We start from the raw sequence: 72,089 nt of genomic DNA on the forward strand, positions 1-72,089 counted from the left end.
AGCACAGAACCTTGTGGAACTCCATAATTAACTTTAGTCTGTGAAGAAGATTCCCCATTTACATGAACAATTGTAATCTATTAGACAAATATGATTCAAACCACTGCAGCGCAGTGCCTTTAATACCTATGGCATGCTCTAATCTCTGTAATAAAATTTTATGGTCAACAGTATCAAAAGAGGCCATAAGAAGATCATTTGTAAGCTAAGATAGCTGGGTCAAGTGATGGCTTTTTAAGTAATGGTTTAATTACTGCCACCTTAAAAGCCTGTGGTACATAGCCAACTAACAAAGATAGATTGATCATATTTAAGATCGAAGCATTAAATAATGGTAGGGCTTCCTTGAGCAGCCTGGTAGGAATGGGGTCTAATAAACATGTTGATGGTTTGGATGAAGTAACTAATGAAAATAACTCAGACAGAACAATCGGAGAGAAAGAGTCTAACCAAATACCGGCATCACTGAAAGCAGCCAAAGATAACGATACGTCTTTGGGATGGTTATGAGTAATTTTTTCTCTAATAGTTAAAATTTTGTTAGCAAAGAAAGTCATGAAGTCATTACTAGTTAAAGTTAATGGAATACTCAGCTCAATAGAGCTCTGACTCTTTGTCAGCCTGGCTACAGTGCTGAAAAGAAACCTGGGGTTGTTCTTATTTTCTTCAATTAGTGATGAGTAGAAAGATGTCCTAGCTTTACGGAGGGCTTTTTTTATAGAGCAACAGACTCTTTTTCCAGGCTAAGTGAAGATCTTCTAAATTAGTGAGACGCCATTTCCTCTCCAACTTACGGGTTATCTGCTTTAAGCTACGAGTTTGTGAGTTATACCACGGAGTCAGGCACTTCTGATTTAAAGCTCTCTTTTTCAGAGGAGCTACAGCATCCAAAGTTGTCTTCAATGAGGATGTAAAACTACTGACGAGATACTCTATCTCACTTACAGAGTTTAGGTAGCTACTCTGCACTGTGTTGGTATATGGCATTAGAGAACATAAAGAAGGAATCATATCCTTAAACCTAGTTACAGCGCTTTCTGAAAGACTTCTAGTGTAATGAAACTTATTCCCCACTGCTGGGTAGTCCATCAGAGTAAATGTAAATGTTATTAAGAAATGATCAGACAGAAGGGAGTTTTCGGGGAATACTGTTAAGTCTTCTATTTCCATACTATAAGTCAGAACAAGATCTAAGATATGATTAAAGTGGTGGGTGGACTCATTTACTTTTTGAGCAAAGCCAATAGAGTCTAATAGATTAAATGCAGTGTTGAGGCTGTCATTCTCAGCATCTGTGTGGATGTTAAAATCGCCCACTATAATTATCTTATCTGAGCTAAGCACTAAGTCAGACAAAAGGTCTGACTTAGTGCATTCGTATGCATTCAAAATAATTTGAATGCATACGAGGGAACCTTGTAATGGATCTGGTACAGCAAAGCCTGCCAGTATGACCTGCACGTGTCACGTATAATATTGTGGTTAGACTGTGGTTAAAACCCTCTCACCCAAAATAAAAAAAATCCCATGTGATAATTCAACCATCGCAGTGTCCAGAGTTGTGTTCTTCTCCTGAAGTGAGGAAAAAGAAATTAAAGTTCGCTGGAAAGGCTCCTTCTGACACAGGGGACAGCATGGCAAGCAGTGTCTTGCACATATACACACACAGGGCTGAGTGTTAATTGAGGCCCCACACGTGTGTGTGTGGAGTGCACACGTGAAATGCACATGCACGCTGCACACTCCCGTGCACATGCGAAACACAGCGCTCCAGTCCCGTGTTTGCCATCCAGACATTTGGACATCGGGCAGTCTTCAGCGCCTTTTATGGCCGTCTGTGTCATCTACCTGTTATCTACATGCACTTTGGATGCCATTGTGCAGGTGTGGACAAGGTTTGTTCTAACACGGCTGACCACACCTCTTTTCCTCCCGACTGCATCAGGTTATGGCAATATTTGCCATGTCGGGCATGGTTCCTGCACATTCTTGTTATGTGATCAGGGGCTTGAGCTCTGGCTTGTTGCTTGTTTTAGGTTTGTAATTGCTTTTGAATATACTCAGAAGCTCCTGCAATGCTTAAACTTGAAACTGGCTTATCTGTAGCCAACAGTGTACTGAGTCAATACTAAAAGTTAGCGCATCATCTGGCATCTACCAGATGATTAAAAATGCACCAGACTATACCCTGTTTTTAGACATGTCATTTATAGGATGTGGGTGTGAAATTAATAATAATGCGTAGAATGGCACTTCAGAATCCTTTCATCCATTTTTGTGTTCATCCCTATGTTCCCAGTACCTTTTGTTACATAGATTAATATGGTAAATGGACTACATTTATATAGTGCTTTCATGCTCAAAGGGCTTTACAGGGATGCCTTACATTCTTTCACACACCTGTGTCCGGGTACTGCTATGGAAGGGGCTCAACTGCATCCTGGAAGCAACATGGGGATTACGTTCCTTGTCTAAGGGACCTTCCTAAATTTCTGGTCTGATGGGGATTTGAATATGGTGAATTATTAGACCACAACAAAGTATCCTTTGTTCCCACTCTCCTGTGTTCCCCAGTTGTAGGGTCCTGTGTTCCCCAGCACTATGAAAGTCATAATGTGTACTTGGCAAAGGTAAGGGACCCCTAGAAGCTCCTGCTTGAGAAAGTCACCCCCTGCCCCTAAGGGTTAGAGTCCAGGGGTCATCACCCCTGGTCCTGGAGGGCACCTGCCCTACATGTTTTCCAACTCTCCCGGTTCCACTCCCAGGCAATTATCTCTATCAGGTGTGCTCAGCTAATCAAGAGCTGGAAAACACCAGCTTTAAAAAAAATCAGGTGTGACTTGAGTAGATAGATGTGGAAAACATGCAGGGCAGGTGCTCTCCAAGAGCAGGGTTGGTGACCCATGGGTTAGAGTGTGTTAACAGAAAATTGAACTGGGGATTATGGACTCTGGGAACATAGGTATGCCCTCACTCTTATTATTATTATTTCATTTTTAGATGTATTCTCATATGTACTCTGGACAATGCCTCCCCCCCCCCAAAAAAAAATCAGATCTTTCACACAATGTAGCATCAATGCAGTTCCTGGAATTTGTCTGATGGTTTGTGCTTTGGCCCTTACTGACAGAATTTCCCCCAATCTCATTGTCTATAAAGTTAGACATCTTCACTCGAGCCTTGATGTAAATTTCCCTTCTTCACCCTCGATTTTCCACCAGTTATGAGAGAAATGTAATCACAAGGTTCACTCACTCGAAGTGAATCCTGGCATTAAAGCCTTGAACTAATCACACATCGGCTCAGTCGAACATGACGCTGATTGTATTTGTGGATTGGATTTGTTTGTCAGCTCCTCCAGCAAATGTCTAGATATGTTCTGAGTTGCACTGCACTTGTGAAAGAGGTTTATTTCTATATAGTGCAACAGCCAATCCCCCACCATCATCGGCCTCCATGATGAAAAGGACATGAGAACGTGGACGGACGCACGGTGAGCGAGGGCAGAGAGAAGAGGTGACCTGAAACAGGAGGTAATTTCTGCTGTCTCACCTCAGCGCTTTCCCCATTCGACTCTGATTAGCTCCAATAATGCATCGCAGACTTTTCAGCTGTTCAGAAGAATGGCAAAGAGGAAAAATGAGCAAGAGGAGTGAGATGGTGAAGAATACATGCCTCCACATATCTTTCAGGTCATTAATATTTCTCTTTTCAAACTCGTCCTGCCATGGGATCCTTTTTGCATCAATCATAGTTTTGCTGAATGAAAATGATTCCATATTAGAAGCTCTACTAAACACAGTGATTCAGCAGGAGTTAATACTTTACAATGAGGTATCAGCACTGCACAAGTCTGTTATTGTCGCTTTAGTTGCAAAAAGATCAAAAGCACCAATGAAATTTTAATTCCTGTGTCAAACAAATTTTCAGTTCTCCCACCTCTTCCTTGCATTACCTTGAAAGGTCCAATACAAGGTCATAACTGTTTAACTCAAGCATTTTAGAGCCATAAATAACTAAACATGGTTAAAGGGTTGTGTTGGTCAAAGATAAAGTAGTTAAAGAAAACCAACAACCATATGAGGTGCTAACACTCAAGTCAAGTCAAGCTTGGGACCTCAAGGTCTCACGCATCAGCACATAATGGAACGGCCTTCCTAATGGAAACAACTCAGTCAGAGAATCAATCCATCCCCACCTCTCAAAAGTAAACATCGATCTTCCACAGCCAGGTGAAGCATGGGTGACATCTCAGCTTTCTCCAGTCACTGGAGTTCTCAGCACTGAGGCACGTACATGCTGGATCACGTACAGAGAAACGTGCCACATTGCCAAAAGATCAAAGCTGACGCTTCCTCACAATGCCAGAACTGATGTTCATTTTGGTACAAAGTCATTCCAGCGGCACAAAGGATCCCCTGTAAAGATTGGGTATCAAGAACATCAAGTCATCTCCATAGGACACTGATTAGCATCGAAGTCTCACAACCATACAGTAGAACAGGTATCACTGAATCACATAAAAGAAAAGAGTGAGAAACTGATGCTCGGTCTTTATGTAGGATCCTTGGTTACCACTGCAATGACTTTGCATCAGATGAATGATTAATTAGGGAGACCCAAACCAGATGTAGTACTTGTACCATGAGGGAACATCAGCTAGAACATTTTGGCCCTGTGTTTCATTATTCTGTGCATGAGCCAAAGCACAGGTGCCTCATTGCTGAGGAGCCCAGCAACTGAGAAAGTTCACCGATGTATTACAGAGCTGTGGCAGACAGATGGCTCCTTGGAGGAGGCAGGGATGAGTGCCTACTTGGGTTGTTGCCAACCAGGACCTGGGACAATACTGAAGTGACACACGCACCAGCACATACTTCCACACCTGGCCTGACCTGTTTCATCCAAACCCAGTCACTGACACCCACACAGGGTTGATTATCTGCAGAAAAATAGAAGACATAAGCCTGGAAAAGGGATTTGAAATATTCTCAAAAGTAATAAATCTATAGTGCAAAAATATAAGAACCCTCATACCAAATGTGTTAGTAAAGAGCACTAAAGGAACATCATCCGAATGCTAATAATGTTAGGAAAGAAAGAACGGCTGGGTCCATCAGCAATGTGTTGAGAATTTTAAACATCACACATCTCACTCCCCAAGCAGCATCTTTGGCGTACACCCTCACATACATACAAAAATGCATGCCCCATGTAGAATGTCCGCGGGACACCCTGTGGTCATCAAGCACTGTCTCTTCGCCTCAGCTTTGACAAAAGTCTGTGACATGTTCATTAAGCAGCAAGGATCCCATTATTGCACTCAACAGCGTCCCTGTCACAATGCTCACACATAATTAGCTACACATGCAGCCTTAGGAATGCTAATTGTCACTCTCCTCCTCTCACTCACTCATTTCTTTCCATACACTTTCTCATATCCATTCCACTCGTTTGATCGCTCTGTAGGTGGCACACAGTGTGCTACTTTTAGACTGTCAAAGTTGTTCAGAATAGCTTTCAAATTACAGTTTAAATGTCCCCACTGTGAACCTGTTACCTGTATAATGGAGTCAGAAAGAGACAAAGAGACTAAAGGCAAATATATGTAGGAACAGAAAGATTGGTGGCTTAGATATATTAGTAACGATTAGAAACCAAACGTGTTATCCATATTTTCTGTAATATTTTTTGAAATAGCTTTGGTTTCTGGACGGCTTTTGGAACAGCTTGGCTTCACACCAAAGAAGTCAATCATCAACCACATTTTAGCAATTCTTGTCCTCCTTGAATGCTTCTTTGCATCCTGTGTTGATTTTTCTCATAGGGTTTGATTCACTCAATTGGGTTGCTTTTTGGGACATCCTGAGTATTTTTGGGATCCACAAGAAATTGCGGGTCATCATAGCCAGGCTGTACACAGGTACTCTGAATGCTGTACAGAGGGACAGACATTTTAAAAACTGGCATTCATCAAGGATGTGTTCTGGTTTGTTGAATGTTCAATGCATGGGCTCAATTTTGCTTAAGGATATTGGAGCTAGCATATTCTGTGCCTTTGTTTGCAAAGAAAAGTTTACTGCCCTTGACTTTGCAGATGATGCTGTGACCTTTGTGGAATCACTGCATACCCTGATTACAGCATTTGAGAAGCTGATGGAGGAATCAGACTGTTTGGGCTTGCAGTTGCATTGGATCAAAACTAAGACTCATAACAAGGTTATCTGTAGGGGGTGAAAGTGCTGAAGTTGAAGAAAAATTATCTTATCTTGGTATTAACATCCATATCTTTTGGTTCTCCACCTTTGAGATCTGGAGACACATAAGAAGAGCTTATGGAGTCTTGAGGTCACTGTACAGGTGTTTGATAATGACCCTTTGCAGGAGGTGCTAACCAGTGACCGAAGGCAACCACTAGCTGTCTTTAGTTCAAGGTCTCTTTGGCGGATTTTTTTGGTACCACTGGAATGACTTTGTGTCCAACAAACAGTTACATATGAAGACTCTGTGAATGAGCAGCATGGTAGCTTAGTAGTTAGCACTGTTGCCTCATAACAAGAAGGCCACTGGATCACCTCCAACCTGGGGCCTTTCTGTGTGGAGTTTGCATGTTCTTCCATGTTTGTGTGGGTTCCCTTCAGGTGCTCTGGCTTCCTCCCACATTTAAAAGACATGCAGGATGGGGGAATTAGAAATTTAAAAATTGACTGTATGTGTGCAGGCAGGTGTGAATGTGTTTGTCTATTTACACCTTGTCCTGCGATAGACTGGGTGTAGTTCACCTCATGCCCTAGAACTGCTGGGATAGGATGCAGCCAATGCCCCCCAATAACCCTTACTTGGAGTAAGCAGGTATAGAAAATGGATGGATGGACTGAGTGAATGGGTATCACTTCCATGGTGAGGGAGTTTCAGCTATGACATTTAAGCCATATGCAGAGTTTCCCTGAGCATGATCCAGCACACAGATGCATCCATGTTGAGGACTCCAGTGGTGGGGGAAAAGCCAAAGGAAAACCCTCATTTCACAAGGCTACAAAAGGCCGATGGTTACTTTCAAAAGGTGGGGATGGACCAGTTTTCTGCCTGAGTGGTTGCCATAAGACCCAGGGTGGTTCCATGATGTGTTGGATGCAGCCGGATTTAATATCAGCACATACTGCCAGATTTGCCCTGACCTGACTTTTGGTAGGTTCACTGTAATTTTAGAGCTTACTAGTATTTTATTGATACATTATAAAGTCCTGGATATGAAACTGGAAAGGCCCTCAGAGAGCAGATATCTCCAGGGCAAAAGCGACCAACCATTATTAATGTCACCATCTGATAGAGGGGGGAATCAGGTATTTGTGACATCACAAAGTCAAAACCTTATGGAAAAGGTAAAGCTGAAACCTATCTTGCACATCTAAAGAAATGCATATAAAGGACAACTCTGTGGTGGATCACAATCAAAATGTAAGAAACCTTTGCCAAGACCTGAGGACCAACTCTCTGGTCTGAACAATGTCATCAAAATCTTGACATAATTTTTTGAGATATCATCAGACGAAGAAAAACAGGCAATCACCTAATCTGTCCTCATCTGTCATTTGACGAGGTAACACTAACCTCATTTCTAGCTGGAGGAACAGACTGATACATAAGAAGCAGTTGAGTCTGGGCACAGACTGTGGTTGTACTGAGTGAGACACAAAATATGGGCCCCATTCATTTTGTCATTCCTTCTCTCAGTGGTAAGTCACTGAGGATACAAATGTCTGTTAAATGCATGAATGTAAGACTGTAAGACAAAATCATTCTTTGATGCTGTCAGCACTGGAGCCACCCTTGCAATCTCTGTTAATGACTTCTTAATAAACAGTGATGAACTATGATGTCACAGAAATGGTTCTGTTATCAAAGGAATACTAATGCTTTGGCTTGATTATTGGCTAGTACGTACAAGGGGAGGTGATTATCAAGTGGTTAATGCTGTATTTACACATAGGTAACATGTGTTACAAATGTCATTTGTGTCATTCTTGGCACATTCCTGACATTCTTAATGTGACTTAATGCATTTGAATAGGTTTCTTAGTAGTGCATGTTGGTGCATGATATTCATGTTTTTCGTGGAGCATGTTTTTGGCTGTCAAAAAATCTTCCACGAATGTCACGCACCACCCTCATTTCACCTCATGTCATGGAGGTCGCAAATGAGCGTGGTGATCCATCTTGATTAGTGGTGATCCTTAATAGAGCGTGACAGCGTTCTTCTCTGATGTGCACACAATTAAACCCTGCTGCACCGCATTCAGTTTCATTGCTGCAGTATGCTGAAGAAGGACAGTGACAACAAGTCAGCTAAAAGTTTCATTCCAGTGCTCCTCAACGTGGAGCAGCAGTTTCATTCCATCTGCTGCAGCTGCTGCTGTGCCTGATGTTTGGGAAGACGCACGAGACGACAGCGGCGTGGAGCCACACATCTGGCTCTCTCCGTCTCCTCCTCCTTTCTGCACCACTCCATGGCACAGAGCCCAACCAAGCATGCAATCACAAAGTTCTTCAGCTGTGGATTTTGAGGAGCAAACTGGAGCGATCTGAATTGTTCAGCAGCTGATGGATAAATATGGGTGTGTGTGGAGACAATTCGCCTCATTCACAAGGTGACAGAACTTAACAATGCGCTGTTATGCGCAACAGCATGGAACATTATTCTTGACCGTGTGTAATGGTTCCTGATAATTCTCCAACAACACATGCCATTAATCGTAATACATGGTAACAGATTGCAGCAGTTCCTGAGGACACCTGATGCCTCTGCCCCAAATCATCACATTCGTGATCAGCGGCCAAGAATGTATACTTCATGGCATTCATGACTTGTCGATGTTATGTGTAAACGCAGCTTAAAGTGCTGGGCTTGAGACCAGAACTCTGATTCAAACCTGTAAATCAATAAGGGGCCCTTGGGCAAAGTACTATAACTAAGTTAGTCCCAACGTGCCTTGTATAACAACACCCTGACATTGGTGGTGGTGGTGTGTGTGTGTGTGTGTGTGTGTGTGTGTGTGTGTGTGTGTGTGTGTGTGTGTGTGTGTGTGTGTGTGTGTGTGTGTGTGTGTGTGTGTGTGTGTGTGTGTGTGTGTGTGAGTGAATGTGAGGCATTACTGTAAAACGCTTTGAGTATGACAGCACTAAATAAATGCAAAAAATGTACTATTCACAGTCAGGCTCATAACAATGTGGACAGGGACACAATGACGTTGATTAATACAACAAAAGTCATCACAACGCAAGATACACAGAATAAGAATGTTAGTGACAGTGACGAGGAAAAAAACTCTCACTTTTAACTGAAGAAACCCTCAACAGACCAGACTCAGTGGGGTGGCCATCTGCTTTAGCGATTCTGTTAAACAGAGTATAGAAGGCACAAAACAAGATTAACAACAAAATGCAGCAATGTAGGAAAATAATCAAATGCAGCTCATTCTGCACAATGGAACAATATAGAACAGTAAGATGTTGATCAGTGTCATACAGAAGCACTTTATCAGCACTACAGTCTCTGTGTATGTGCAGTGGTTGTGCTTAGGGCCCTGTCCCACTGGTGTTTAGGAGGATTTGCATATGGATTGCGCACAAAATTGGCCCATATTCGCCAAACATCTGCAATATCCCTGTAACATGCCTGTATGAGTCAGCCGTCATCTGAACATGCCCGTGATCATCTGCAGAGGCACGAATGTCCACAGCCAGGATTTTTGAGCTGTTCAAAAATCTGACTGTGGATGACATCCGCCTTACATACTCCATATATACTCAATTCATACACAATACATACTCACTCTATGCGCTGTATATCTGCCGTTAACCGCTGATATCCGCAACTGACGGGGATTTGCAGCTTGGCAGCGGACCGGGACAGTGTGTAAAACAGATATATATCGTGCCTATCATGTCCACATCACAAACTAAAATATGTTGTAGTGAATACATACAGATTGGCCACGAATAAAGTGTTTTTATTACATCTGCTTTGCAGCTGATTTGTGGACAATGTGTGAATGCATAACAAACACATCACGTAAACCCAAAGTACTATATGTGGCAGAAAGCGACATACCTGCCAGTCAGTGCCGGTCTGGCTCTGGAGATCCACAAAGACGTAATAGCTGCTGTAATCCAGGACTTTTATTTAACACCAACAAAAGGAAGAGTTGCTGTTTATCCACAACTCACGCTGACGTGTTTTCTGTGACACTCTCTTTTTTATATAGCGCCAAATCACAACAAACAGTTGCCCCAAGGCGCTTTATATTGTAAGGCAAGGCCATACAATAATTATGTAAAACCCCAACGGTCAAAACGACCCCCTGTGAGCAAGCACTTGGCTACAGTGGGAAGGAAAAACTCCCTTTTAACAGGAAGAAACCTCCAGCAGAACCAGGCTCAGGGAGGGGCAGTCTTCTGCTGGGACTGGCTGGGGCTGAGGGAGAGAACCAGGAAAAAGACATGCTGTGGAGGGGAGCAGAGATCGATCACTAATGATTAAATGCAGAGTGGTGCATACAGAGCAAAAAGAGAAAGAAACAGTGCATCATGGGAACCCCCCAGCAGTCTACGTCTATAGCAGCATAACTAAGGGATGGTTCAGGGTCATCTGATCCAGCCCTAACTATAAGCTTTAGCAAAAAGGAAAGTTTTAAGCCTAATCTTAAAAGTAGAGAGGGTGTCTGTCTCCCTGATCTGAATTGGGAGCTGGTTCCACAGGAGAGGAGCCTGAAAGCTGAAGGCTCTGCCTCCCATTCTACTCTTACAAACCCTAGGAACTACAAGTAAGCCTGCAGTCTGAGAGCAAAGCACTCTATTGGGGTGATATGGTACTATGAGGTCCCTAAGATAAGATGGGACCTGATTATTCAAAACCTTATAAGTAAGAAGAAGAATTTTAAATTCTATTCTAGAATTAACAGGAAGCCAATGAAGAGAGGCCAATATGGGTGAGATATGCTCTCTCCTAGTCCCCGTCAGTACTCTAGCTGCAGCATTTTGAATTAACTGAAGGCTTTTCAGGGAACTTTTAGGACAACCTGATAATAATGAATTACAATAGTCCAGCCTAGAGGAAATAAATGCATGAATTCGTTTTTCAGCATCACTCTGAAACAAGACAGTATTACTAGAGGTCAGGGTAATGCCATCCAGAGTAAGGATCTGGTTAGACACCATGTTTCTAAGATTTGTGGGGCCAAGTACAATAACTTCAGTTTTATCTGAGTTTAAAAGCAGAAAATTAGAGGAAATTAGATAAAGCTGGGTATCATCTGCGTAACAATGAAAATTTAAGCAATGACTTAGGCAATAACTGCCTAAGGGAAGCATGTATAAAGTGAATAAAATTGGTCCTAGCACAGAACCTTGTGGAACTCCATAATTAACTTTAGTCTGTGAAGAAGATTCCCCATTTACATGAACAAATTGTAATCTATTAGACAAATATGATTCAAACCACCGCAGCGCAGTGCCTTTAATACCTATGGCATGCTCTAATCTCTGTAATAAAATTTTATGGTCAACAGTATCAAAAGCAGCACTGAGGTCTAACAGAACAAGCACAGAGATGAGTCCACTATCCGAGGCCATAAGAAGATCATTTGTAACCTTCACTAATGCTGTTTCTGTACTATGATGAATTCTAAAACCTGACTGAAACTCTTCAAATAGACCATTCCTCTGCAGATGATCAGTTAGCTGTTTTACAACTACCATTTCAAGAATTTTTGAGAGAAAAGGAAGGTTGGAGATTGGCCTATAATTAGCTAAGATAGCTGGGTCAAGTGATGGCTTTTTAAGTAATGGTTTAATTACTGCCACCTTAAAAGCCTGTGGTACATAGCCAACTAACAAAGATAGATTGATCATATTTAAGATCGAAGCATTAAATAATGGTAGGGCTTCCTTGAGCAGCCTGGTAGGAATGGGGTCTAATAGACATGTTGATGGTTTGGATGAAGTAACTAATGAAAATAACTCAGACAGAACAATCGGAGAGAAAGAGTCTAACCAAATACCGGCATCACTGAAAGCAGCCAAAGATAACGATACGTCTTTGGGATGGTTATGAGTAATTTTTTCTCTAATAGTTAAAATTTTGTTAGCAAAGAAAGTCATGAAGTCATTACTAGTTAAAGTTAATGGAATACTCAGCTCAATAGAGCTCTGACTCTTTGTCAGCCTGGCTACAGTGCTGAAAAGAAACCTGGGGTTGTTCTTATTTTCTTCAATTAGTGATGAGTAGAAAGATGTCCTAGCTTTACGGAGGGCTTTTTTATAGAGCAACAGACTCTTTTTCCAGGCTAAGTGAAGATCTTCTAAATTAGTGAGACACCATTTCCTCTCCAACTTACGGGTTATCTGCTTTAAGCTACGAGTTTGTGAGTTATACCATGGAGTCAGGCACTTCTGATTTAAAGCTCTCTTTTTCAGAGGAGCTACAGCATCCAAAGTTGTCTTCAATGAGGATGTAAAACTATTGACAAGATACTTTATCTCACTTACAGAGTTTAGGTAGCTACTCTGCACTGTGTTGGTATATGGCATTAGAGAACATAAAGAAGGAATCATATCCTTAAACCTAGTTACAGCGCTTTCTGAAAGACTTCTAGTGTAATGAAACTTATTCCCCACTGCTGGGTAGTCCATCAGAGTAAATGCAAATGTTATTAAGAAATGATCAGACAGAAGGGAGTTTTCAGGGAATACTGTTAAGTCTTCTATTTCCATACCATAAGTCAGAACAAGATCTAAGATATGATTAAAGTGGTGGGTGGACTCATTTACATTTTGAGCAAAGCCAATAGAGTCTAATAATAGATTAAATGCAGTGTTGAGGCTGTCATTCTCAGCATCTGTGTGGATGTTAAAATCGCCCACTATAATTATCTTATCTGAGCTAAGCACTAAGTCAGACAAAAGTTCTGAAAATTCACAGAGAAACTCACAGTAACAACCAGGTGGACGATAGATAATAACAAATAAAACTGGTTTTTGGGACTTCCAATTTGGATGGACAAGACTAAGAGTCAAGCTTTCAAATGAATTAAAGCTCTGTCTGGGTTTTTGATTAATTAATAAGCTGGAATGGAAGACTGCTGCTAATCCTCCGCCTCGGCCCGTGCTACGAGCATTCTGACAGTTAGTGTGACTCGGGGGTGTTGACTCATTTAAACTAACATATTCATCCTGCTGTAACCAGGTTTCTGTAAGGCAGAATAAATCAATATGTTGATCAATTATTATTGATCAACATATTGCACACAACATGTGCATTGCGCACAACATGTGCGCAAAGCATTCATAATACATCCGTAATACTGCCGTGATAATCTTAATGTGTCAGATCAGTTTCCTCACTACATTTGTTATATAACCGTGATTGTTCATCATATATTCGCTATATATTATTAATATATCCGTAATTCATACTGGGACATTTGTCTTTTTTGGCCATTTTTGTTGCGGACGACAACGAACGCCCGCAATTTGTATACTCAATTCATGCGCAATTAATCCTCTCCCCAGTGGGACAGGGCCCTTAGTGAGATGAGATTGGTGGCGGAGGCACACTTTGCCAAGCCACAAAATAGATCAGAGTTATAAAATGCAGCTTGATCACACTCTGGCAAAGGAATTTGGGGTAAAGTGCAGTCTGAGCAGTGCAGGTGTAACGGAGGCCAGCAGGTGTCGCTGTGCAGATGTAGTTAGTAAACCTCACTCCCAACAGCTCAAAAGGATTCTCTGGTCACAAGGCCAGAGCCCTGGGTTTTAGCCTTCTGGTTAGAGAGTCTGACTCCCATGCCGGAGCTCGTGAGTTCGCGTCCCAAGGGGAGCAAATGGGCGGAGTCAAAACAACACAACGCAGAGTGAGGCCGCCACACAGGCAGCCATGTTTCAGTCACTCTTATAACAATCATCTCTATTATAGTAATTATTACTAGCAGACAAATTCACAGCTAAGTCCACCACTGTTAGAATGTTCCTAATATCCCTAATGGATCTTACCTTAAGAGTCTGTCTGTATTCTTAGATAGCAAACACTTGCCTAGTAATTATTATAATAGTGGTTGAGTTTTGAGCAGTGCAGTGGCTTAGTGGTTAGCACTGCTGCCTGGCAGCAAGAAGGTTGTGGGATCACTTCCCACCTGATGCCTTTCTGTGTGGAGTTTGCAAGTTTTCGCTGTATTCAGCCAGGTTTCCTTCAGGTGCTCCAGCTTTCTCCCACATCCAAAAGACATGCATGTTAGGTGAATTAGAAACTTTAAATTTATAGTTGTGCATGCACGTGTGAATAAATAGGGTGGTGGCCAAGTGGCTAGTGTGCTTATTTCGGTGCAGAAGGATCCTGGTTTGAATCCCACCCCTGCCACATTTCTCTGTGCAATGTGGAGTTGTGTCAGGAAGGGCATCCGGTATAAAACTTGCGTCAATTAATCATGCAGATCCACCTTGGATTTGGTAGCAGACCAAATGTGGGCAAGCAGTAGACTGGCATCCTGTTCAGGGTGTACCCTGCTACATGCCTGCTGGGATAGACTCCAGCCCCACCATGACCCTTAATTGGACTAACAAATACAGAAAATTAATGGATGTTTGATTTTTTTTTTTTCCAGATATTTTTGTCCATAACTATGACAATGTTGGCTGCTGTTCTAATAACTATAAGGAAATTGTTGTTATCTGAGTACAAATCTACGAAAAGACTCTTACAGAATGAGGTCTTAGTAACACTGCCAACAATTTTTATGATAGTGGTTGAGTTAGTTATGTATGTATTCATGCCAGCTATTATAATAATTATTACAATAATGATTGAGTTTGGCAGGAAATTTGTGCCTATTATTGTAATACTTGTATTACTTGGAAAGCAATTGTTATTCGATGTAGATTCTGGAAAAGCACTTGTACATACAGTGCTGCTTGAAAGATTGTGAACCATTTGAGCTTTAACATATTTGAAATTTTTTAGGGCGTCAAAAAAAGAAAACAAAAATTTGGGCTTTTTATATTACAATTTCTGAAATTATCCCCTTTAAACTCACAGTGAAAAGTAATCTTGGCATCATGAATTAAAATAAATAAAAATCTAAAAGCCAAAATAATGGTGTGAATAAGTAAGTTCCCCCTTTTTATTATAACACATATAAACCATCACTTTCACATCCAGTTTTCTTAAGACGAATCAAGGGATGGATACATGAACATTTCCAAGACACTGATTATGTCTTGGACTTTATTTGCATCAATTATGAAGAAATACAAACAGTACGGCACTTCATGATGAAGCGCTATAGAGAAGGATTTGTTCTGAAAAGTTCAGCTCCAATTTGCCAGAAGGCACAACGGAGATGCAAGCCTGGATTTGATCTTTTTTTTTTTTTTTATTGAAAGAGAATTCTTACCTGCTCCACTACGAAGCTGTGAGTGTTGATGCAAAATGCAAAACTTGCACAGACAATTTTGTCTGTTACTGTAATAATTATTTGGAATGTTGTCTAAGAATCTATGGACAGACTCTCCAGGCAGTTGGTGCAAAGTCACTCCTGCAGGATTCTTTTTTAAGATTTGCTTATTTACAGCTTTTATTTTGAGGAGCCTTTAATCTGCATTGTTCCTTGATGTTTCTAGAACACAAAGACACAAGTGGTGCTCAAGAAGATGTAAGGTGGTTGTCGATCAGAATCAAAGTGGTGCTGCGCTCCTTATCCCTCTCACATATCTCTCTTTGTTTGACCCCTACTTACTTAACAGTCTTCTCCAAAGTCTATCTGGAAAAGCAGGTAAAGCTGTAACATTTGTACGATGAGCACTCGTCATTTTTCAGTATCTGTCAGGATGCGTGTGTCATCGCCTACACATTCTCACATCCTGGCTGCAGTCCTCATCATGTGCCCTGACCTCTCCATATGACGACACAACAGTGACCCCTATGGGCTGATGAGGGAGATACACTCTATTACTGAGGGACATGACATTTACAAGAAGCTGTCTTCTCCAGAATACTCCACACACACAAAAAAAGTTGGTAACAGCAAAAGCAAAAACGAGTGCACAGAATTCATTCTTTCATGTTGCAGTTTTCCTGACTAATTTCACACTTTTTGTTTTTTTTTTGACAGCCAAGAAATGTAAAATTGCAATTTAGGCAAGGAAATTGCAATTTGTAGCTGTAATTGACACTAATAAACTGTTTTTTGCCTTCTTTCCCCCTTGGATCATGTGCTAATCAAAATGTGAAGTAGTAAAGATGGCACTAACGGGCGTGATAAGCGGCTAATGAAAGAGGGGACAGTAATGGATATACTCCTGCTAATAAGTTCCTGTTCATTAGAGCGTGCGCGCTGTACCCTCCTCTTGTCTCGCCTGTTTCATTTGACTGACAGCTCTGACAGGCTTCGCCGTCAAAGGGAAACTATTGACCGCATCATCAAACGGAGCATTAATATTTCACAGTTCTGCTAAGCAAATTATCAGCATTTTTATAAATGGATCAGTAGTGTACTATTATTGGAGAGGGACATAAGCCTCGACTTGACACTTTATTTAAAAATAGACGACACTGTCTGTAATGCCGGCGTTTTGATGACATTTTCTTGTAGCTGGCAGGATGTTTTATTGCTTCTCGCAATGGCGGTGGGCTGATTCTCACAGAGTGGAAGTGATATGACAGACTTTGATCTCTACCCCCCCTTGCTCTCGCTCTTGCTATTTCCCCAGTGGAACTCTGCATATGTCGACCCACATCCACCCTGTAGAAGCCATGAAATGAGATGCCAAATACGAGTCTGTCCCCACGACATGCCAAAAAGTTTAAAAAAGTATGAGAGAAAAGAACAAAAAAAAAAAGAAGGAATCAGGGCCGAACGGTTGGCCGTAATGAGAAGGATATGGCTTCAGTTTACTGCTGATGGGCTTATTAATCTTACTGCAATAAAATCTGGTCAGGCATTCTCAGCAGGACAGCGCCGAATGCATCTTATGTCGCAAATTACACCCTGGAGGGACCGTAACCTTTAAAAAGAGGATGGGAAAGTGCTGCTGAAAGAGCCAGAAAATAGCACCTGTGTTACAAATAGGCGGCAGAATGCTGTGGGGAAGGCCAGAGGTGAATAACCTGTGTAGGTGGGATTGTGTCAGAGCGATTGGGAGTGATAGATCAGGAGTGATGGGTCTTGCCAGGAGGGCTGCAGTGATCTGCTATGAGGAGAGACGAGGGCAAGTCTGTAAGATAATCATGCGAACTCTGGATTCCCTCATTACCACAGTGGCTGAGCTGTGGGCAAGAGTCCAGCTCTCACACACACACACACACACACACACACACACACACACACACACACACACACACACACACACACACACACACACACACACACACACACACATACACAGGGAGAGAAAGTGAGCTCCCCAAGTGGTATCAGTGAGAGTCCTCACAGAGAGTGCAGACATATAGGGATTTATGAGGTGAAATATCATGCTGTAGGGATAACAAGAGGCACTTGGAGTGCATAATGTCCTGCCATGATGTTGAAGTAGACTGATGACTGAAATAGAATCCTCTCTCTGTTTGTCCAGAGAAGTACAGTGGAAATGTGTTCGCTGTATATATAAAAGTTGAGCCAACTTATTATGGAGAAAAGCAGCTTTGATGCTTTTGTCTGCAACAAAAGGTTTAGTGACCTTGACTTTGCAGATGATGCTGCAATCTTTGGGGGTAATCAAATCAAAGTGAAAGTGTTCAAGAGTGATCTCAACACTGACATTCAACCATTTGAGGTAGAGGGACACCTGGACAGAGCTTGTGGAATCATGAGGTCACTGCACAGAGGTATTTGGCAAAGCGGATAGCTTTGTAGAAGAATGAAGGTCCAAGTCTTTAGGGTTCTGCTGCTACGTTTCTTACTGTACGTTTGCAACCGTATAACAGCATGAATGTTTGCAAATGATCAGGCACGAGGGGATTATTCCCATTCTAATTCAATTCCATCATTTGCACGGTTTATTTTTCTGTAGGTAATTCAGTCGGCAAGGCTTACCATCGAGCTGAGGGAGCATGGCTCCAACAGCGGTCAGGGCGCGGAGTAATCCATCAAATGTGAAAATCCATCAAATGTGAAACATTAATTCTGTATCAGAACCCACATTGATATTTTCATATGGTAGCATAAATTCACTAATTTCAGTGACATCGGTACCTGACTTTCTTACACTCTCAGCTAACAGCGCTAATGGCTAGCAGTGCACGCAGCCAGTGTTCTGACAAATTACGCATCTCGTCGCATAAATCAACAGCTCCGCATCCTGAAAATACTGTGCATGCAGGACAGGAATGATATTCGACAGGAATGACATCTCGTTAGAACACCAGTCAGGGAGCAGAGTAATACATCCAAATGTGAAACAGTCAAATATTTTGCCACCGCTACCCTAGTATTATGTGGTTTGAAATCTCACACGATTTACCAATCAGATTCACAGAAAAAAATGTAATTGGATTAGAATTAGTGACTAGGGCACAGAGAACAATCCTTTGTGCACAGTTCTGTGCATTCCACTGGCAGAATACAGTATAATTATTCACCATTTGCCTAAATACCGTTGATGGAAAAATAATTAAATGTCTGAAATAGCAGATTTTTTTTTTCCATTGCTAGCTATGTGTCATCCATTTTCACACAGAATGGATCACATCAGATGTAATCAACACACACAGACTCCAAGATGTGTCCGTGTGTCTCTGTATGTGTTTGTGTTACAAAGTGTGACACAGGATGAGTACAAAATTAATACACTGGAATTTGATTCCATCTTTCTTCTCATTCTGTGGTTCTCATTAAAGAAACTAATTTACACCAGTTCTCGTGAAAATTATTGCAGCCTCCATGTGAAAATGACGTTATAGTACAAACAATGACAGTAATGATCTTGAGTCACACTAAAATGTACTTTATATCAGATTGATTCTAGCATTCTAGGCCAAGCTGAAAACTGAATTACCTTTGTTGATAAGAGAAGCTTTGATTACTTTATTTTATTTACTTTATTTTGTTGTACGCTTTTTTGCTTTAGTGTGTTTCTGATGTTCTTGTTTGAATATAAATACCATGTTGTCCAATCAAGCAACAAAATCAAAAGTACAGTGAGACTGATGATTGTTGTGCTGTCATGGACAAAACCTTTTAATGAATTTTTGTGGTTAAAAAAAAAAAAAAACACGTGCTCTTACTCAGCATGGAAAATTGCAGAACTATGGTCCACACATGGAGACGTTTGTTTGTAATGAAACATTGACAACGTAACATAAAACTCTTTCATGCTATCTGCTTAGCACCAGATATAACCAGAGATTCAAAAGAAGGCTAAGGCCTTATGCAGACAGCAGTGATATGGGTGGCACAGGGGATTAGTGGTTAGCGCTGTTGTCTCACAGCAAGAAGGTCGCAGGATCGATTCCCATTTGGTTCTTTCTGTGCAGAGTTTGCACATTCTCTTCGTGTTCACATGGGTTCATTACAGGTTCTCCAGATTCCTCCCATTTCTAAAAGACATGAAGGTTAGATGAACTGGAAATTTTGAATTGACTCTTGGTGTTTGTATGTTTGTGCGTGCACCATTGTGACTGAGTTTGCCTGTCTGTATGTGGCCCTGTGACAGACTGGCATCCTGCCCAGGATGTACTTGGCCTTTCACCCTATGACTGCCCCCTCCCCCGTGAATCTTGTTTGGAGTAAGCTGGTATAGGAAATGAATAACAGTGAGGTCCATTGGTGCTGGTGATTATCTCTGGGATTTCACGGCGTGAAGCGGATAATAGTGTACAACTCCCTTTGCATGGGATGCTAGTCCTTCCCCAGCCAAGGTGTATACCCATTTACAGCTGAGTGCACTGTGAAGATGCAGATTAAGTGTTTTATCAAGGGACTCAGAGGGGTAGCATGAGCAATATTCAAACCCAAGTCTACATTTTGGAAAGCCAGCACCTAATCCACTGAGCCACCTGCTCTCTTCATAGTATACAAATTCATGCAAATACGACAGTAACTCCACATGAGGTGTCAGTGATGTGAAGATGAGCGTTCCACTGCTTATCATCAATAACACACAGCCACCACCCAAGAAGGCTCTCATCATTAGTGGAGAAATATATGCAAATATGGCAGTGAAACCCATATTGCAGTTTTTTTCTCCACATGAGGTACTCATGATGTGATTATCTACTTTCTTGTGTACATAAGAATGTGCCAATAAACAGAGATACATACAGACACAATAACAACCACGAAATATCCCTTACAGAATCTCCACAAGTGAGGTGCATAAAAGGTATTAAAGTATTTAATAAAATGTATGCTATATTTATATTGATGATTATGTGGCGTTATATATCCACAGTCGTTTTTGTCTTCAGCTGGAAAAAAGACCTCTCAAAATACATGATATTGTATTCAGAAGCCCATGACAACATACGATGTTTCCCGACTGTGTGGTACAGGAAGAAAAACTCAATTCAAATTCTTATGTAGGCACCGTGAAAGAAACCTGACATAGCCTAGTTTCACACAGAGTTCTTCTCATTTCAGTCTGTTACACAACTCAAACTTTCTCAGAGTGACTTCAATTATAGTCACAATGCTGTTAGTGCATCAGGTCCCAGGAGGTGTGGCAGTGGTTGCACAATGCTGCAGATCAGATTCGGATCACAGATCAAACATGTTATATTTTGCCCAAGCCCTAATTGGCATCAGACAAAAATAGAATTGAATTTGTCTGGTCTCTGTGATTATAGGGAAGCTATGTACACAAAGTGAAAAAGTTTGGAAAAAATACTTTTTTGGATGCTTGGATACATTTTTTATTGTTATTATTATTATTTATCTGTTTTTGTTGTCTCCAGGATTACGTAAAAACAAGTGGGCTAGCATTAAGTTAATCTTGATGGAGTGGTGGGACACAAGACAAGGAAGAACATCTTCAATTTTCAAAAGATCTTTATTTCTTTATGACAGTAATGTTGATTTCTTTTGATATTTTTTTTTTTCTTTGCATCAAAAGTGTTAAATAGTAGCCTGGCATAGCCAGAATAATTGTCATATTGAGAAGTACACTCAACAAAAATATAAACGTAACACTTTTGGTTTTGCTCCCATTTTGTATGAGATGAACTCAAAGATCTAAAACTTTTTCCACATACACAATATCACCATTTCCCTCAAATATTATTCACAAACCAGTCTAAATCTGTGATAGTGAGCACTTCTCCTTTGCTGAGATAATCCATCCCACCTCACAGGTGTGCCATATGAAGATGCTGATTAGACACCATGATTAGTGCACAGGTGTGCCTTAGACTGCCCACAATAAAAGGCCACTCTGAAAGGTGCAGTTTTATCACACAGCACAATGCCACAGATGTCACAAGATTTGAGGGAGCGTGCAATTGGCATGCTGACAGCAGGAATGTCAACCAGAGCTGTTGCTCATGTATTGAATGTTCATTTCTCTACCATAAGCCGTTTCCAAAGGCGTTTCAGAGAATTTGTCAGTACATCCAACCAGCCTCACAACCACAGACCATGTGTAACCACACCAGCCCAGGACCTCCACATCCAGCATGTTCACCTCCAAGATCGTCTGAGACCAGCCACTCGGACAGCTGCTGAAACAATCGGTTTGCATAACTAAAGAATTTCTGCACAAACTGTCAGAAACCGTCTCAGGGAAGCTCATCTGCATGCTCGTCGTCCTCATCGGGGTCTCGACCTGACTCCAGTTCGTGGTCGTAACCGACTTGAGTGGGCAAATGCTCACATTCGCTGGCGTTTGGCACATTGGAGAGGTGTTCTCTTCACGGATGAATCCCGCTTCACACTGTTCAGGGCAGATGGCAGACAGCGTGTGTGGCGTCGTGTGGGTGAGCGGTTTTCTGATGTTAATGTTGTGGATCGAGTCGCCCATGGTGGCGGTGGGGTTATGATGATGGGCAGGCGTCTGTTATGGACGAAGAACACAGGTGCCTTTTATTGATGGCATTTTGAATGCACAGAGATACCGTGACGAGATCCTGAGGCCCATTGTTGTGCCATACATCCAAGAACATCACCTCATGTTGCAGCAGGATAATGCACGGCCCCATGTTGCAAGGATCTGTACACAATTCTTGGAAGATGAAAATGTCCCAGTTCTTGCATGGCCGGCATACTCACCGGACATGTCACCCATTGAGCATGTTTGGGATGCTCTGGACCGGCGTATACGACAGCGTGTACCAGTTCCTGCCAATATCCAGCAACTTCGCACAGCCATTGAAGAGGAGTGGACCAACATTCCACAGGCCACAATTGACAACTTGATCAACTCTATGCGAAGGAGATGTGTTGCACTGCATGAGGCAAATGGTGGTCACACCAGATACTGACTGGTATCCCCCCTCCCCCCCCAATAAAACAAAACTGCACCTTTCAGAGTGGCCTTTTATTGTGGGCAGTCTAAGGCACACCTGTGCACTAATCATGGTGTCTAATCAGCATCTTGATATGGCACACCTGTGAGGTTGGATGGATTATCTCAGCAAAGGAGAAGTGCTCACTATCACAGATTTACACTGGTTTGTGAACAATATTTGAGGGAAATGGTGATATTGTGTATGTGGAAAAAGTTTTAGATATTTGAGTTCATCTTATACAAAATGGGAGCAAAACCAAAAGTGTTGCCTTTATATTTTTGTTGAGTGTAGTTAGTAAAATATCGGTTCATTTTTGATTCCCAAGGGGTGTTATAAATGGAAGTAGATCGAAATATCTCTGGACGCAGTTGGCTGGACTCACAACAAAATGTATGATGTACGCTAAGCAGTGCATCATATGGATACTCATATGGATTGTTAGCTTTGACTGAATCAGTTTAAATAAGGTAACAAGCAACTACGAACGTGAACGACAAAATTTCATTAATAAAAGAGCTGCGAGAATTGTAGCTTGGTGCGTTATTTGCACTGGTGTTGTCATATGAAGTCAACACTACATCAACTTGCAAATTAGCTTCAGTAACCACAGTTAGGCTAGGCAGCTACATACAACTTGATATAGCTTGGAGTTCAAAATAAACAGACCTTTGGTTTGACATTATTTAGCTCAAGTTTTTCTGTTTTGTTTTTTGTTGTTTTTTTCCAAAATCTGAATATATAAAGAAATATAAATATATGAATGTCATAAAACACATACCTAAAAAAAAAAAATGAAAGCCTACTCATGGTTCTAGTGTTTAAAGAAACAGGACTGTACAAAATAATTTTTATGAACAAAAGATTTTGTTGTTGTTGTTGTTGTTGTTGTTATTAATGAGCCAACAAGCACAAAGAGTTGACATCACTCAACAATAGAGTGACTGGAAAAGTCTAATGAAATACAACCAGTTGTCTTATAAATTGCAGAAAACTACCTTCAGCAAATTTAATCAAGTTTTATCATTGAAGATGAAGCTTATTTATACGAGGTCTATTAGAAAAGTATCCGACTTTATTATTTTTTCAAAAACCATATGGATTTGAATCACATGTGATTACATCAGACATGCTTGAACCCTCGTGGGCATGCAAGAGTTTTTTCACGCCTGTCGGTTACGTCATTCACCTGTGGGCAGTCTTTGAGTGAGGAGTGACCCACCCTCTCGTCGTTTTTTCATTGTTTAGGAATGGCTCAGAGACTGCTGCTTTGTTTGATAAAAATTTTTTCAAAAACTGTAAGGCACAACTGAGTGGACACCATTCGATAAATTCAGCTGGTTTTCGGTAAAAATTTTAACGGCTGATGAGAGATTTTGGTCTGGTAGTGTCGCCGTAAGGACGGCCCACGGCGCCTGATGGCGATCTGCGCTTCGAGGCGGCAGCGTCTCACCGTTTCAAGTTGAAAACTTCCACATTTCAGGCTCTGTTGACCCAGTAAGTCGTCAGAGAACAGAGAACTTTCAGAAGAAGTCGGCATGAGGAGTTTATTCGGACATTCCATTGTTAACGGACATTTTGTAATGAAAGAACGTGCGGGCAGAGTCGCATGTCGGGCCGGACCCGACCGCGGGGGGTCGCGACAGGAAAGACACCTCCATTGGAAACCTTAACGGGCAAGTTGGAACATGCCCAAGCTGTTAAACAATTTCTCAGTTACTCACTTGTTGAAAGCCATCAAAAGCCGCCTGAATTTTACAAATGGTTTTCAACACGGAGGTGTTTTTCCTGTCGCGGCGCACACAGATTTGCCGAGTCGTCACGGAAACGACTCGGCGAATTTGCGCGCACGTCTTTCAATAAAAAATGTCCTTAAACAGTGGAATGTCCACATAAAGTCCTCATGCCGGCCTCTTCTGAATCTTCTCTGTTCTCTCACGACGTCCTGGGTGAATTAAGCCTTAAATTAGGATGTTTTCAGGTCAAAACAGGCCGATGACGGCGCCTGGAAGCGCTGCGCGACATCCCGATCCGTGGGAAGTCCTTACACCGACAGAAACACCCCCTAATCTCTCATCAGCCATTAAACTTTTCACCGAAAACCAGCTTAATTTCTTGAATAGTGTCCACTCGGATATTCCTCACAGGTCCAGAAAAAATTTTGATAAATCAACGCGCGCCGTCTCGAGCAGCGTGTGAAACAAAGGAATTCAGCCAAGAGGGCGGGACCACATCTCACTAAAGGCCTGCCCACAGGGAAATGACGTCACCAACACGCGTTTTTTCACACGCATGCGCACGAGGGTTCAAGCATGATTGGTGTAATCGCATGTCATTCAAATCCATATAGTTAAAAAAAATAATAAAAGGGTCGGTTTATTGTCTAATAGACCTCGTATTTATTAACACTAAATATTTCTCATTTCTTTGGAAGTGAGACAAAGGAACACCTCTGTTTCGGCATGTCAGAGGACAGGTTTGGACATGTGCAGCTCTCCACAATTTCACTGATACTTACTGGACTGGTAAGCATTGAAAGCCGAGATAGACATGTCCAAACTTGTCCTCTGACACGCCAAAACGGAGGTGTTCCTTTGTCTCGCTTCCAAAGCGAATCGGTCATGATGTGCGAAGCCTCCGCACGGCTTTCCATGACAAAATCTCTTGTTAAAAGTGAAATCTGCCGGAAAATGGCTGATGTCCAGCTCTTGTGATAACCAGAGAAAGAGTACACGACGGTCTCGTATCCACAGAGCCATCTGTTTAGAAATGGTCCGGTGGCTTGTGCCGTGTCGTCTCAGCTCGGAGCGCGGCGCGCTGAGCGTCCTTAAAGGGGTCCTTAAAGCTGTACTAACAGACCTTATTCTCTGTGAAGCCCGTAAAATTTTCACCGAAAGCCAGATAAATTTTTTGAATAGTTTCCAGGTGCCAGTCTCTAACAGCTTCTGAAAAAATTCTGATGGAAAAAAAACCCAAATCATTCCGCCATTTCCAGACAATGAAAATCCGATGACGGGGCGGGACCACTCCTACCACAAGGCGTGCTCACAGGCGAATGACGTCACCGACAGGCGTGGAAAAACTCACGCATGCGCACAAGGGTTCAAGTTTGTCTGACGTGAAAACATATGAATCAAATTCATATAGTTAAAAAATAAAAATAAAAAGGTACGATACTTTATGGACAGACCTCGTATATATATAAGTTTTATTTAAGTTTTAGGTGCATTAACTGAAACCAAGACTGTTTTCATTAATATATTTGCTGTGTTTCTTTTTAAGCTTACACTCTACTAAGGCGTCCCTTCAGTTGCTCCCTTGTTTTTACTCAGGGCCACCACTGCAAATTTTGCACAAGTTTTACACCAGATGCCCTTCTTCACACAACTCCACATTATGTGGAGAAACATGGCAGGGATGGGTTTTGAACCAGGAACCTTCCTCACTGAAACTAAGAGCACAAACCACTTGGGCACCACTCATGTGGGGAACTCTACTGAGTGACCCTTTTTTTATTTCTATATCGACATGTCATGTTTATTTTTCTCTGTCTCTCTTGATTTTTTTTTTTTTGGGGGGGGGGGGATTTCATGAACATAAGTTTAAAAAATATATATTGTTTTGCCTGATTTAAATAGTGGATGAATAAATCTGTGATAAAACATCCTTTAAAGTGTTTTTTCACACACTCTTCAGTGACAGCACGTCTTGTGGATGTCACAAATAGAAAAACACAACACCTGACAAAATGAGAGTTATTTAAAGAAAATATCTGCACATAATAAAATTTCATTTGATTCTCCATTCTTGTCACGGTGGTGCAAGGCTCACTGGGATTTGTGGTAATGCAAACCAAAGTTAACTGTCACCTGTCAGTCTCCACTCATACCTGTGGATGTGACGTGTCGAAGGAAGCTATTTTTAGCACTGATCAAAGTTCGAGACAGTTGATTATAATGATGAGGCCATCCAGAGCTCTGGGTAAGGCTAAATTTAACTTTGCTTAAATTGTAATCGTCCCCAAAACAAAAGCTAAGTCTCTAACTGGAAAGGTCAAGACTCAAACAGGAATTAGAAGAAGCACTTTAGACATTTAGATCTTTGCTTTTGCAGCAAATCTTTCTATGTCTTTAAGCACACGGCCAAAAAGGTTTTTCATAAAAAGTAAAAAAGTGTACAAATTCTCTCGTGTCCTCTTACAGTATCTACACTGTCAGCAACTCATTTGTCACGATGAAAGAAGGGAAACAAATGTGCTGCATAACAACACACGGGAAACTTTCTCTAAAGGTTAAGCCTTATTTTGAGCAAACGTATGAGCAGTCAATTTAACGTTCCCTCTGTGGGCTGTGAATATGGTTGTGTCCCTCCTGTGTGCGTGTTCCGGTGATTTTCAGTTTCAGAGGGAGCCCACAGAGAATGCAAACATTCTGTCAGGTGTCCATGGACGTGCGTGGGTGTACAGTATGCAAATGATTACCTGGTATGAGCCTGAAACAGCAGCCAATGGGAACAGGACGAGGAAGTTAGGATAAAACACCTATTGTTGTGGGGCTGCACCTAGTGTGACTGCATGCTCACGTCTATTCATTCACACATTTCAGAAGCATAAAGCTCACCTGGTGAGCAGTGTTTGTTTTGTTTTTTAAGTACACCTATCGGATTCTACAGAGTTACCATTTGGCGTCGGATCTCAAGGGAATCTATCAAGCTTGGTTGAATCCTTTCCTCCGGCTCTGGTAGGCTGACATAGTAGTGTTGAGCAACCAGCAGCAATTTAAAACAGAAAGTTCAAGTTCATATTTGCCTTGTTATGCAATCTGTTACTTCAACAAGAAAGAGCTTTTTTTCATGAAATTCAAAGGTCAGACTTGACATTTTGGAGAAAAGAACAATGACATAATGTAATTCTATAATGATAATTATATCTGCCAAGGATGTAATAAAATCATTGGCATTTATTTATTTGCCTGTCTGTCTGTTAGCAGGATTCCATCAAAATTACTGCACTGTTTTTGACAAAATTTTCACTGCAGATAGGTATTGGGCTATAGAAGACTCCATTCAGTTTTGGAGGTGATCCGGATCAGGATCAAGATTTTGTCTTATATAGGCTTTGAAGGATTAAGTAAAAAAAAAAAAAAAAAAAAAAAAAAACTAGCTCACGGATTCTCACCATATTTGCATCACAAATAGGTATTAGGGCATGGAAGAGTCCACTGAATTTTGGATGTGATCCAGATCCGGATCCAGACTTTGGATCAAAATTTCACTTTATATAGACTTGGAAGAATTCCATCAAAACTACTTCACAGATTCTCACCAAATTTGCACCACAGACACAAGCATTGTGACACTATAGATAACCATGATCATTTATTCTGTCATACTGAATTGCATCTGAAATTTGGCAGAAAATTAGGCAGCATAATTAGTGCAAAACTGAAAACAATAACCTTTGAAAGTAAACACAAATTAACTAACAACTGCATTCAAAGAAAGAACTAAAGGGGATTTTTGCTTGAAGCATTTTCAAAGTTTTGTCATCCTGCAGACTTTAATGCATTGAAACATGCATTTATTTTTTTTCCTGATAAATCAACCACTGTTTTATGTAGTTTATGCAAACATGAGCACAGAGATCATCCACCAAGGATGATAATCACAAGGGAACATTACCCCCAAAAACAGCAACAGAGGAAGTCAGTCAGTATCACACTTGAATCCATCGCTGTCTTTTTGATGTCATAAACTGAGAATATTAAAGCACACACAAAATTGCAGATTTGTTTCAAATTTGACCATCACTTTATTGACCATCTTTCCCAAAAATGTAATCAAAATTAAAAAGTGCTTTTTCAGATAAATTGAAGACAGACAGACGACAGTTACATCATGTAAACCCTTTTCATTGGTTTATGGGCATTTTCAACACAATCAAAAGAAGACAAAGAGGTAATTATAAAGGAATAAAGAACTAAAAAGTACATTTCAGAAATTTACCCACATATCATTGAACTCAGTGGCACAGAACTGTAGACTGGTGATGAGTAAGTGTTAAGTGTTTTGTTGTCTCCTTTTTGTAGCACAAGTATGCAATTGTTTTATTGATGAAAACAAGTCAGTGTCTTGTTGACAAGATACCTGCCGGGCAGGAATCGACACCAGGGAGGGTTAACTCAGAGCATACTGTAAGGCATTTGATGTGACTTGGCAGACTCTCAGCACTTATCTCCCAAGGAAATAGGGACCTTGACTTAGTTTCGTATGAAAGTGAGATTCCAGCTCTTAAACAAGTCTGATGTCTGTCTGTGAAAAAATATGTAACCAGCATTTTGTGTCTTTTACAGTCTACAACTAGAGCACTGCGCTCGTAGAGCGCAAACCTCCTCCGACACTAGTTTCCAATTCCACAAATTTTTACCTTGGAAAAAAGTTTCAAGGTCAAAGTCCTGTTAGAAGTGTCTTTTCATAAGCTAACATATAACACAAAATATAGATCAAAAGGGCTTTTCAATGTTAAAATTAAATCTGCAATATGGATCAGATGTGGATCAATCTTAGTCTACTCATTAAGAGTGCCAGTTTGCACCTCACTGTCACAAATGAGAGTGATTGAGGCACTTTTTATTGAGATATAATGCAAAATGTACACCAAATGGGCTTTTCAATGTTAAATTAAAATGGCCACAAAATCTGTAAAAGACATCAGATCTAGACCAAAAATTGTCAGTCAATAAAGGAAACCATCCTCCATAACACTTTCAAATATAAAAGAAATGTGGTCTTTTGTGACAAAGTTATGAATTAAAATTTGTTCATTGTTAAAGGATAAGGATTTTGTTTTTTCAATTTTCCAGTGTTTTTCCTGACTTTGACCAGTGACCTTGAAAATTGAATCAATTGTTGCAGGATATCAGGATATGAATCCTCTGTAAAAATGTCATAACAATATATAGAATAGAAACTTTAATGTCATTGCACATATATACATGCAATGAAACTCTGCATTTAACCCATCCTTATTACAGTTAGACACAATCCAACCACTAGGAGCAGTGGGCAGATACAGTCCAGCACCCGGGGACCAACTCCAGATGTAGAGACGCTGCCTTGGTCAGGGGCGGAGAAGGAGCAGACCCTAACTAAGCATGTTTTTGATTGATATATGAAATATTGTGGGCTACAGGCTGTTCACAGACAAACAAACAGGGCTAAAATATAACCACCCAACTTTGATGGCAGAGGTAATAAACATAGGACCTGTCTCTGCCAATTACAGTAATGAAAAACAGTTCAGTCCCCTATGTTCACCTGTATTAGTACCACTTGACAACTTAGCTTTACAATACTAGACTGAGTAAACCACACAGTACACTGAGGAAAAAAAAAGTCTACTGGATTTACTTTATTTAAATATTTACATCGGTGGAACATGATCAGAATGTGTCCAAGTAACATAATTTTCATAGGTTTCTAATTTAGAAACAAAGATATTCTAAATGCTGAAATACCAAGACCCTGCATTCTACAATGTTGACAACGGTGTGAAAAGATTTCTGCATCTGAAACTGCACCAAAATTGAATGGATTCTTACTTCACCTGCTGTATGTTACATAAAAATTCATCTGTATGATTATATACAACAAATAATCCAACAGACAATGTCAGATGTAATAAAATCTCAGTTTGCTTGCCAAAGTGAAGTGTTCAAATGCATGTGAAGAAAATAATAGAATACGCTGAACAGCATTTCATAATTCAACGCAACAGTTTATAAAGAAATACTGCATTCTGCTACAGGGAGCAATAATTACTCAACTTATCAAGCATTTATTAAAAACTGGGTTTAAATTTAACAATCTACAAACCGTATGCAACACTCCTCTTGGTGCACTCCTCTTGAGTGAACCAGAATTACTGATGCTCCAGCTTTGAGTGATGCGTGTTGTGCACATCCTATATGAAATAGTGCTGCAGCTGTTTCACAGCTGGATGAGTTGTTCAGATTATCTTTAATAAGTGGAGATTGTGACAACCTGACAAACATAAGTCTCTTCAGTGGAAAAATCAGCAAACCATTATTAGTTCACTGCTAACAAATTCAATGATGGTTGGATGGATGGACGGGTCTGAAAATAACAGTCAATGCAGATTATTGTGATCAGCTGGACTGGAATTCCCATGAACAACAGATTAAAACAATGATGCCTTCAGTCTGGAAATGGCACATATTCCAACAGCATTTTTCCATCTGATGCAGATGCAAAAAGCGCTTTACAATGATGCCCTACATTCATCCATTCACACACTGGGAGCTACTTGGTGATGAAGGAGCTTGCTCCTTGGCCTCCTTAGTAAGTTTTGACAGGGAGTTGAACTGAAGATCTTCTGGTCACAAGCCCAGTGGTTATAGAAATGGTACATTTTTGTTATCAGTGTAGAAAAGGGGAACCAAATCACAGTGTAGTCCATTTTAACTCATTCCCTTTGTTCAGTCATCTTATTATCACTGGTCTTGTCTATGTATCTATATTTCTGTTGACATACTTAAAAACGATTAGGAAACCAATCACTTTCAGTTACTTTAAAAGGTACTCTATGGAGGATCAGGTGTCATCTAATGGTGAAGTAGTGCATTTGTATTCAGCTGTCACCTGTCATGATTTTGTTTCTCTTCACATTTTCACTTTTTCAACAACAGGGATTTACACTCCATTGACATCTTTTGTGATAAGCAACATGACCGATTATATGAGAGTTGTAAAACTTATTAGCAACCAGTAACAACTACTCTTTGCTCTTTTTACTTTAGTCTTCCATCCGTGCTGCAAAATTTCAAAGACAGAGGAGTAAGTATACCCCTTTTGGGTGACTGTGTCAATAAGGTGTTGTAACATGGCAGCCCAAAATGAGGGGGCCCACCGCCGGGTAGATATATACTCATTCTAAACTCATGAAACGCATCAATTTATTGTTGCCAGCACTTATTATACAAATAATGAATGTTTATGAGTTCAATGGTACGAAACAAAAGCTGAAAAATGAAAAACGAAAAAAAAAACCTCATGAAATATTCGTACCATTGAACTCATAAACATTCATTATTTGTTTTATATAACTGCTAAAATAGATCATTGTCATTTGATATTTTATTAATTTATAAACAACAGAAAAGGGACTTACATTTTGGTGTTCCACTGTGACGTGTAGTCCAGTGATGCTGTGCACTGACTTTGGACTTCCATAGAAAAAAAAAGACTTTGTGTAGTTCCTCAGTTCAGCCAAAAATCACATCAGCATTTCATGTTAGCAGCTCTTCATGCATCCAGAGGCTTACAGGGGAGTGGATTTTGTGTGTGTGTGTGTGTGTGTGTGTGTGTGTGTGTGTGTGTGTGTGTGTGTGTGTGTGTGTGTGTGTGTGTGTGTGTGTGTGTGTGTGTAGCAGTGTCAGTTAATCAAATCATCATGTCACTGTCCCGTGCGCGCGCCCACGCAACCGGCTCGGTCCAGCTGTACCTCCTCAGTGCAGCAAAAAAAAAACAGTCATGTCAGAAATGAGTCCAGGCTTTCCTTCTCTTCCTGCTAACAACCTCCAGGCAGCACAGTGGATTGGTTTTGTGTGTGCGTGCGCGTGCACGCTCGTGTGGGTGTGCGTGCACAAGCATGCGTGGGCGCGCACGTACTCATGCGCGAGCGCACGTGTTTGCAACGTGCGTGTGCATGAGTATGCGTGCATGTGTGCGCGCACGGGCGTGTGTCCATGCACGAGCATGCTCGCATGTGCGCGTGCACGCATACTCGTGCACGTGCATGCATTCTCGTGCGCGCCTGTGTATGCGTGATCACATGTGCGCGTGTGCACGAGGCCGTGCATGTGCGCATGCACGTGGGAGTGCAATGGTACCAAATGTATGGAACCAAATTTGCACTCTAAATGGAACCGAGCCGCACTCTGAATGCAGTGCAACACAAATGGGATGAATTAATCCATGTCATGTGACATACAAAGCACCAATCAAATCACAAGGATCCACTCAGCCGTTATATAAACACTAATGAACAGTTTATTATGAATGCTACATTCCATTTCTGCTCGTAACCACCTCCCCCGCCCAAATCCTACATACTGTATTGTTAAAGCTGTGATACTTGCATTGTAAATGACCAAATATAACATGTGACTATGTAGGTTGTACCACCAACAGCTGAGGTAATAGACTGCGAGTTAATGCAGTTATGCTGTGCCAGCATCCAATTCAATGTAAGAGTTAAATAAAATCATTTCTTGCAGTGAGCGGCATCAGCTGTGACTCACATACAACACATACTTCACCTCCTGCTGAGGAAACATTAACAGAGCTTGTGGAATTCCAACTGGCTTCATTTCCATGGAATGCAAATATACATATGTGGTTGGGGGGGTCAACACCCTTTATTTTCTTACATGTATACTGAACTGCAAGTAATACTTGAGTAGGACTTATGAAAGCAAATGTATTCTATACAAAATCTTAAACCCAATTAATATAATATTAAGTCGCTGTAATGATTGATATGTTAAGTCTGAGCCATAGTCCCAACAGGAATACAATTACAGATGTAATCAGCATATATGATGTTGTCCGCACTGTAAAAACAAATAAGGTTCACATTAAAATTAAAATGTTGGCTCCCTCAGTATAAAGTATGCAAATACAGAATAACTTTTTTGCTGCTGCACATTTCGTCCTCTCTGCACAATGTGCAGAAACATGTTTGTGCAAAAGTTCATTTTCAGTCTGTCTGTCCGTTCAACACAAATGACTCGTGTCCCTTCACAGCCCCCAGGCCATGGTACATCAGAGTGCAGCAGCTGCAGAATAAGCATCTCTCCGACCATATCCATGGACAGCCAGCTGACCCCTTCCTGGAGCCCAGACTCCTACACTGATGGTGAGGCGTCATTCTGCTCTATGGGATTTGTCTTACTGCACTCTCTTAACATCTTACAACGCATCAAACATGATAACATGTTGTTCCGGCACCTTCTCAAAGAGGCATTCCTATTAAGAGGCAACAATGCAATGTAAAGAACGACTGAATGCTTTTCACCTTGTGCACCCAAAGCTCAAAAAGCCAAAAAGTTTTCATTTTTACCCTAAGCTGCCTTAAATGATCAAATTTCCAAATGTTCAGCATTGAAACCATTAATCCATGTTAGCTACAAGATACACTGGTATACAAATATTTAGAAGCTGCCCACTTCAGAAATAAAATGTGCTATTTTGTATGGATTTTGGCATGTTGAATTCAAATATGACAATAACAGTGGCTTATTGGCTACTGTTTCCAAGATATATAAGGTTTTACATTTTGCGTCTACATAATTATGTGTTATTATTGTGTTAACAGAAGAGTTTTCAGGAAAAATCCTACACATAGGTCTTTTTTTATGTTTCTCTGACTGTTTATATAATTTTCCACCTGTTCTCTTTTTGCAACACTTTAAAAATCAGCAAAAGGGTTATATATTAACCCTTAGTAATATTTCTTAAAACTGCAGCCAATCAACAATTTCAAACAACATTTTCATTCTCAGTGGCCCAAAATTAGTAAAGGTTGAATATCTTTATTTCAGAAGCATTTTGCCTGTAGACCAGTGACATTTGAGTGAAACAGTTATGAGCTTCACTTTTACCTTCCAGTGTTACCCAAGATTATAAGGTCATGTGACCATTTAACAGTTGATATACAGTAGCCAAAATTTTATTTTCAGAAAAATAGCATTGCCACTTGCGTAAATAAATAAGTAAGGCTTGCTTGGAGGTAAGTCAGTCATTCAAATATCCTGGATGCCCTTTAATGTGCTACCAATTACAGTTGGGAGTGACCTATCAATTATAGACCAATATACAATTCAAGTAAAGCCCAAACTGTTGCATTACAATGTAAAAAAAACACAAAAAAAAACTTCTCATATATTCCACTGTAAACAAAGTAAACTATCTCCACTGGTATAGTTGAAAATTTTAATTATGGCAATAGATTGATTCAAGTGCATCAAGTTCATGATTATATAATAAATTTGGTCAATGCATGAGAAAATTGCATTATTTAATTTCATTATTAAGCTCAATTATTAATAAATTATTATTGTCTGTGCATATGGACAGTCTAAGTTGGAACAAATTGAGGTACAAACCATAGTATTTATTAATCACAGATTTGTGCATCAAATGTTCATAAGCAGAGATTTGTGCATATGTGCTGTTTGTGAATAAAACCCAGTTGGTGTATCTTTAATCAGTTTCTTGAGCTTGTCATCCAAAATATCTCCTACATACACCACATGCACTGGGCCAAAAGGTTTACCTTGGTCTGTGACATTAACTTGTAACCAATATTTCTCTCAGATAAATGTCTTTCTCCTTGGCTGGTCCTCAATCATTCCTCCATGTTTTGTCAAAATTGCATTAGTTATTTTTGCTCATGCATGAATGGACAGAAGGATGCTGGACCAAAAGCAGCACCCCATATGGGTGATTCTTAGTCTACGGGCACTTATTATGTCCTTTGATCATATTGTATGAAAAACAGAAAAAAGGGGAAATTTCACACTTTTATAGTTATCTTTACAATGAAAGTGTGTTAAGAAATTTGTTCTAGTAGTCTATGATGACTTTTTCACCTTTTTTCAGCATCATTATATGCAAATATTGCCGTTTTGTGCTTGTCCCACACCCAGACTTTTGATGTTCAATGATAAAAATTAATGGTAAAGAAACTTTTTTTCTAATGTTTTAAAATATCTCTGAATAAAATATCAGTAAAATAATCAAAACATAATTGGGGTATTCAGTGTCATACAACTGTTGTGATTTTTTTAAAACAAAATGTAGTTGTCCCACACTATTGCCGTAATTTCCACCACAACACTGTAATGTCCCTAAACAGTTTGTATGAAAGATTGTTTGGGTAGTTTCTATGGAGATAAACAGTGACATCAGAGCACATGTATATAGCGCCAAATCACAACAAACAGTTGCCCCAAGACGCTTTATATTGTAAGGCAATGGTGTGGTGGAAATTACATTTACAAGGCCAATAGTGCCCGTAGTTAAAGAATCACCCATATACGTGATTGCTACATGGTTGTAATTAGTTCTTTCCATCACTTTCTAAATTAATTTAACACTTTTTATATGTCAATATCAGGTGTCCTGTCTTTGAAGTCTATATTTGTTTCTACTTTGCCATTTGGACGTTAACGTTGAACATCTTTCTTCAGTGTCAATGGTTATGTCCGGTTACGCAAGTCGCCTGTGGCCTCACGAGCCTCCGCCTCAGTTCTGGAGTAAATACCAGGTGTGGGAGTGGCTGCAGCAGACCCTAGACATGCACCAGTTAGATGCCTCCACCATTCCTTTCCACAACTTCGACATGGACGGCCAGCAGCTCTGCAGCCTGAGCTACCAAGACTTCCTGTACGCAGCGGGGAGCCTGGGACCCATTCTGTTCCGCAGCATCAGCGAGCTCAAGTGGAGTGGTGCGTCTGCAGAAAGGGCAAATGCAGTTGATTAGTCTCTGTAAGAGAGACCGTGTGACTCAAGTTGGGTGTGGAAAAGCAGAGTTGTAGTCTTACACACCTCTCTTCAGCTTCTCTCCCCCTGCCATCCCCTCATTACCCCATCCCCGTAGAGACGGTGCCTGCTCCCAGACCACCAATAACCAGCAAAAAGCTATTTAAGCATAAAAATTCAAAAAGAAAAAATAATATAGCACCTTCAACTGCACCACAGACTAAGCACTAAGTTACAGCAGGATGAATATGTTAGTTTAAATGAGTCAACTCCCCCGAGTCACACTAACTGTCAGAATGCTCGTAGCACGGGCCGAGGCAGAGGATTAGCAGCAATCTTCCATTCCAGCTTATTAATTAATCAAAAACCCAGACAGAGCTTTAATTCATTTGAAAGCTTGACTCTTAGTCTTGTCCATCCAAATTGGAAGTCCCAAAAACCAGTTTTATTTGTTATTATCTATCGTCCACCTGGTCGTTACTGTGAGTTTCTCTGTGAATTTTCAGACCTTTTGTCTGACTTAGTGCTTAGCTCAGATAAGATAATTATAGTGGGTGATTTTAACATCCACACAGATGCTGAGAATGACAGCCTCAACACTGCATTTAATCTATTATTAGACTCAATTGGCTTTGCTCAAAATGTAAATGAGTCCACCCACCACTTTAATCATATCTTAGATCTTGTTCTGACTTATGGTATGGAAATTGAAGACTTAACAGTATTCCCTGAAAACTCCCTTCTGTCTGATCATTTCTTAATAACATTTACATTTACTCTGATGGACTACCCAGCAGTGGGGAATAAGTTTCATTACACTAGAAGTCTTTCAGAAAGCGCTGTAACTAGGTTTAAGGATATGATTCCTTCTTTATGTTCTCTAATGCCATATACCAACACAGTGCAGAGTAGCTACCTAAACTCTGTAAGTGAGATAGAGTATCTCGTCAATAGTTTTACATCCTCATTGAAGACAACTTTGGATGCTGTAGCTCCTCTGAAACAGAGAGCTTTAAATCAGAAGTGCCTGACTCCGTGGTATAACTCACAAACTCGCAGCTTAAAGCAGATAACCCGTAAGTTGGAGAGGAAATGGCGTCTCACTAATTTAGAAGATCTTCACTTAGCCTGGAAAAAGAGTCTGTTGCTCTATAAAAAAAGCCCTCCGTAAAGCTAGGACATCTTACTACTCATCACTAATTGAAGAAAATAAGAACAACCCCAGGTTTCTTTTCAGCACTGCAGCCAGGCTGACAAAGAGTCAGAGCTCTATTGAGCCGAGTATTCCTTTAACTTTAACTAGTACTGACTTCATGACATTCTTTGCTAATAAAATTTTAACTATTAGAGAAAAAATTACTCATAACCATCCCAAAGACGTATCGTTATCTTTGGCTGCTTTCAGTGATGCCGGTATTTGGTTAGACTCTTTCTCTCAGATTGTTCTGTCTGAGTTATTTTCATTAGTTACTTCATCCAAACCATCAACATGTCTATTAGACCCCATTCCTACCAGACTGCTCAAGGAAGCCCTACCATTATTTAATGCTTCGATCTTAAATATGATCAATCTATCTTTATTAGTTGGCTATGTACCACAGGCTTTTAAGGTGGCAGTAATTAAACCATTACTTAAAAAGCCATCACTTGACCCAGCTATCTTAGCTAATTATAGGCCAATCTCCAACCTTCCTTTTCTCTCAAAAATTCTTGAAAGGGTAGTTGTAAAACAGCTAACTGATCATCTGCAGAGGAATGGTCTATTTGAAGAGTTTCAGTCAGGTTTTAGAATTCATCATAGTACAGAAACAGCATTAGTGAAGGTTACAAATTATCTTCTTATGGCCTCGGACAGTGGACTCATCTCTGTGCTTGTTCTGTTAGACCTCAGTGCTGCTTTTGATACTGTTGACCATAAAATTTTATTACAGAGATTAGAGCATGCCATAGGTATTAAAGGCACTGCGCTGCAGTGGTTTGAATCATATTTATCTAATAGATTACAATTTGTTCATGTAAATGGGGAATCTTCTTCACAGACTAAGGTTAATTATGGAGTTCCACAAGGTTCTGTGCTAGGACCAATTTTATTCACTTTATACATGCTTCCCTTAGGCAGTATTATTAGACGGCATTGCTTAAATTGTCATTGTTACGCAGATGATACCCAGCTTTATATATCCATGAAGCCAGAGGACACACACCAATTAGCTAAACTGCAGGATTGTCTTACAGACATAAAGACATGGATGACCTCTAATTTTCTGCTTTTAAACTCAGATAAAACTGAAGCTATTGTACTTGGCCCCACAAATCTTAGAAACATGGTGTCTAACCAGATCCTTACTCTGGATGGCATTACCCTGACCTCTAGTAATACTGTGAGAAATCTTGGAGTCATTTTTGATCAGGATATGTCATTCAAAGCACATATTAAACAAATATGTAGGACTGCTTTTTTGCATTTACGCAATATCTCTAAAATTAGAAAGGTCTTGTCTCAGAGTGATGCTGAAAAACTAATTCATGCATTTATTTCCTCTAGGCTGGACTATTGTAATTCATTATTATCAGGTTGTCCTTAAAGTTCCCTGAAAAGCCTTCAGTTAATTCAAAATGCTGCAGCTAGAGTACTAACAGGGATCTTAATGCTAAGATCTTTGAGGAATTAGTGGATATCCTGATTACAGAACTTGAGAAGCTGAGTAAGGAATTGGAGTGTCTGGATTTGAGATGTCCTGTATCAAGACTAAGATCGAAGCCTGTAATGACTTTCTGGATTCTGCATCATATGTGTCTGTATGTGGTGAAAGTGTTGAACTAATGAAGTCATTCATTTATCTTGGCAGTGGCATTCATGTCTTTGGGTCATGGACCATTGAAATTGAGAGATATCTGGGAAAAGCTTATGGTTTCATGAGGTATTTGTACAGATGTGTTTGGCAATGCCAGTATCTTTGCAGGAGAACTAAGGTGTAGGTCTTTTGGCTCCTAGTGCTACCTGTCCCATTGTATGGATGTGAGACTTGGATGCTAACCAGTGACAGAAGGTGATGACTGGGTGTCTTTGGCACTCGGTCTCTACAGAGGGTCCTTGGGTACCACTGGAATGACTGTGTCAAAGGAGTTGTTACTATTGAGCTAAAATGAGGCCTAACACTTGCATTGTGACAGAGCATCAGCTTTGATATTTTGGCCATGTGGTGTGTTTCTCTATGCATGATGATCCAGCACACAGGTGCCTGAGTGTTGAAGACACCAGTTGTTGGAGAAGGCCAAGAGCATGCCCATGTTTCACCTGACTGTGGCAGATTGATGATTATTTTAGACATGTGGAGATGGATATGTCTGCCTGCTTGGTTGCCCTTGGTACTCAATACGGTTCTATAGTGTCATGGATGCAGTGAAACACAGCACCAATGCATGTTCCCAGACTTGACTAAGGGCCCCTTCACACATAGTAAAAAATAAGCACAAATCAGGGTGAATCATGGCAGAACAGCTCGTATGAACGAACCACAAAAATACCGAGCTGACGGGCAGGCGTGAACGAACCCACTGAGACTGTCGTGCAGCTTGTGCACAACACCATCGCAGTGGGATCACAGTGCGAGGGGTTGGTAAGGTTAGACCTTACTTGTGTGAAGCACCTTAAGGCAACTTTGTTGTGATTTGGAGCTATTTCAATGAAAATAAATTGAAACTGAAATTGAGCAGCTGGAGTATGTCAACCAGAAACTTTACCACTGTGCTACCATCACTGTTCTGTAAAAGTTGCGTAAAAATGCCTGAAATCAACACGGACATAACCGGTGTGATAACTGACCAAAACTGGATTTGTTGCGTATTTCTGCTGATACGTGACTGAAAGTGGCGTATTTGTTGCACTGTTGTCTTGTCATATAGTCCTGCAACATGCTGCTCAAAGGACACGCATGTCCTGTCAGACAGACATGACATTTAGATCTCCTGAACAGTTGTCAATGTGCTCTCCAACCCGTCGCAAAAGCGATATATGTTTTTATGTATTTCCACGTGAGGATGCCAAGCACACACACACGTGCGTGTCCGTCAAAACATGGTAGGTGTTCTGCATCTGTGATGTCCAGGACCAGAGTTTTTCACAGCTCCTGCTGTTATCTGCCAGCCACGCCCCCTGTCCATTCAGCGTACAGACCAAGGTGTCACTCTGATCAGATGAGAGGAGTCTCGCCTGCAGGGGAGTGTGTGAACCACATGCAGGCTATGTGTTGGTGGGGGAGTGGGTGGAGCATGTGAAACACACGCACACGTGTTGTGGGGAGCCAACACTCTGGCATGCCACATGTGTACTCGGCAACTCCACAGTCATGGGGCACTTACACGAATTTCACATCCAGCTCGAAAGTGATTGTCTGCTAACTGTTTCTGTGTTAACATTTATTTCATGTTATGCCCAAAAAATAATCATGACTTCACCCAAACCCTTCCTGCTCTACTTTGCCCAAGTTAAACACACCTTAGATGTGTGGTCTGAACTTTGCATTTCTAACCAAAGCTTGGCAAAATATGGCCCTTTATTTCTTTGCCACAGAACATGTGGGCATGTTGTACAAACAGGCTCAGTGGGTGGGTCCCATATCTCCAGATATGGGCTTCTGTGACATATGTCAGAATTATAAAATATGCTATTTCAGGACAAACATTCTTCATACATAGTCACAGAAATTTGGAACTATGAGAACATTTAACATGAAATATATATATATATATATATATATATATATATATATATATATATATATATATATATATATATATCTTTTTTTTTAAATGATCTGTTGAACACTTTAAGATATGTTAGAATTTTTACTAAGGGTTTATTTCCTTCTCGTACCCACATAGGGCAGTACCACATGGAACTAAGTCAAATGGAAATCAAACCACGAGAATGTAAGCTCAAACGATAAAATCACAAACACAAATAGATTTTTGAACTTTTTCAGCTAAACCAAAATCAGTACAATTTATTGCATCCAGCCTTCTCTTTTTCAGTTGATTACTCCACTCTGTTCCCTGATACCAGCTGTCCACCGGGAGGTACTACACAGAAACCTAGTGCATTCTACTGATGTTGTGATTTTTAAAACAGATAATTTTATAAATTACGCATGAATTTGAACAGTGATTGATTGATTTCTCCTTTGTTGGCTTAGAAATCTGTGATTCCGCTTTTCACCCCATCACACCTGTTGCCTCTCCTGCGCCCACTAGTCCTGGTAAGGTATTTATAATGTACTAGCGTGTTTCCTGTGGGGATCTATGGGCTCTAGATTAGATAGTGTTTCTGAAATAGGTAGCTGACATTTTTCAAGAGTGGTAATAAATTGTGCAAAGTTTCTATAATGAGTTGGAGTGGTGTGCGAGTACAAAATACTTCTAGAACCTTTGACCTCAACAGTTTTTAGAAAAATTCAACCCTTCTAGTTCCTGTTAATTGCATAATTTTTAATGTTAATTTACTGTCTTAATGTATTTATAAATTGTTTAAGTTCTTGTTATATACACACACACACACACACACACACACACACACACACACACACACACACACACACACACACACTATTATGACTATCATTATTATTACTTCTATTTTGTCATTTGATTTTTAAATGGACCACAATGGGAATAGGTGTTTTCACTTTCTTGTGTCATCCATGTATTTTCAACATATTTACAATTATATTATGTACTTAAATTGAACTTACTAAATAAAATCACACACTCACGCTTTAAACATAAAGATGATTTACCACCCCCTGCTGGAATGGCATGTTAGTCCAGAATGTATTTACAAATGTTAGTAGTTTTGTCAAAAATATTTGTCCTATAAATGTTCCGTGTTTGCAGCATTCCATACCAAATGGCACGTCAGCTCTCCCCAGTTTGTCCATGATCTAAGTTATACACATGCACGCTCTGGGAGCTTTTTGTCTTTTCCACATTCTGCCATAAGCAGGTGCTTCTATTTTAACACATGCACAAACAGAGACGGTGGCGGAAGACATCAAAAGAAATACACTTTTCACTCATGGTATTGGAAAATTGACACTTAGCTCACTCATGGTAACAGCAACACAACACTTAACTAAACCAGTTGAACTACAAACAACAACAACAAAAAAAACACAATAAATCAAGAACTAACAACACTGTTAAACTAACATGAACCGCAATAACTCCAATGGTATATTGCAGTACAACATCCACTCTTTACTGGAAAGCTAAAAATCACTAATTTCTCCAAAAATATTTGTCCTATCAACTTTCTTTTTTGCAGCATTCATCCTTGACCCAAAATACATAAGCATACCAAACGGCAAATGTCAGCTCTCCCTGGTTTCTCCATGATCAAAGCCATACACATGCACGCACGCACACAGAGGCCACTTGGCTATTATAATATAGATGCTATAAATGTAATGTATGGTGTGCATACCCTGCACCTGCACATAAGTCTGCTCTATAAGAGGATGATAGTGATTTCAATACATACTGTGGGAGGAATGGTAGTGCTTAAGCCAGATGCTGCAGATAAAGGATTTTTTTCCTTCTGAGTGAAGAGACTGACATTATTTCCTGACCTTTTTCATGATGATATTAGAACATCACTTTTATGATACAACGACAAATAATTAGCAGATCAGTGTAAGCTTTGTAACCTTTCTAACCCTATTGGTTGTGGCACTATCCTGGGAAATGCGTTTTTCAGACATTAATGATCACTTCATGGCATCATCATGACATCACTTATCATGTGCCACATCATGGCACATGATTAACGAATAAATATAAGCGTTGGTTTCCCTCTTTAGCTCTGTTTGCTGCAGTAAAACCATGGAAAAAGTTTTGAGACCATATTTTTGACAGCTGTTCCACATTTTAATGACTGTGAGACATTCAGCTAATTAATTTTTCTCCCACGTTTGGCGAATATCTGCTCTTCCATCGCAGAGTTATTTTGTACAGAGACAGACACACAAGTAATCATAATATCCTGCTGCAACACTGGGCATTCAAATGTGATGATTTTCATAATGCTGAAAAATATATGCAGATTCAAATGTTTTAACATGATGCAATAACATAGTCAATTCTCTCTCTTATTAGTGGAAATAAAAAGATGTTACAGCCGTTCTTATCAGGCCAAGAAACATCGTAAGTAAAAGTCATATCATCACCAGAATCCTGCAGTCCCCTGTTTGCATTGGCACTTTCCTTTTATCTGTTTATTTTTCCACTGTTGGACTATTTCTTTTACCTCTTCTATTTACCTTTGATCCATCTTGTTAAAATTTAAATCTAATCGTTGCTCTTTGAACCTCACCAAAGAGATTATGTTTTCATTGTGGTGTATCTGTTTGTCACCTTCCTTTCACACTGAGGGTCAAAGGAATCTGGATCAAGAAGCGTATTCTGAATTTTGATTCTGATTGCTAAGCCAAGTAGCAATCCTGATTACCTGAGCAAATGAACCAGGCTCATGGATGATTAATCAAAAGTTAAAAGCAGGATTAGGATTAAATAAATTCAGATCAAAGAGCAAATTAATCAAGGGCAGGATCTATCCCTTGATCTGGATCCTGCACCAATATTTAAACAACTCTTCCTTGTCCCAAAAGCCTACCTTGAATCCAAATTCTGTTTTCATCTTTTTGTTTGTCTAACTTCTCTGTCTTTTTCATATATCTTGCTGAGAAACAAACAAATTAAACAGGCATGCAAACACCCTTGAAAATACCCCTTCACAAATATACCCTCACATATTGCAAATTATTTTACAGCATATATGTGTTATTGTGTAAATGAATGGCCTTTGCAATCTGCAGACCCCAGGGGGGCCCACCTCTGGGAGTTCATCAGAGACATTCTGCTCAACCCTGAGAGAAACCCGGGGCTAATCAAATGGGAGGATCGGACAGAGGGCGTGTTCCGCTTCCTGAAGTCGGAGGCAGTGGCACAGCTGTGGGGCAAGAAGAAGAATAACAGCAGCATGACCTACGAGAAACTAAGTCGGGCAATGAGGTACACCTGCACAGTTCTCATACATTTAATAAGACAGTAAGATAAATCTAAAAAGGCGCTAACAAGGCACTGTGGGTAAAAGTGTTCAGTGTAACTTCTCAAACTGCGGGTGTTTGATTTGCACAGCTCACACTGACTTTATCGCTCTTCAAAGTGTACAGAATTTACTCAAGCTCTGCAGGAGACTCTGCCCATTTATTGAAATCATGCAGGCTTAGCTTTTAATTCACATTTCTGTTTGACTGAACCCTTTCTGAAACATAAAATCCCAGTGCACTCGGTCCAGTTAACACCCTTCCTTTATATTATTTGGTTTGGCAATAGCTTGTAAAATTCAGCAATAGGTAATGACTGTGCATTGCTTTGTTTCTAATCCAAGTGAATTAACGTGCTCTTGCCACTTTCTAATGTTCATATATAGTTTCCCAGTGGTGATTACCTGGAATGGGTTTATGATTTGGCTTTTCTCCCAAATGTGTTGAAATAGTTCAGAAAACCTTCCTCCCCGCTACAGCAGTCACAGCTTCACATTCCAACAAACCTATCTCTCTAATAAGATTAATTTTGTCATTGTGCAAACTGCTGGGACTAAACCTGCACCTGCAGGTAGTGCCGCTGTGATCACAAAAAGATGATTTTCTGCTCAGCTGAGGGATTTACAGCTGGACTAGCTCCGCTGAATGAATAAAATGACCAAAGAATCAACACTGGAGTTAATGTCAAACTATAAGAATTCAATTTTGGACACCTGTCAGGAGTCTTTAAAGTGCAAAGCAAGATATTTAACAAGCAACCTGCAACTGAGGGAGCTTAAAGTTTAAATTAATGTTATGTGACAGTAATAGTTTGTCATTTTTTATTTCCATTTTCCTGCTTCAGTTTGGAATTAATCTGCCACTTGATGAATTTACAGTAACGATCCAATAACCAAAAATGATAATATACTTATTTTGATTGCCCAAATGCATCTGTGCATTTATTAGTGCATGTGATGAATTTCTATAATTTCACAAAAGGTGTTAACCCACATTAAATTTTTTTAAAAGCACAGCAATCAGATTATTATCCTCCTTTCTTGTGCATATAACTTAAACAGCATTTATCCACTTTTCACAAAATTTGAACTGAACATTCTAAATGAGTGTATCTCACACGTGTTTAAACTTGAGCAAGTTGAGAAACTAAGAACATTAGTCAAACCAAAAAAATAAATGTAAAAATCTGGCAAAAAGGGTGTGTGAAAGGGATGTTTCCTAATGAATTTAACTTGTATTGTTAAGTTGGGGGGTTTATAAATAATATGCACCCTTTTTCAGAATCTAAAATTATTTTTGCCTGGCCATGTACCATTTTTCACAGGAGCAGCTGAAGGGACTTACATGTAACCATTTTTCACGGAATTGCCCTCCTGCCAAAGTGATCAAGTCATCACTCAGCCAGTTGAGTGCTACCATCCAAATTACCGAGCAGGGATGCTTGGAGGAAAATCATACCTTGGTGTTGTTATATGTTAGAAACATATTGAACAAAGGGAAATGCATGTGGCAGGAAATAAATATTAGTTTCCCAATTTCATCTTGAGATTTACAGTTAGTAAAAAGGAAACCTTGATTTTATTGCAATAAGTTATCTGTGGTGGAGTGGCTCTGTTCTAGGACCTTTCTACTGTTCCTCATGCTTATGTGGAAAACCCTGTAGGCAGAGACAGCACCTCCCTTTCCCCTCCATGAGCCAACATGGAAAGGCTCTATTGCAGGGAGGCAGCAGCAAAGACCCCAAGCATGGGGAACAGAACAGAGCAGACAGCAGAGACAATGAAATGACAGCAAGTAAGGTGGACAACAAACAGGAAAAACAGGACGAGTTGAAGGTGAGTGTGGAGGTGTGGAGGAAGCAACAATGCCAGCTGTGTCAGTCAAATTGGGGGCTCTGTAAGGAATGTGCCAGCTGAGGGGGTGGGAGTTGGCTGAATTGTCAGCTGATATGGGCTGAACTTGACTTTGTGATCTGCCAGAATTAACACTATACTTACTTTTGAGTTTCAGGTTAGATATTAAACAAACTTGTGCAAGTCTATAACAGTGCATGCAAATTCCTGCATATTAATGCAAATAGAAAAACAAATAGACAATAAAAGCTTTGTTTCCTGTGAGCGGTCTGGGTCAGTATGGCACTGTAAGGAATCCAATTTTGTGTGTTTCCCCATTCAGATTTAGAGACGGGTACCAAAATAACTGACCTGTACTATACCAGTTTTTCACACCCTTTGCTTGGGGTACCAAAATAATGTAACAGTAACAAAAGGGAGGAGCTAACACACTGCTGTCCATTGACTGGCTCATGGCAACGTAGGAACGAGCCATACAGAATCTTGTCAAAAATAAACACTGCATTTTAAAGAGCCACATGCAAAGAATGTCAGTGAAAAGTAGCCAAGCTTGGTCAAATGAGGAGCTATAGACTTTCCTGTTGTGAAGGAACAACGATATGATGTCACGCTGTCTATCTCAATGATGTCCATGTCAACGTCTACCATGTTCCACCAACTAAACAAAGGGTACCATTGGCAGCGTAACCATTCTGAACCATACCATATCATGCCGTATTGACCCGGACCGCTCAGTGGACACAAGACGAAATGAGCATTTATCCTTGGTTTGGTCCCTTACTTAATCTACAGATGTGATTTCAGCACAAATCAAAAACAAGGCCAGAAACACCAGCACTTTGAAACATTTAACTTTTGATTGTTGTCTGATATGCAGCACCTGAATAATTTCAAGTTGTCAGGATCTGCTGAGGCACCCATCATTGGGGTACCAACAGCAACCACCTGGCACTGTAAATTGTTGATAGTCATCAAATTTGCTGTATATTTATTTAATGTATAAAATCTTACAGAAAACAAACCATAAGTTATTCAATCAGTCCTACATTACAAAGTATGACAGTCCATTTTCACATCGTGCTATAATGTCAAATACCTTGACATTATTCTACACTAAACCCAGTTTGAAGTGAACGCCCTCATCAGTGCAGCTGTCCTCTCTTACAGATATTACTACAAGAGGGAAATCCTAGAGCGAGTAGATGGACGCAGGCTGGTTTACAAGTTTGGAAAGAATGCAAGAGGATGGCGTGTCTCAGAGATGTGAAAATTTCATTAGTGTATGTTTTATGAAAATATAATTTTTTAAACTGTAGTTTTCATTTTTTTTTAAGTAAAATGTGTTTGAAGTGTTTGCACATTGTTGATTTTGTTGATATTAGCTTTTTGTTGTTGTTAATCGCTTGCTTTGTTCTGCAGTGCACTGAAAACATCATTAAGGGCCCCTTCACACATAACATGAATAAATAGGAATCAGGGTGAATCAGGTCGAAACAGCCCACACAGAAACACTGAGGCGACGCTGGGAGGGACACACAGTCAGGCAGGCAGGAACACAGTGCATGCCGCTGGAGCATGTCGAACCACATCACGCAGCTGCTGTGGAAAAAAAAAACATGCCAACCACAGGATTTGAACCTGCAATTTACAAAAGCTCTGATTGCCAGCCAGAACCTTTACCACTGCACTACCATCGCTGTCCTATAAAAGGTGTGTAAAATGTCTGAAATCAAGGAGATAAACATATTTTAAAAAATAAACCACACACCATAAAAAACACTGCATTTTATTGAATCCCTCTTATTTAGTGGACAATACAAGTATGAACCGTCTGTAGATGACACATGGTCACAGACGTACAGTCATGACATCATGACATGAAGGAAGCAGGGTGCTCTTATCATGTCCACATCTGCTGGCCCGGCGTGTCCAGCTGGCCCCACACGTGTCGGCCCAACACGTGTGTCTCGTGGATGGTGCGCCGCAGGACAGACAGCGCGTTATGTGGAACAAAGCTCACATTGGTGACGTGACATTCAGATCGCCCGCTGCGTGTTAAGATCTGACGGTCGGTTTCAGCTGGAACAGCCTGTCAATGTGCGCGCTGTGCGCTTACTCGCTGCAGCTAGTCACAACAGCAATATATTTTTTTGTGTATGTCTATGTGAGGACAGCAAGCAGACACACGCATGTCACAGTGGACAGTTGTTAGGTCATGTCCGTCCAAACACGGTACGTGCTCCCCAGTTAGGATGTCCAGAACCAGAGATCTCAACAGCTGCTAATGTCGGCAGACATGCCCCCTGTCCATCCAGCTCACACACCAACGTATCACTTTGTTTCTGTGTTATGTGATCTTTTTTTAAATTATTTGTTATGCAGTTGTGTATGTAGGTAGTTTTGTCCTTATTAATATACCTGTCCTGGCTGTGGTCTCTGTGTTTTTAATGTGACACGTTGTGTGCACTGACCCGTCCTTTGTGTCTCTGGTTAGCAGCCGGGAGGGACCTCCCCGGGCTGTTTGCGTTCAAACGTGGCTGTCCGCCCCGCATGTGATCATGTCTGTACATACATATAAGCATTTTATGCAAGTGTGCTCACCTCCACACACCACATATGTAGGGGGGGCGCGAAACACACATATGCCACCTGTGTTTTGGGGGGAGTGGGGGGAGTGACATGTGCACACATGCGAGACACATGCACCACATGTGTGTTGCTTTTTCAATGCCACACTCGTGGGGGCACTTAGTCAAATTACACATCCAGTATGAAAGTGATCGTCTGCTCACTGTTTTCATGCTAACAGCGCAAATGGCCACACATTTTCTAAGTGTTCAGCGAGCGGTGTTGGATGTTTATGTGTGTCACCTGGATTTTGTCCAACACCTGCCGCGAGAGGGATCAAATGGGCTCTCACAGGGCACTTTCTTTCTTTCAGCCACTGGTGTGTGTGAATAATTGTAGCAACACATGTACGAGGCATTGGAGGCAGCTCCAAATTTCACGAATGGCATGCACTTCCTCCTTCATGCGCGAGTCGTCTTAAATCATGTTTTGTGTGAAGGGGCCCTAATGCACGTTGGAAATCTTTACTTATTTGCTTATTGTTGCATCAGCGTTAGCACTAACAGCTTGTTTACATAAAGGACCCTATCTTGACAGTCTGTGAAGCACAGTCTGAAATGCATTGCACAAATACGTTTGGGGTGTCCAATGCAGATGTGCCATTTAGAGGGTAAGTTGGATGCTGAGTGCAAAACAGCTGAATGTGGTTTGGGCATAATAGGAAAAATAAACAAAGCGTCCCTTTAGGATGGAGGGCAGCAGGTGCACAATACTCTGATATTCAGAAAGCAGGTGCAAGTGAGGTTTTGTGCCAAGTTAATGGATCAGTGCCAACGTGTGAGAGCACACCAGCAGTGCCACCAAAGCAGTGAAACATTACAATGAAGTTTTGCATTTTTCTGTAGCTACTTTTATTTCATTTAATGATTGTTTGAAATTCTTTATGTATGCAAGCAGGATGTACGTACATCATGGATTTGCCAATGTAAGGTGTGTCTGAGTGCTGTACCCAGAAATACACTGTGCTGGACTTTTGACCAGGTTTTTTCTGGTCTGTGGTGCAAAGGCTTTCTCTTTCCACATATTATCAATCCACCACCACTGCACCTGATTACACCTGACTTTTATGCCAACGCACTGATGAATGCACAGATGAGCACTATTCTGTTCTGTTTTTAGATGAGGTGGGTGCTGGATGTGAAAAACTAGAACTGCATCAGGTGAAACATACCAATGACATTTGCATTACACTGTGCACTCCTTTACAGTGAGTGGAAGATAGAGCCCATGATTTCACAAAAGGGGATCAGAAACTGCCAAAGACCAACACTACCACATTGTGATGCTTTTTTTTTTTTTTTTTTTTTTTGCAATCACATGTTTTGAAATATACCATATTTGTATGGCCGAGATGAATTCCTGTTTCTTTTACATGCTGATTCTGTGATGTGAAGAGGGCCCTTTTTCTTCGAAGTCCACACTAATCTCTAAACATCTAAAAATGACAAATGTGAGTTGTATGATGTGTCACAGTCATAGCAGCCATATATTATTTGTTCATTTCATCCTGTAAATGCAGTAAAATGACTTTATGCCTGTGAATTTGTATTACAAATAAAGGTTAAAATCATGTTTATTTAATATTTCAGTTTTGCTCATGCTTTGATATAGAAAATTGTGTGCAACTTTTGATTGTAATGAGGGCTAAAATTTGTTTGGTTAAAGCTACAAGTTTGTCTGATTTAGCTGAGTTTATTAATAGAAATATAATATTCCATTAAATCAAATCAAATCAATTTTATTTATATAGCGCCAAATCACAACAACAGTTGCCCCAAGGCGCTTTATATTGCAAGGCAAAAGCCATACAATAATCACAGAAAAACCCCAACGGTCAAAACGACCCCTATGAGCAAGCACTTGGCGACAGTGGGAAGGAAAAACTCCCTTTTAACAGGAAGAAACCTCCAGCAGAACCAGGCTCAGGGAGGGGCAGTCTTATGCTGGGACTGGTTGGGGCTAAGGGGAGAGAATCAGGAAAAAGACATGCTGTGGAGGGGAGCAGAGATCAATGACTAATGATTAAATGCAGAGTGGTGCATACAGAGCAAAAAGAGAAAGAAACACTCAGTGCATCATGGGAACCCCCCCAGCAGTCTAAGTCTATAGCAGCATAACTAAGGGATGGTTCAGGGTCACCTGATCCAGCCCTAACTATAAGCTTTAGCAAAAAGGAACATTTTAAGCCTAATCTTAAAAGTAGAGAGGGTGTCTGTCTCCCTGATCCGAATTGGGAGCTGGTTCCACAGGACAGGAGCCTGAAAGCTGAAGGCTCTGCCTCCCATTCTACTCTTAAAAACCCTAGGAACTATAACTAAGCCTGCAGTCTGAGAGCGAAGCGCTCTATTGGGGTGATATGGTACTATGAGGTTGTCAAGGATTTTATATAGTTCATGCTTATATTATCATTTATTTTATATAGTTCATGCTTATATTATAATTTATTTCCTTTTTATGAGTATGTGTACTTTTCATCTTTGTGAGAAGAGGAGGTTTTAAAAAGAAAGACTTGTCTGCATTTTTCATGATTGAGCAAACTATTTTTCATTTTGCATAAGTGCCTTATCCTGCTTTGGACGAGCCACAAGGCTCAAGTCGCAGGAATGGAAGGTTCCAGCCGTCACCTTGCCTTGATATCTCCCTCTTGCATACATGACTCATGTGTAACCTCTCCCAACTGTCCTTGTTTGTTTTTTCTCATGTTGATGAACTAAATAAAAAGCTGGGCCAGAGGAGGAGATTTAAGGAGAGCTTTGGAGCTGAGCACTTACAAGCTGCTACTGCTTGCTTCTTATTCTCCTCCTCTGCGCAGAGCATAAAATATATATATTTGTCTCTCTCTGACTGGTTTCTTTACAGTGTTTGTGCCTCTCATTTCTTTAAAAATAGGGTGCAAACCCAACAAAGGTCCCTAAGATAAGATGGGACCTGATTATTCAAAACCTTATAAGTAAGAAGAAGAATTTTAAATTCTATTCTAGAATTAACAGGAAGCCAATGAAGAGAGGCCAATATGGGTGAAATATGCTCTCTCCTTCTAGGCCCCGTCAGTACTCTAGCTGCAGCATTTTGAATTAACTGAAGGCTTTTCAGGGAACTTTTAGGACAACCTGATAATAATGAATTACAATAGTCCAGCCTAGAGGAAATAAATGCATGAATTAGTTTTTCAGCATCACTCTGAGACAAGACCTTTCTAATTTTAGAGATATTGCGCAAATGTAAAAAAGCAGTCCTACATATTTGCTTAATATGTGCATTGAAGGACATATCCTGATCAAAAATGACTCCAAGATTTCTCACAGTATTACTAGAGGTCAGGGTAATGCCATCCAGAGTAAGGGTCTGGTTAGACACCATGTTTCTAAGATTTGTGGGCCAAATACAATAACTTCAGTTTTATCTGAATTTAAAAGCAGGAAATTAGAGGTCATCCATGTCTTTATGTCTGTAAGACATTCCTGCAGTTTAACTAATTGGTGTGTGTCCTCTGGCTTCATGGATAGATAAAGCTGGGTATCATCTGCGTAACAATGAAAATTTAAGCAATGCTTTCTAATAATACTGCCTAAGGGAAGCATGTATAAAGTGAATAAAATTGGTCCTAGCACAGAACCTTGTGGAACTCCATAATTAACCTTAGTCTGTGAAGAAGACTCCCCATTTACATGAACAAATTGTAATCTATTGGATAAATATGATTCAAACCACCGCAGCGCAGTGCCTTTAATACCTATGGCATGCTCTAATCTCTGTAATAAAATTTTATGGTCAACAGTATCAAAAGCAGCACTGAGGTCTAACAGGACAAGCACAGAGATGAGTCCACTGTCTGAGGTCTTAAGAAGATCATTTGTAACCTTCACTAATGCTGTTTCTGTACTATGATGAATTCTGAAACCTGACTGAAACTCTTCAAATAGACCATTCCTCTGCAGATGATCAGTTAGCTGTTTTGCAACTACCCTTTCAAGAATTTTTGAGAGAAAAGGAAGGTTGGAGATTGGCCTATAATTAGCTAAGATAGCTGGGTCAAGTGATGGCTTTTTAAGTAATGGTTTAATTACTGCCACCTTAAAAGCCTGTGGTACACAGCCAACTAATAAAGATAGATTGATCATATTTAAGATCGAAGCATTAATTAATGGTAGGGCTTCCTTGAGCAGCCTGGTAGGAATGGGGTCTAATAGACATGTTAATGGTTTGGAGGAAATAACTAATGAAAATAACTCAGACAGAACAATCGGAGAGAAAGAGTCTAACCAAATACCAGCATTACTGAAAGCAGCCAAAGATAACGATATGTCTTTGGGATGGTTAATTAATAACATCATTAATAACATATATTCATTAGTGTGAAATTACCTGTATCAATGAATCAATGTGTTTTTGTAATCTTAGAATGAGCCCCATGATGTACCCCCCATGTTGACAGAGCAGCCCAAAGAGACATACTTACTCCTTAAATGTTTGTGAAACAAAGGATCATGTTGTGAAAGTGTAGTGGCACGGACCCACAACAGGGGGCGCAAATGAACGGCCAATAGATGAGCCAAAAAGTAACAATTTAATGTTGTGAAATGTGCACAACGAATATACAGACAATCTCAGAATATAATTACAGTCAATCCACAAAGGTGACGTGTGGGCAGGCTCGAGGATAGAAGACGTCCGTCCTGAGAAGAGCCGGAACCACACGATTTCCGCCAACACAGAACCTGGTGAATACTGGAGCCGCCAAGTCCCGAATTCCCAGGTGATCACCGTCCCCGACTGTCGGATCTGGTACTGCTGGCGAGAACAAAGACAGTCAAGTGTGGGTGTGTGTACACCCAGTAACAACAGAGGTGGGAATGCCACCTCCACCTCTCACTCAATAACTTGCAGAGTACTGAAGATTCCTCAGGGAAAAGAGTGCCTTCTAGCGCTCTCTCAGCTTCCACTGACAGCGGTACCGGTACTCCTGCAAACACTCACAATATACAAACAATATTGTAAAACGGCTGAGGATATTACCTCCAATGAAGTATGATATCTCGGCAACGAGGTGGAGATGACGTCTGGTCTTTATGGAGTGAGATGATGTTGAGTAGATGGGTGACAGCTGTCAAGAGGTAATGAGTGACAGCTGTCACCCCCGGCTGTGTCCATGGCGGCAGCGCCCTCTCGTGCCTGAAGCCCGCACTTCAGGCAGGGCGCCCACTGGTGGTGGGCCAGCAGTACCTCCTCTTCTGGCAGCCCACACACAACAGATCATATGTATTGCTTATCACAAAAGAATGCAAGGGAGAATCACTTCCCATTGCCAAAGAATGACTGATTAATATCACTTTGAGCAGATGGAATTAGTTAATCAGTGAAATCACCTGGTGCAGTGGGTGGCTACAAAGAAAACCTGCACCCTCTTGGCCCTTTCTGGAATCAGTTTGACACCTGTACAACACTTACAATCCAGCCTATACTAAAAGGTATGACAGCCATCCCAGGGTGCCAGCTGTAGGGGTCAATGAAGAATTATACAGGGGTCAAAAGTGAAAAAATTCTCCAATCATATTGTATCCCACATTATTTGTTTGATCATTAAGATTCCGAAAAGGTAGAGTTTGGACTATCTTTGACTGAATGTTATGGAATTCTGGAGTGAAACTGCCAAAATGGTGACAACGGTCAATTTCAGTTTGTACATGATACAAAAGTTAAGTTGCTCCAATTTTAACAAAACATGATGAAAATTATTGGTTGAAATAAAAGGATTAATAAATAGAATAGTTTGGACCACACTGAATGCTTGGTCTCCAAAGTAAAGGTGAAATAAGTTTGATGTCCATTGGATTCTATGGCATATGACATATGGTACCCAGTAACTTGATAACTAAGCATGACAGATGGTGCAAACTATTCATTTTTTAAAACCCTATTAATCAATAATTTGTATCACTTTTTACCAAAATTGGAGCAAATTTAACTTTTGACCCCTGTACAAACTAAAATTTATCTTTGTCACTATTTTTCATTTTTACCCCATAACAGTTACTCACAGATAGCCTAAACTACACCTTGTTGAAATATTTATGATCACACAAATAATGTGGTGTACTTTTCAAGATGACTGGAGCATTTTTCTATTTTGACCTCTCTGTAATTCTTTAGTGACCCCCTACCTGGCTACGGTACCACCCTGGGATGGCCATCATGCATTTTTGTGTAGGCCATGGTCTACTCAGGCTGGATTGTCAAGGTTGTTTCATACCATTAAAAAGTACAGAAAACCTGATTGAAGTAAAAATATGAAGAGAAAGACAATCGTGGCCCGTGAAGCCATAACACAATCTGCAACTTCACCACTAGATGACAGTAAATCCTACACACTGTAGCTTTGAATAGCCAATCAATTGAATATAAATGTATCTACAGAGCTGGACACTTAGGTCTGACTTGCATTGCTTGACAGCGGAGCTCATTTCTGTTTTATAGCTGGTGTGTGAAATGTCACAGGCTTAATTGTTCACCAGTGTGTGCCATAGCACGCTGCAGCTTCTACAGCCCACAGATGAACGACTGGGCCTTGATGACCCACAAGATAAAAGCAGTGTCACTAAAAGCCTCGTCTCTTTGGGCCGTATTCACAAGCAAATCCCTGTCTCATCCTCACTGTGATTTATCTGGCTTTTGTCAGCCGTTTGCAGCACTGAATGACACCACATTCTATTATTATCTTTGGTGGCAGCTTCAAAATCCCTCCCCTGTTCCTCTCCTCTGGCAAACAGTGATGCAACATACCAAACCTGACACAACAAAGGAGGAAGTTAATCATAAATGTAGCTGGCAAGCAGCTTCCATGTGGTTACACAATTACCCAGAAACTGATGGGAATTCTAAAACCTAACCAGAATATCTCTTGATAGTTCACTCTGATTTTGTTGTCATCTGAAGTATTGACAATTAAAGGCAGCGCATCCAGAATATGTTCCTGATCAGACCTCCATAATGGCTGCTGATTGCCATATTAAATTTGAAGGAATCATTGCAATTAAAACTGAAGTGTGCATCCACGTCATGCTGCATTGTTTGGATTGTGTTTTTGCATTATTCACAGCATGGACCAATCGCACTTCTCCATTGCTTTAGAATCTAAAGCAATGGAGAAGTGCGATTGGACAGCATAACATTCTCAACTGTTGTGACATTGATTATCTAAAGTTTAGATAATCAATGTCACAACAGTTGAGAATGTTATGCTGTTTCATACAGTATATCAGTCAGTTACCCTGGTCAAAGTCCAGGAAATTAGAACTGCTGTTTTTATTTGTCAGAAAAATCACTGAACATTTTGTCATCCAAATGTTTCTGGGTTTCATATCACAAGTTAGGTCACCTAACCTTATGAAAAAGACAAATTATCTGTCCAAGTTTTTGCACTGAAAGAGAAAAGAGAACAGGCCCCAAGACAGAACCCGGTGGAACACCACAAAATGAAGCAGCGCTATCTGACATCAAATGATGAGAAGACTGTCAAGCTCTTCTCTATATAGTTCCAAATCCAGATTTGCAAAATATTTCATGGGTTCTTTCTTGCCCCATGTCCATGAAGATCAATCCATAGTTTGTTTGTTTTTTAAGTCATCTTAAAGACAAACAAACACTGAGCAGCAATAATTGCACTGAAATAAACGAGTGCTTCATTATGAATTCTCAATAAAAGTTGTCTTTCAGCTGCCCGCAGTTGTTCGGGGTTACCATAGAGGACTCAGTACAGAGGCAGCACAGTGAATTTGTGGTTAACACTGTTGCTTCACAGCAAGAAAGTCATGGGATTGATTCCCACCTGTGGCCTTCCTGTGTGGAGTCCCTGCGTTTTGTAGGTTCCCGCTGGGTGCTCCAGTTTCCTCCCACATTTGAAGACATGCAGGTTATGTGAAATGGAAACTTTATAATTGTACTGGTATCTCTTGCAAAAGAGGTCTTGATCTCAATGGGACTAACCTGGTTAAATAAAGGTTAAATTAAATCAGTACAGATCTACATTTGGATTTGGCACAAGTTTAATGCTGGATGCCATTGCTGATGCAAATTCAATTCTACATGGAAAAACACACATGGCCCTTGGTATTTCCAAGCAGTCTCCCAGCAACGACCTACTCTGCTTCACTTCTGAGATCCGATGGGACAGATATACACAAAACAGAATGGCTACTGAACTCTTAATGAAAGAAAAACCTACATATATATATATATATATATATATATATATATATATATATATATATATATATATATATATATATATATACAGTAATGAAAATAAGTAAATAAGTATTTGAACACCCTGCGGTTTTGCAAGTTCTCCCACTTAGAAATCATGGAGGGGTCTGAAATTTTCATCTTTGGTGCATGTCCACTGTGAGAGACATAATCTAAAACAAAAAATTCGGAAATCACAATGTATGATTTTTTTTAATAATTGATTTGTATGTTACTGCAAGTATTTGAACACCTACCAACCAGCAAGAATTCTGGCTCTCACACACCTGTTAATTTTTCTTTAAGAAGCCCTCTTATTCTGCACTCTTTATCTGTATTAATTGCACCTGTTTGAACTTGTTACCTGTATAAAAGACACCTGTTCACACACTCAATCAATCACACTCCAATGTGTCCAACATAGTCAAGACCAAAGAGCTGTCTAAGGACACCAGGGACAAAACTGTAGACCTGCACAAGGCTGGGATGGACAACAGGACAACAGGCAAGCAGCTTGGTAGAAGACAACAACTGTTATGATTATTTTTTAGAAAGTGGAAGAAACACAAGATGACTGTCAGTCTCCCTCGGTCTGGGATTCCATGCAAGATCTCACTTTGCGGGGTAAGGATGATTCTGTGAAAGCTCAGAACTACACAGGAGGACCTGGTCAGTGACCTGAAGAGAGCTGGGACCACAGTCACAAAGATTACATTAGTAACACATGATGCTGTCATGGCTTAAAATCCTGCAGGGTAGCAAGGTCCCCCTGCTCAAGCCAGCACATGTCCAGACCCATTTGAAGTTCACCAGTGACCATCTAGATGATCCAGAGGAGGCATGGGAGAAGGTCATGTGGTGAGCAAGGTTGGGTAGGATTACTTTGAAAGAATACATGTGGATTACATGTATGTATGTACATACATTTGGATTACTTGTAATCTGATTACTTTTGGATTACATTTCAAAGTAATCCTACCCAACTCTGGTGGTGAGATGAGACCAGAATAGAGCTTTTTGGAATCAACTCCACTTACCATATTTAGAGGATGAGAACAACCCCAAGAAAACCATCCCAACCGTGAAGCTACTCTGGGGATACTCTTCTGCAAAGGGACAGGATGACTGCACCGTATTGAAGGGAGGATGGATGGGGTCATGTATTGCGAGATTTTGGCAAACAACCTCCTTCCCTCAGTAAGAGCATTTAAGATGGGTCATGGCTGGGTCTTTCAGCATGACAATGACCCCAAACACACAGCCAGGGCAACTAAGGAGGGGCTCCATAAGAAGCATTTCAAGGTCCTGGAGTGGCCTAGCCAGTCTCCAGACCTGAACTCAATAGAAAATTTTTAGAGGGAGCTGAAACTCCAAACCTGAAAGATCTAGAGAAGATCTGTATGGAGGAGTGAACCAAATTCCCTGTTGCAGTGTGTGCAAACCTGGTGAAAAACTACAGGAAATGTTTGACCTCTGTAATTGCACACAAAGGCTACTGTACCAAATATTAACATTGATTTTCACAGGTGTTCAAATACTTATTTGCAGCAGTAACATACAAATAAATTATTAAAAAATCATACATTGTGATTTCCGGATTTTATTTTATTTTTTTTTATTTTTTTTTAGATTATGTCTCTCACAGTGGACATGCACCTAAGATGAAAAGTTCAGATCCCTCCATGATTTCTAAGTGGGAGAACTTGCAAAATCCCAGGGTGTTCAAATACTTATTTTCCTCACTGTATGTATGTATGTGTATATATATATATATATATATATATATATATATATATATATATATATATGTCCAGCAGTTACCAAGATACTAAGGGTTTGACGATTAATAGTCTCTGGTCCCTTCCCCTCCTGGGGTACTGATGAGGCGTTTAGCAGGCTGACATCATTAAATAGGTGGCTGGCGCAGTTTTGTAGACAGCAAGGCTTTAGCTTTATTGATAACTGGCCTTCGTTCTGGGGCCGCCGTGGCCTCCACCCTACTGGGGAAGGCACTGCCATCTTGTCTGCGAACATAGATAGGATAGAACATAGGACCTGTGGCCCACTCTTGGGCCGATTGTGCTGGAAATTATTGATCTTTCTTTAACTTCTGGATCTGTTCCTAAATGTTTCAAATCTGCAGTGATTAAACCATTCCTTAAGAAACCTAATCTTGACCCTAGTGTATTGAAAAACTATCGGCCGATATCAAATCTATCATTTTGCTCTAAAATTCTGGAAAAAGTGGTGTCACGGCAGCGCGTAGACTATCTTACTGAGAATAATCTCTTTGAGCCACTGCAGTCTGCTTTTAGAAAATATCATTCCACAGAGACAGCTCTCACTAAAGTGATGAATGACCTTCTGCTTACAATGGATTCGGACACCACTACAGTTCTGTTGCTGTTAGATCTCAGTGCTGCATTTGATACAGTGGATCATCATATTCTACTTGATAGGCTGGAAAATCATTTTGGGATTACTGGGAGAGCCCTTGCATGGCTGACGTCATACTTGACCAGTCGTTGTCACTGCGTTTTGTACAGTAACACTACCTCTAACCATAGTGACATGAAATTTGGGGTTCCACAGGGGTCTGTCTAGGCCCCCTGCTTTTCTCCCTTTATATAGCACCCCTTGGGCACATATTGTGGTGTTTTGGGATTACCTTTCACTGCTATGAAGATGATACTCAGTTATACATGCCGATAACTGCTGGTAATCTCGTTCACATAAAATCCTTAGACGATTGCCTTGTAGCAGTGAGAAGTTGGATGTCTAGAAACTTCCTACTTTTAAACTCTGATAAGAATAAAATGATGGTTCTTGGTCCAGTGAGACATCGGCATCAATTTGACCAGTTAACACTCAGCCTAGGCTCGTGTGTCATACATCACACTGACAAAGTGAGGAACCTTGGGGTAATTTTTGATCCTTCATTGTCCTTTGGCCTCCACATTAGAAATATTACTAGGACTGCTTTCTTCCACCTGCGAAATATAGCGAGGATTCGTCCCATCCTGTCTATGGCTGATGCTGAAACCCTGATCCATGCGTTCATCTCTTCAAGATTGGACTACTGCAATGTTCTATTTTCTGGTTTACCGCAGTCTAGCATTAGGGCTCTCCGATTGGTTCAAAATGCTGCAGCCAGACTTTTGACACGAAGCAGAAAGTTCGACCACATTACACCCATTTTGGCGTCTCTTCACTGCCTTCCTGTCCCAGTGAGATCAGATTTTAAGGTTCTGCTACTAACCTATAAAATTATTCATGGACTGGCACCTCCCTACCTAGCTGATGGTTATGAGTAATTTTTTCTCTAATAGTTAAAATTTTATTAGCAAAAAAAGTCATGAAGTCATTACTAGTTAAAGTTAAAGGAATACTCGGCTCAGTAGAGCTCTGACACTTTGTCAGCCTGGCTACAGTGCTGAAAAGAAACCTGGGGTTGTTCTTATTTTCTTCAATTAGTGATGAGTAGTAAGATGTCCTAGCTTTATGGAGGGCTTTTTTATAGAGCAGCAGACTCTTTTTCCAGGCTAAGTGAAGATCTTCTAAATTAGTGAGACACCATTTCCTCTCCAACTTACGGGTTATCTGCTTTAAGCTGCGAGTTTGTGAGTTATACCACGGAGGCAGGCACTTCTGATTTAAAGCTCTCTTTTTCAGAGGAGCTACAGCATCCAAAGTTGTCTTCGGATGCTGTATGCATGAGTTTTCCCACGCCTGTCAGTTGCGTCATTCGCCTGTGAGCAGGCTTTGAGTGAGGAGTGGTCCACCATCATGGCGTTGCTGTGCGCCATGTGGCTCTGTCCTGATGCGCGAATTCCTCCGCTCCTCTTTCCATGACAAAAACTCCTGTAACAGTGGAATGTGCCGTTCATTTCCAAACTGAACGCTGTGTTGATCCGGGACATCGTCTGACTACCACAGAAATTACAGAAGACGTGGACATCAGCACTTTTTCGGCACATTGAGACAGACGTGCGGAGAAATTCATGCGTTGGGACGGAGCCGCATGGCGCAAAGCAACGCTGTGATGAAGCCTAACAGGACATGTTCTGGCATGTCCAGCTCATCCACAATTTCTCGGATAGTCACACGACTGAAAAGCCACCGAAAGCCGTCTGAAAGCCATCTGAAAGCCATCCTGTGAGACCAACACAGAGGTGCTTTTGTCCCGCACCATGAGCGGCTCTGTGGCGCATCCCTCTGCTTCTCTTTCCATGACAAAATCTCCTGTAACAGTGGAATGTGCTGAAAAAGTGCTGATGTCCACGTCTTCTGCCATTTCTGTGGAAGTCAGACGACCTCCCGGATCAACAAAGCCTTCACTTTGGAAATGATCTGGTTGTTTCAACGGGGTTTCAGCCTGTCGATCGGCGCTCGGAGTGCGCCGCGCTCTCAGCCACTGTGGGCGGTCTTTAAACCGGCTGGAGCACTCCTTAATCTGTGTAATCCCCATAAAATCGTCCCTGAAAGCCATCTGAATTTTCCGAATGGTGTCCACCTGGAGGTCTCTCACAGTTTCTGGAAAAATTTGATGCAGCAAACCTCCAAATCCTTCAGACATTTTATTCGCAATAAAAATCCGACGAGAGGGGTGGACCACTGCTCACACAAAGCCTGCTCACAGGCGAATGACGCAACCGACAGGTGTGAAAAAACTCATGCATGCGCACGAAGGTTCAAGTTTGGCTGATGCAATCACACGTGATTCAAATCCATATGGTTTTTGCAACAAATAAAAAGGTCGTCTAGTTTTCTAACAGACCTCGTATTATATTTTGGTAGGAATTGCTTTAGTAAAATATTGTTCTTTTAGGATGATTTTATGTATTGTTGTTTAAAATAATGAATTGAATTTACACAGCTTTGATAATCAGGCATTGCATATCTGTATCCTGGGAGATACATTGTCCAGATAGGAGTATAAAATAGGAACACGCACTCTCAGATATACTTGTCTTTTGAGGATTATACGCTACGGATAGTCAATCTGTCAATAATGCCTGGCTTCTCCACCGTCATGATGCAGCCCCACTTGGTCAGAAGCACCAGTGTCTGAAGGACTTTAGGTTGGATGTTGCCAAATGACTCATCTATCCTGAAAAGCAGAAAAGGGGACATCCCTCCAAAGAAAATGAAAATACACCACCAAAAGTAATCAAACAGCTAAAAGTCCCCAGGCCTCTGGATGAAAGGAGATATGACAGGATTGACCACTTTCCTATTCTGTCAGTGAAAGATCGATGCAGGATGTGCCAGGATGGACAGACCTCTATCATGTGTCAGAAGTGCAATTTTGAGGCTTTGCATTGTCACTGGTCAAAATGCTCGCAACTGTTTCCTCAGCTTCCATTGCCACTAGGATGTTGTTAGTGTAAAAGCTTCAGAGGGAAAATGTTACAGGAGTAAGATCTTTTCTGTACATACGTTACTTTGTTTGTGTGTATACATGTTAGTTAGCTTGTTTTAGACTTGTTTCCGGTGCTCAGTGCATGTGAATGTGAATCATCATCAACTGTTCAAGATTTTCCAAAATTTTTAAAAAAGTTGTGTGCAATATTTGAAAGAGAGTAGCTAATTAATTGTCTGCAATATGTTTTCAAAGTTAAAAATTAAATATTTTAAAAGTTGGAAAATTTTAAATTCATACCCTAAATGGACAATGTATCTCTGGGGATACAGAGTGTAAAATTGAAAATAAAGATCATATTTTGATAAACATCATGGACATGTGTTATTATAGCCTTGATATATTAGAAAATAGCAATTAATTAATTTTCAAAAAAATGTATATGTGCTTGACCATTTAAGGGTTAAATGGACCACAATGGAAATAAGTGTTTTTACTTTCTTGTGTCACGCATGCATGTAATTTTAACATATTTACAATTATATTATGTACTTACATTGACCGTATTGCAGGGGTGGTGGCCAAGTGGTTAATGTGCTTGGTTTCAGTTCAGAAGGTTCCGGGTTCAAATCCCACCCCTGCCACATTTCTCCATGTAATGTGGAGTTGCGTCAGGAAGGGCATCCGGTGTAAAACCTGTGCCAATTAAACATGCAGATGCACCTTGGATTTGCTGTGGCGACCCCGAATGCAAACAAGGGAGCAGCCGAAGGGACTTACTTACATTGAATGTATTAATAAACTCACACACCCACGCACAGTTATAATATGTAGATAATCGGCATGTGAAATGAGATATGGTCAAACATCTTCAAGCTGTGTAACAATTCATTTTGTGGTGAACTGCATGGAATAATGAAAGACATGCGAGAACTTTTGTCTTTTTGGCACTCTGCCGCTAGAAGGCGCTCTTATTTTTCAGATAAAACAACACAGGGACAGCATCAAACAAAATACACTTTTCAGTTTTGGTGACAACATGGTGACACTTAACTCACTAAGTCAATTGAATTACAAAAACACAATATATCAATAACACTAACCACAACCACAATAACAACATTTAAAACCCCCAAACCCAGAACTCCCATAATGCATTGCAGCACAACAATTTGCAGGTTTAGCAACCAGCCAGACGATCACTCCAATTTAATTTTGCTGAGTATCATCATGACATTAAATTATTTACATGATTACACATTTCTTAATGCAGTTCATATGATCAGTTGATTTGACTGTTCATTTACGGTATATGTTGGAGCGCAAAATGCATTTATTTTTTATTTCCCCTTCCCTTTCTGTGACAACCAATCACAGCTCTTACAGAACCACGCCATACCTGGCAATGGGGTCAACTCAGCCTCCTCACTAAGATTGGAGTTTCTGTCAACTCCTTGCCCAGAGTTGCTCTCAGACACCTCTTGGGTCTCTCTGAGGATGGGAGTCCTTTGAGAGGGCTTTGAGATGCACCGAGCATCCTAAGGCTAAAAGCAGATCTTAGGGACGTCATTCTAAAAAAAAATTGTGGAATTTCTCAGATTCTAAGCCATTTCTTAGAATTTTCCTTTGGTAAGATAAAAGCATTTTAGGCCTTAAGAGAGCTCCTAAGGTGCAAAACTGTTAAGAGGAGGGAGGAGGACTTTAAGAAGCCTAAGAGTGTCTTAAACAGACAAGACAGCAGAAAGACAGAGGAGAAGGAGAGACATTCTTGGTAAGTTGAATGGCAGTGATTCAGTAACATGCAACCCAGTCTCACAGCATGTCGTGATTCAGCAGCATGAAATATACATTAATCTATTGGTTTGTGATATTGTCATGAAAAGTGCTGAATGCTCATAACGAATTTATTCTAATACATTCCTACACAGCTGCACAAAATTAAAAGTGAAGCAGGTGGGTCGGGGTTATGGTTAGGGTTAGTGGAAGGAGTAGGGTTAGGTTATGGTTAAGGTTTGGGTTGGTTGTAGGGGTAGAGTTGGTAATACTGAGTTTTAAAAAAGTCATGAAAATTTGAATCATTTCGTGATGGGAGCACGAACAAAAACAACAACAAAAAAAACGTGAGACTGGACTGATAACACACTACTGGCTTCATGGTGCAGGAATAATGTTTGTGATTGACCTCATCAGGAATGAGCTTCCTTTTACCACCCAGCATAGTAACATAATAATGTAATAACACCTCAGATGAAGGTCATCACAGCGATACCTGGTTATGGGAAAAATGTAATTTGCATGTAAATTCTAACATTCATAAAATAATTAATATCAAAGTAAGGGATGTTTGCAGCCAGAGCTTAAACTCAGCTCTTCGAGAAGAACTTGTTGGGAAAGTGTAGTGACACGGACCCACAACAGGAGGCGTAAATGAACGGACAATGAAAGAGTCGAATATGAACACTTTACTGTTGTGAATGAGCACAACCACAATACAGAGGACTACAGAATTTTGCAAACAGTCAATCCACAAAGATGACGTGTGGGCAGGCTCGAGGATAGAAGACGTCTGTCCTGAGAAGAACCGGAACCACACGATTTCCTCCGCCACCAAACCTGGAGAATACTGGAGCCGCCAAGTCCCGAGTCCCCAGGTGGCCACCGTCTCTGAGTGTCGGATCTGGTACTGCTGGCGAGGAGCAGAAACAATAAGATGTGGGTGTGTGTACACCCAGTAACAACAATGGTGGAGATTCCACCTCCACCTCAAACACAGTAACACAGTAACGTGCAACGCCTGAATGACTACTTATCGAGTTTCATGTGAGGAGTGAAGAGCGTCAACTCCTCCACAATCCGCAAACCCCAGCTCCAGCTGCGAGTAGGTAAGTCTGCAAAAGTCTCAAGAACAGATTACGTGCATTCGCCACAATAACGGCTGAGAGTTATACCTTAACAGGTCGAAAATATCTCAGCAACGAGGTGGAGATGACGTCCGGGTTTTATGGAGTAGTATGATGAAGTGAAGATGGGTGACAGCTGTCATGAGATAATGAGTGACAGCTGTCACCCCCGGCTGTGTCCGTGGCGGCAGCGCCCTCTCGTGCCTGAAGCCCGCACTTCAGGCAGGGCGCCCTCTGGTGGTGGGCCAGCAGTACCTCCTCTTCTGGCGGCCCACACAACAGAACTTGGGTTGTGTACTGCAATCTCCGCTCTCGCTTTGGATTGCAGCACGTACCAGCGCTTCTCACACTTCTCGCTTGTGCCCAAGTTTCACCATGGAGAGTAAACATAACAATAAGCTAATCAATATAATAATCATTATGTGAATGAGGTACATTCAAACATTTTGAAGTTGTGTCATTTAATTCAATTTTGCTGAGTTTCATCATCATGACATTCAATTATTGTCACAATTACAATTTTCTTAATACAGTTCAGGTTATATGATGGGCTGGTGTTACTGTTCATTCATAACTTGGATTTGTTTTTCTTCTCTTTCCCTTTTTGTAACAACCAATCACAGCTCTTAGAAGACTGGGCCCTACCTAGCAACAGGGTCAACCCCGCCTCCTCACAAAGATAAGAGTTTCTGTCCACTCCTTCCACAGAGTTGCTCACAAAAACTTTCTGGATCACTCTTACCCTAAAGCTTCCTTGCTAGGAAACTTTAGGCTAAGTTAGGAGCTCTCTGAGAGGACTCTGAGATGCTTCGTGAATATGGACCCTGGAGTTGAAACGTGAATCCCAAACCAAATCTTGACCAGAAAAACTGCTTGAAATAATTACTTTGAAAGCATCAAGATCATGTTAATTCAACAGCAAAAGGTTATTGGATTTCCTGGTTGAAAATGTAACTTTTATTTATTTATGTTTTATTTTTGTAAATTACAACAGTTTGTACTGTATAATTAGGGCCTGACTAGGACAACGTCCTACAAGGACCCTATTGTAATTGCGCTGTTTATTTTATTTTATTTTTATTATTATTATTAATGTGGCACACACAGCTGCAAGTTCTCTCTCTCTCTCTCTCTTTCTTCTTTTTCACAGTATGCACAGTTCTATGTGGAGCTTGCTGCTTGCAAATGTCACTGCCAGAGTTCAGGCCAATGACACCTGATCCAAACGTGCACATTCTGATTCACTGCCTGCATCTATGACTAAAACTTGTCTTTTGTGCTTTGAGCTTCAACCGTAAATGACAGAGGATAAAGAATCATTCTCTAGATAGATGGAAAGCACCAGTAAACCAGTGGAACAAGTATTGGCACCTCTTGGTTTGGGGACATGAGCAGTGACAGGAAAGTATGCACCCAAACTGGTTGTAACAGAAAAAAAAAAATCTCACGTTGACAGTGCTGGTTTAGATTACAAAAAATAATAATGACAATAGTGTCTGGGATGATGACAGCAAAATGTGTTTCTGTTCTGCAGCATGCCAAATGAAACAATGGTCCTCCTTGTTCTGCAAGAAAATAAAAAGTAAAAATCTATCCATCTTTATCTATTAACACAAAATATATTCAGATTTGAATAAGTCACAGCTATTTTATTATTTTAAACAAATGTATGAGATAGCTAGAGATGGAAGAATAGATGAGCGATTATATGTAGATAACCTGAATGAATGCAGGCACCTGGCATTTTGCACATCATGTTCATTGAGGCTATTTTGTGTGTGTGTGTGTGTGTGTGTGTGTGTGTGTGTGTGTGTGTGTGTGTGTGTGTGTGTGTGTGTGTGTGTGTGTGTGTGTGTGTGTGTGTGTGTGTGTGTGTGTGTGTTTGGGGAGGGGGGGGGGGTTGGCACTAGATAAACAATCTCGCTTTCATCATCATCTTATCATTCTTCATACACAAATGAACCATTCAGTCATTCAACACAAACTGACCTACAATGAGAACTGTTTCATTTATAATAATAAAAATAACCTTTATTTCACCAGGTAGAATTCCATTGAGATCAATTTCCAAGTCAGTTATGAGCTGCAGCTAGAGTACTGACAGGGACTAGAAGGAGAGAGCATATCTCACCCATATTGGCCTCTCTTCATTGGCTTCCTGTTAATTCTAGAATAGAATTTAAAATTCTTCTTCTTACTTATAAGGTTTTGAATAATCAGGTCCCATCTTATCTTAGGGACCTCATAGTACCATATCACCCCAATAGAGCGCTTCGCTCTCAGACTGCAGGCTTACTTGTAGTTCCTAGGGTTTTTAAGAGTAGAATGGGAGGCAGAGCCTTCAGCTTTCAGGCTCCTCTCCTGTGGAACCAGCTCCCTATTCAGATCAGGGAGACAGACACCCTCTCTACTTTTAAGATTAGACTTAAAACTTTCCTTTTTGCTAAAGCTTATAGTTAGGGCTGGATCAGGTGACCCTGAACCATCCCTTAGTTATGCTGCTATAGACTTAGACTGCTGGGGGGTTCCCATGATGCACTGAGTGTTTCTTTCTCTTTTTGCTCTGTATGCACCACTCTGCATATAATCATTAGTGATTGATCTCTGCTCCCCTCCACAGCATGTCTTTTTCCTGGTTCTCTCCCTCAGCCCCAACCAGTCCCAGCAGAAGACTGCCTCTCCCTGAGCCTGGTTCTGCTGGAGGTTTCTTCCTGTTAAAAGGGAGTTTTTCCTTCCCACTGTCGCCAAGTGCTTGCTCACAGGGGGTCGTTTTGACCGTTGGGGTTTTTATGTAATTATTGTATGGCCTTGCCTTACAATATAAAGCGCCTTGGGGCAACTGTTTGTTGTGATTTGGCGCTATATAAATAACATTGATTTGATTTGATTTGATGAGAAAGAAATATTAAAGAAAGAAATATTAAAAATCTTAAAAATATTGAAGAAAGAAATACCTAAATATTTGAGAAACACCAAAAGATGAGGAAATTTGGGGACTGTGAAAACACTCTGCCAACCTGCAATTTACTGGTGAAACCTCTGGAAAGTCCAGTATTTCCGACATGCTGACTGTGACTGTAAACCTGAGGCATGCACTGGCTGGACCGTATGAGGAGACTTGACGTGGCACTTGCACTGCCAGTATTTGAAGATGGCTTGACAGCAACTTTTTATTCAGCTCACAAACATTTGGGCCTTTCATCAAATCCATGCAGAACTGGCAAATGCCAAAATAAAAGCTGAGTGCAGTGATTTCTTATCTTTTGCAAGAGACTTTGCACTTCAAGTAAAGTCGGGCAAGTCAGTCACCAAAAAGCGCTGCAAAGGAGACTTGAGGTCACGCTGAACTGGGAATGCCAACCTTCACTTAGAACGAAAGGCCAATAAAGGATGAAATACACTCTCCCTTTTAACTTAAACCTTCAAAATTCATATGTAAATAGAATAAATCTATAAAGAAATAATACAAACATTATAAATAGCAAAATAATAATAACAATAATAGTAGCATTATCATTTATTATGAGAATATTATTATAATGATATTAAAATTACTTAAAATATGAATATGTTATGTTGTGTAAATAATAAATATTTAATTTAACAATTGTCAAGTCAGTGTACGTGACATGTGAATGCAAAAGCATTCAAACAAAACCAAATATTTATTTTTAATAGTTAAAAGTTGTGCAACAAGTAAGTATGTATGACATAATACACAAAGACATGCTTAAAAAACAGTTATAAAAGTGCATGTGACATGAATGGAAACAACTCTATGCTGTGACAGCATCACTGCTGACGTCCCCACAATGTAATTCTGTACACTCCCAGCAACACTACAGGATGACAAAGTAGAACCATTCTTTTATGATGAAATATTCCTTCATTTTGTGTTTTACTGAAACATGTTTGTGTTTCTTCACTTTGAAAGTCATGGAAACTTTTTCATGTCCTCATGGGGGACTGGACAAAGAGTGTTTCACACATCAGTCAAAAGTCTGACCACTGCTCCACCTTGGCCCTCAATGAGGAGAATGTTTCAAAAATACATGAAAATGTACACGTCTGGTGTACTTCAGCAGTGTAGAAACATTGCTGGGAGTGTACAGAATTATATTGTAGCACTGTTAAACCTCAACCTAAATACAACAAAGCATTAACATAATGTGTTTCCTGTAAAAGAGATGCTTAAAAAACAATAAATAAACAAAACTTTTTAAAATTGTAGTTTGGTAAGCAGGTGCATGTTGCATATGCAAGTAAAAAAAAAAGGTATGCTTAACAAACAAAGACTTGAACAAACAAATGAGAATTGATGTAAAGAAACAGATGCTTAAAATTATTTGGAAAAATGTATTTGAAAAACAGTAGCGCAGTAAGCATGTCCAACTGAAATATGAAGAAAAAAGAGTGGCTTTAAAATCCCAAATTTTAAAATTAAACAAAACAAATAAACAGTGGTCCTGTAAGAAAATGCATGTGCTATAGCAATAACAAAGAAAAAGAAAAAAAAATACTTGAGATTTTAAGCCAACATCAATAATAATAAAAAAATAAAAAAATAAAAAATAAAGCCTATCTACACGAGGTGGCGCTAAATATTTATGCCGTTGTTTGCCAACTACCAATATCTAGCACAAAGAACCTCTTGAAGCCCCTTGAAGGACCCGAAGGGTTGACTTATTATTAGCCTGTTGTTTATGGGCTTTGAAAATTGAGAGCGAACGTTGTCAAATTAAAATTATTGACGTTGATTAGACTTCCATAGATTACTCCACAGCTTTTTTTTTGGCTGTAGGTTGTCTCACATGCTCAGTTTGCTTAGAAAGTATAATTTTTATTTTATGTTTTTCTTGGTCCTCGTTTTACCGACAGGCGCGTGCACTGTCAGAGGACGACAACATGGCGGCCTCCCTGCGTTTGGGAAGTCGGGGGGTTTTCTTCGGGCTCAGATTTTCACATTTTAAAACCCGTTTGTGGATCAAATCTTCATTCCAGGACCACGTCAGGTGTTTGTTTCGGTCCCCGTGCGTCTTCGGTAAGTGTCGTTTTAACACGCTTCCCTGTGTTGCAGATACAATGTGTAAAGTCAGAAATAAAACTGCATTAAAAACCTTTTTACATGGCTATAAATAATACATGTGAAACGCAGATTAGTATTTAAAGTTTAAATACTGGAGTTGGTTTATTATACTTTCTGTACATTGTTATTTTTTTTAGCTGAAGCAAACTGTCAGTCACTGTAAACAGTATCAGTCTGGTGCAGAAGTATTTGGACAGTAGCCCGCTTTCACCTTTTGTATAACATCGCAATGGAATCAAATTAAACAGTCAAAATATAGTTTTTGCACAGACTGGTAGTTTTAATTCAAGGTTCAACAATATAAACATTCTTTAAAAGGCAGCAGCTATCCGAACGCTGCACAGGGTGTTTCTGATTGGTAAATCTAGGTCACGTGATTATGACGGCACGCACCTCCAAATTTAATGTATTATTATAATTTTTTTTTTTTAATATTGTGTGCTCCATTCTTATTTCATTTGTATTTTGCTTGTAACCCCTGGCATTGTGTTTGTTTGTTTGTATTTGTTTGTATGTCTGTCTGATTTTTTTATAATAAAAAATAAATAAATAAACAAATGACGTGCCAGAGATGGCGGTAATAACAAAGATCTCCTGTTGTCTCATTAAAAACTCAGAAACATTATTAGAGCATGAAAAAGTGCAACTAGCTAACTTGCAAGTTAAACTAGTTGAATTATCCTGTCAAAAACCAAAAGGTTCATTTATTTGATCAAGACAGGTAACAGGTAACCTTTATTATTAGTAGAGTTATTCCTGAGGCATTTGACAGAATTTCCAGTTATTGTTGTAACTTTTACAAGACTCTACAGAGTTCTAAATCTTTGCAGACATCGACTGGTAACTTTTTGAACTCTTTGTCTGTTAAATCTATAAATAAAGATTAAATTGAATTATGTGATAAACCTGTCACTCTTGAAGGGATCAAGAATAAATTATTTGTTCAAAAGCAAACAAACAAATCACCGGGAACTGATGATTTGACTTTGGAGTTTTACACATCTTTTGCTTACAAGATGGCGCCTTTGTTTTGTTTGTTTTTACTTTAAATTTCTTCTGAATGTATAGTTAAATAATCTCTCCCAACCACTCTGACTCTGAACCACTCTGAAGGTTTGAATGTTAATTCTCAAACCCAATAAAATAAATTACTCATTAGGTGTGCAAGCTCTCTGTTAAACACTGATTATAAGATATTTGCTGTACTATTAGCTAAAATACTGAAGAAGGTATTAGATTCAATTATTGCAGAAACACAGTCAGGTTTTAGGACAAATATTGTCAGAGTAGGTCTGGATATTCTTGATTATTCAGATTTAATAGAAGGAAATGGGTTCATCTTCTTTTTAGACTTTTATCAAACCTTTGATACCTTGGAACATCAGTTTATTATACAGTCATGAAAGGCAATTATTTTTTGACAGTTATCAAAAAACTGCATAAGAACAGAATAATTCTATTCAACTTCCCAAAGGTTTACAGTGCATTCAGAAAGTATTAACAGCGCTTCACTTTTTCCACATTTGGTTATGTTACAACGTTATTCTAAAATGGATGAAATTATTTTTTTTCCTCAAAATTCTATGCACAATACCCCATAATGACAATGCAAAAAGTTTTTTTTTTTTTTTTTAAGATTTTTGTGTAAGTACATAAGTATTCACAGTAGGGCTGCCACAAATGGTTATTTTGATAATTGACTAGTCACTGATTATTTTAGCGATTAGCAGTCTAATCAGATCATATGTAAATTGTGGCTTATTGCACCAGCATGCAGCTGTTATTTATCTTTGAATGTTGCTGTTGTTTGTTATATCATTTCATTAATTAATTAATTAATTATTTTACTATGTGTTATCGTTGGTAAT

The 72,089-nt window shown here is 40.2% G+C and overlaps 2 protein-coding genes across 5 annotated transcripts in view; both read left to right on the plus strand.

The window, feature by feature from the left end:
- Positions 1–27,048: 27,048 nt before the first annotated feature.
- ehf (ets homologous factor) lies at positions 27,049–47,635 on the plus strand. Of its 3 annotated transcripts, XM_034176839.1 has the most exons (10): positions 27,049–27,225; positions 31,303–31,339; positions 33,311–33,422; positions 35,758–36,015; positions 40,934–40,981; positions 41,084–41,128; positions 41,245–41,307; positions 43,202–43,249; positions 43,921–44,116; positions 47,172–47,635. In XM_034176839.1, the coding sequence occupies exons 3-10, from the start codon at positions 33,374–33,376 to the stop codon at positions 47,269–47,271; spliced, it is 807 nt and encodes a 268-aa protein (XP_034032730.1). In that variant the 5' UTR covers positions 27,049–27,225; positions 31,303–31,339; positions 33,311–33,373; the 3' UTR covers positions 47,272–47,635. The 3 variants fall into 3 exon arrangements, with proteins under 3 accessions (XP_034032730.1, XP_034032731.1, XP_034032729.1); XM_034176840.1 differs by lacking the exon at positions 31,303–31,339 and having other exon boundaries at positions 45,476–47,635; XM_034176838.1 differs by lacking the exon at positions 31,303–31,339.
- Positions 47,636–70,016: 22,381 nt separating this feature from the next.
- The window catches only part of pdhx (pyruvate dehydrogenase complex component X), a 64,765-nt gene continuing 62,692 nt past the window's right edge, over positions 70,017–72,089 (plus strand). For both annotated transcript variants that reach the window (XM_034176841.1, XM_034176842.1), the window contains exon 1: positions 70,017–70,176. In XM_034176841.1, coding sequence (XP_034032732.1) covers positions 70,041–70,176 — 136 coding nt within the window. In that variant the 5' untranslated portion in view covers positions 70,017–70,040. The remainder of the gene's footprint in view (positions 70,177–72,089) is intronic.

The sequence above is a fragment of the Thalassophryne amazonica genome, chromosome 8 (assembly GCF_902500255.1).
Source record: "Thalassophryne amazonica chromosome 8, fThaAma1.1, whole genome shotgun sequence".
Taxonomy (NCBI): Eukaryota; Metazoa; Chordata; class Actinopteri; order Batrachoidiformes; family Batrachoididae; genus Thalassophryne; species Thalassophryne amazonica.

What these genes read in the sequence shown, in the direction of transcription:
- ehf (XM_034176839.1), top strand. Translation starts at nt 33,374, where the DNA reads ATGGACAGCCAGCTGACCCCTTCCTGGAGCCCAGACTCCTACACTGAT. An exon ending in TACCAGCTGTCCACCGGGAG is followed by an intron (nt 41,129 to 41,244) that starts GTACTACACAGA and finishes TTGTTGGCTTAG; the next exon opens with AAATCTGTGATTCCGCTTTT. An exon ending in TTATCAGGCCAAGAAACATC is followed by an intron (nt 43,250 to 43,920) that starts GTAAGTAAAAGT and finishes TGCAATCTGCAG; the next exon opens with ACCCCAGGGGGGCCCACCTC.